Source organism: Eriocheir sinensis, chromosome 2 (genome assembly GCF_024679095.1).
Source record: "Eriocheir sinensis breed Jianghai 21 chromosome 2, ASM2467909v1, whole genome shotgun sequence".
Classification (NCBI taxonomy): domain Eukaryota; kingdom Metazoa; phylum Arthropoda; class Malacostraca; order Decapoda; family Varunidae; genus Eriocheir; species Eriocheir sinensis.
In genome coordinates this window covers 10766583-10831933 of record NC_066510.1, presented here as the reverse complement: position 1 = coordinate 10831933, position 65351 = coordinate 10766583, and the positions used below count along the sequence as shown (strand labels likewise).

At 42.5% G+C, this 65351-nt stretch overlaps 3 protein-coding genes across 8 annotated transcripts; 2 read left to right on the top strand and 1 right to left on the bottom strand.

Moving 5' to 3' along the window:
- The first annotated feature begins 9193 nt into the window (after positions 1-9193).
- On the top strand, positions 9194-33037 carry LOC126999219 (tripartite motif-containing protein 5-like). Of its 6 annotated transcripts, XR_007753152.1 has the most exons (4): positions 10228-10342; positions 18881-18901; positions 19161-21374; positions 21744-21870. XR_007753152.1 is itself a non-coding variant. In XM_050861569.1 (2 exons), exon 2 carries the CDS (start codon positions 27597-27599, stop codon positions 29241-29243), a length of 1647 nt encoding a protein of 548 aa, XP_050717526.1. In that variant the 5' UTR covers positions 9216-10580; positions 27540-27596; the 3' UTR covers positions 29244-33037. The 6 variants fall into 6 exon arrangements, 2 of the variants coding, with proteins under 2 accessions (XP_050717526.1, XP_050717516.1); XR_007753149.1 differs by lacking the exon at positions 18881-18901 and having other exon boundaries at positions 10193-10342; XR_007753148.1 differs by lacking the exon at positions 18881-18901 and having other exon boundaries at positions 10216-10580.
- A 4855-nt stretch (positions 33038-37892) lies between these two features.
- Positions 37893-58233, bottom strand: LOC126999210 (uncharacterized). Its single transcript, XM_050861541.1, has 3 exons — positions 42338-58233; positions 40005-40120; positions 37893-39184 (listed from the first exon to the last, which is right to left on the bottom strand). Exon 1 carries the CDS (start codon positions 55012-55014, stop codon positions 54085-54087), a length of 930 nt encoding a protein of 309 aa, XP_050717498.1. The 5' UTR covers positions 55015-58233; the 3' UTR covers positions 37893-39184; positions 40005-40120; positions 42338-54084.
- Positions 58234-58856: 623 nt separating this feature from the next.
- On the top strand, positions 58857-63349 carry LOC126999202 (uncharacterized). The gene is made up of 2 exons (XM_050861532.1): positions 58857-59243; positions 62363-63349. Exons 1-2 carry the CDS (start codon positions 58925-58927, stop codon positions 63295-63297), a joined length of 1254 nt encoding a protein of 417 aa, XP_050717489.1. The 5' UTR covers positions 58857-58924; the 3' UTR covers positions 63298-63349.
- Positions 63350-65351: the final 2002 nt, after the last annotated feature.

Here is a 65351-nt window from a genome sequence, read left to right as displayed (position 1 = left end):
ATGTGTGTGCTGATGGCATCCACAAACTTAAGACATGTGGGAGAAAACAGTTTGATAATCAGGACAATAGGAAATTTGCTCCATCCAGTTCAAGTAGAATTCAGTAAAAACACAAAAATATGGATATGGAGGCAGGAAAATACAAACAAGACAAACAATAGAACTAGCAAAATACAACTAGGTAAATACACACACATCTGTTTAATCAGTACACACGCACACACACACACCTTGTGCCCTGGGACATACGCACACAGCAGCCGCCATTCAGACAGCTTCCCTGGACACGGCCCTGCACCTCCTCCTCCTCCTTCTCCTCCCCCTCCTCCGCCGCTCCACAGCTGCAGGCCGGGCGGAGGTTGAGCTGTGGCCCCACGATGGACGAGGTGTTTGCGTCCACTAAGACAAAGTGTTCGCTGAGCCCCGCCCGCAGCACGCACCCACCTGCACATCCAGCTGCCGCCCCCTCAGGACATGCCCCCACCCCCACCTCCGTCACCAAGACCCCCGCAGCCTCACTCAGCTATGAGGGGGAGGAGAAGAGGAGGTGTTAGTTGGGGGTGTGACAGTGTGTCAATGGTGAATAAATAGGGAGGAGGAAAGAAAAAGAAGTTAGGGATTGTGTGTTTTATTCCATAGTGAAAAGAAGGAAAAAAAGGAAAATGGATAAATGGTTTGTAAAAATTGTGCTTTAGAGAAAAAAAAAGATACAGAAAAGGAGTTGATTAAATTTACACATCTTTGATTCTATATTGTTTGCAGTGAATAAAAGATGAGGAAAAGGAGGAGGAAGGAGATGATAACAATAGCAAACACACAAAATGCTGACTACAAAGATGTCTCACTAAATAAATAACACAAGAATAACAAATGTGTGATGATAATGCAATGAAAACTGAAGAGATAAGAGACCTGGTGGAGGTGATGATGATCATGATGATGAGGGGGAGGAGGAGATCTTGGAGACTGACCTGGTGGAGGTGATGATGATCATGATAATGAGGGGGAGGAGACCTTGGAGACAGCAACCTGGTGGAGGTGATGATGATCATGATGATGAGGGGGAGGAGGAGATCTTGAGACAGTGACCTGGCGGAGGTGATGATAATGAGGGGGAGTAGGAGGTGCAAAAAGACGAAGATGACGATGATGAACTGGAGTGAGTGGAAGTGGATGATGGAGCGGCGAGCCAGACCCTGGTGTGCTGGTGTGGCTTGGTCCCCAGCGGCTCCACACACACCGCCACCACCCCCAGGCCGCTCCCCGTCACCCACACACCCATGGGCTCCACCAGACGGCTCAGCACTGACTCGCCGCCTTGACGGAAGGAATTGCTTACTGCTTGACACACACACACAAATAAATAAATAAATGAATAAATAAATTGATGTGGATTATTCTAGTGTCTATATTTTTGTTTCTGTTCTTCTTCCCCATTCCCTGGAATGAGAAATGGAAGCAGGATGATGGCGATGATGATTTTGATGATCCTTTTAAAAAAGAAATTAAATAATATAAAATATATAAAAGCTGCAGTTATAACAAAAACATCTTAGAACATTTCTTACATTGAAAATATGACTAGGAAACACATTGCACATGGAACCTATCCCTGTAAAGTAAACATAACATTTCTTACATAGAAAATATGACTAGGAAACACATTGCACGTGGAACCTATCCCTGAAAAGTAAACAGTGTTAACATTGTATTCAAAAGGATTAGTAAGTTAAAATGTTCAAAAGTATATTAAAAAATTATGAAGTTGTATAGTCGGTTCACCCGAGTCTGAGGTGAGCAAAATCATTTGCTGGCAACCTGCAACCACACGGTGTGTCCGATTTCGTGGATAGGGGGCAGCATGAGTCAAGCATAACTGGCACCACTATAAAAAAAATTGCCTGCACCACGACAGGCTTGGGCTGACCATCTGGCCCCTGAAGAAAGCCTACTGCCACTATAGATGGGGATGAAAAATATAAAAAAAAAAAAAAAAAAAAAAAAAAAGCAGAGGCCTATGACTACCCACATGTTGTCCTGAACTTGCAAACAATGTTGCCAGCAGTGGGTCTGGGTGTTGGGCCTGGCAGGTTACTGTGTCAGGTGTAGCTTATATACATTTCTTGCTAAGATATTGACTTAATTCAAAGGTTATGACCTAAAGTATTAATAATGCTGTACCACTTAAAGAATGATCACTACACACAACGATAGGTCTCCTTCGTACCTCAGACAAGTCACTCGACAGGTTGGTTAGCCACTGACCTGTGTTTTTGTGTATGTTTTCTCCTTACAGTTCCTGTATCTTGTCCAATGCTGGTAGTATGAAGAATTGTTATGCCGTTCATGGGCACACATTAATATTTGTCATTATAACTCAAATTCAAATAAATTCTTGATCAGTTAAGCCAGAGATTAAAAATAGTGGTTTATTCACTAAGTTTTATAAGGCACTGTTATCACACCCATTATTATGGGAAAAATAATATGGGTCGTGTAAATTTAAGAACATTTCTTGAGGTAAATATATAAGTTATAGAGATTCTGATGGTGAACAAAGGGTCAAGGGACAGAGTCCAACCATTTAAAATTAAATCTCATCACTTATAACACTTAGAGCTTAGTTTAACTACTTGTAAAGTACTTTAATCATAGATTAACAGACATGATGAGAATAATTAGCACCAATATATCCCTATGGTCTTCCTAGTTGTGAAAGCTTCTATCTAGGAAAAGAAGGCAACGGTTATGAAGGATGAAGTCTCCCAGGCATTGAATGGTATACAAATAACTGATTCAAGATTCACAAATGGAGGCAACATTATTATGAACTTTGACAATGAGAACACAAGGAATGAAGCTGCTCAAAAACTGGAGTCTGTTGAGCAAATTATTACGAAAAGTGTTGGAAAGATTAAACCAAAGATAACGATGTTCAATGTACATAGAAAGGAAACCAAGGAAAAAAATAAAGGAGACCATCTTGGACCACATTGAGTTCCTATGCACAATTCAAGTTGTTAATAATAAAATTGAGCTAATTGGTGTAGTAGGTGGTACGATGAACTACATTTTGAGGTGCAACCCAACTGTGAGAGACCCAATTTATAAGAATCATGAGAACGGGGAGCATACAAAGTGAGAGACAGATACCATGCAATTGTATGCTGTCACTGTTAGAGATATGGCCATCTTGAGGCCAACTGTACTGCCAAGAACAATAGAGAAGCCCAAAAATGTTACAAGTGTGCTGGTGATCATAAATCAAAGGAGTGCACCATGTCTGAGAAGAAAGACATAAATTATGTGAGGTACAAGAAGCCTGAAATCAACCACTCATCAAATGACCAGAATTGTGTAGTACTTCAGACTGAAATTGAGAGAATTCATAACATAATCGATCATGGCTATTAATTGGTGTGAGACTCGAAGATAGATTATGTGATAATGTAACGCCCTGAATTTCCTCTTTCCTATGCTCCAACACGACCACAGCGTGTAACGAAACACATGAGAAATTAATCCAAAGGAAAGGTTTGCCGGTGCTGGGGATTGAACCTGCGACCAGCAAGATGGGAGAGCCACTCCTTAACCAGTTTGCCAAAGAGGTACCCCCCTTGCAGTGAGTTATGGGAGGCTCGCCCATCAGGCAAGTCAGCTGCACTACAGTAAATGTTCAGTGAGTTGGAAATAACCATTGGATATTGAATTGTGATACTTTAACCCTTTCATGGCTAAACGCTCGCAGTGAGCGTTAGGCGTATTTGCTGGTGGTGCTAAACACTCGCTGCGACCTCCAGCCGCACTCAAATCTCCCGTGTATGAGAGTGTTCCAACAATATTTCTCACAACACAGCATTGCCAATTGAGTGGGTTCTCCACTAAATTTGGTGGAAAATCATGTCAGCCCAGCGCGGAAAATCTATGGACGAGCAACTGGTGGATGTTAATTGTTGTCCAATATAGCGACATTTTTGCATAGCTTCACCTATCACATGACTGATATTTTGACCAAATAGTTGTAAATTTAGCAGCTGGCAATGCTGCCCTGCCAGCACCCCATCATCAAGAGATCTACAGTAGTTGCCTTATGGCTGACCGTTGCGCACGTATAAATGTACGTCTTCACAGGCAACACCCCCTGAACGTGCCTGTACTTTCGCAGGAGAGGCTTACATTACCGAATCATATAGATCTTGGCCTCCTCTTTCCAATGGTGTTTTTGTTTTTTAGCTGTGATGAATAGTTTTTGAGATAAAGAGGTTAAAAGAGCGAGCACTAGCGTCACTTGCTGGTGGTGCTAAAAGCTCACTGCGAGCGCCAGTCACCCTCAGCAAAAAAAAAAACCTGACGGTGCCTGTACGTTCGCAGGAGAGGCTTACATAACCAAATCTTATAGATCTTGGCCTCCTCTTTCTAATGGTGTTTTGTTTTGTAACTGTGATGAATAGTTTTTGAGATATAGCGGTTAAAAGAGATCCCCTTCCCCCGCTGGGGTGCCCGAGCACGCCTGAGGGGGTAGTCTCGTTGCGAGCGCTTAGCAATGAAAGGGTTAAAGAAAAGATCAGACATGAAAAATGAAACTATGGATATTAATTTTGTGATACTATAAAAAGGAAAGATATTGTGATTAGTATGAACCTAAACATGGCCAAGTGACCATGATAATACCAAGTTTATTAAAAGGACATCAGTAAAAAAGCTATTTATGAGAGTAATCAAATTAAGATTCACTCACTCACTACAATGTTATGAATAAGTGCATTGTGGATTATTATTGAGGCTAACATAATAATTGTTGACGGCCCTGCAGAGCGTTGTGCTGGCAGTCGAGCAGGGCCTGAAATCTCATCAACGGTGACGGTGTAACACATACTGAGAGATGCATATTTTTCCACTCTCCACCACTCCTCACTTTAACAAATGTACATAGGAAGCCCAGGACAAGGTTGTACCATATATTATAACAGATGTGAGCCTTTTGATATAACATAACATACCTAAATCTCAAGAAATAAAATACATACTCTACAAATTAGATAAACCTTGAGTGAATAGAAATGTTTATGGTTGGGTAGAAGGATTTTTAATGATAAGGCAATGAATATATGTAAATGAAATAAAATAAAAGTGGAGAAACATGATAAGTAGAGTTCCATAAGGCTCAGCTTGGTATTATAGGGCACCTTTGCTTCTAACATTAGCTATTTCTAAAGGTCAAAGAGGGGATCAATCAAAACAACCTATACAGCCCCTCTATTACACCTGGCTCTCCTTTATAGAACTACGTAGTTAGGAATCTTATCTCTCCCTGTTGCTTTCCTAGTCTTCAGTTTCTTCACATATTCCCTTATCTCTTCCCTACTGACTCATTTCCCTATATCCTCAAATATTTTCCTGCTAGATTCCAAGTGCACTTCCCCTAACTCAACAGGCTCAGTCATCCCAGAAGTTTTTGATTTCCCTTTTTATTTCTTTCGCCCCTTTCACCACTCTGTTTCCCACTACTATTTCATCTAAGTTGAAGCGTTCCCTATTTTTTCCCCCCTCAGGAAGGCATACCAGTCTCTTCCCCCCTCCTCTCCCTTCTCCCCAAGTTCCTCTACGATCTCCCTCTCTGTCTCTGCCCTCGTCTTCCTAATGAGTCGCTTTTACCTCCCTTTGCTTATTACTGTCCCGCTGCCATGTGTTTTCATATTTCACTCTTCCTACATTACCATTCACTTCCTTCCATAAGCTCCTAGTTCTCTCTCCCCCCCCATCCCCTCACACAGGGCCTTCACCCTGTGGTTCAGGCCCATTCCCCGCTACACCTGGCCTTGAGCAGCACATTGGACAGGATGAACTTTCTGCCACTCTCCCTCCTAAGCAGCTCCTCTGACCTCACCCTGCCCACATCGTTCACCCCGACGTGAGCCACCACCACCACATCCTCGCCAGACCCTGCCATTATCCTCTCCAGTCTGTCGGAAACATCCCTCACCCCAGCCCCAGCAGACACACCATCAGTCTCCTGTCTCTTTCTCACAGAAGGTGTGGTCCAGGTACTGCACCTGTGAGTCCCATACCACCAGCACCTCCAGCCTTTTCCTCTCTCACCTCTCCAGCTGCATCATCCATTACTCCTGACCCTCACTCCCCTGGGTTGCTACCTCCCCACTCCCCTGAGCTGCTGCCTCCTCACTTCCCTGGGCTGCTACTTCCTTACCCACCACCACCGCGACCTCACCGCCCCCGCCTCAGTTCCGACAACACCACCCTTCCCTCCTACATAGGCTACTTTAACCTCATCCCTCACTGCGCTGCGTTTGAGAGAGGAATCCAGGCCGCCCCGTGCGCCCGGACGACCCGGACCCCTCTATCAAACGCTTTTGTGCCCCTCTCAGTTAAGCCTCGTCGTTGCTATGGTAACGTCATCTCACTGGCAGGAAAATGGCGTCCGCTACTCTCTCTCTAGCTGTTCTGGCAGCAAAATGGCGTCCGCCAATTTTCTTGACGTTTTAGCATGCATCACTAGCTGTTCTGGCCGACAAGCTCCTTGCAATAGAGGATGAAAAGGAAGTTGTAGTGGTTTTAGAGGCACAGAGAGGTGAAACGCAATGGAAACACTTATATGTCTTACAATAATTTAGTTAGAGTAATAGTAGAGGGGCAAGGACAGCATATACCACAGCGAACACTTAGAAAAGAAAACAATGATCCTAAGTGGATGACTCGTGGACTAAAACACGAGATTGGGTTAAAGAAGGGAATTTATCAGAAAATAAAGAATGGGGAAACACATCTCAGGGGCCGGTACGTCGAACTATCTAGATTAGTTAAGAAAAACACCAGGATAGCAAAAAGGAACTATGAGATCAAAGTAGCAAATGAGGCGAAAAGTAATCCTAAGGGCTTCTTTCAGATGTATAGAACAAAAACACGGGAGAAAATTGGACCGCTGAAAACAAACACAGGGGAGCTAGTAGAAAATTCCAAAAATATGAGCACATTGTTGAACGGCTACTTCCTTTCAGTATTCACACAGGAGGATCGAACGACTATACCGGAAAGAGTTCAGGTGTACGAGGGCAGGGATGGCGATAAATTGAGGGATATAATCATTACCAGGCAAGTAGTTCAGGATGAGATAGATAAGCTTAAGAAGAACAAGTCGCCAGGTCCTGACGGGATATTTCCGAGGGTATTAAAGGAATTAGGTGATGTACTCAGTGACCCATTAACCGACATCTTTAAGATGTCGGTAAATACTGGCCATGTGCCGAGCCTATGGAAAGTAGCTAATGTGACGCCGATTTTTAAAAAGGGGGACAGGTCAGTTGCTTCAAACTATCGCCCAATTAGCTTAACATCGGTTATAGGCAAGATGCTGGAGTCCATAATAGCCAGGAACATTCGGGAGCATTTAGAGAAACATAGCTTAATTCACGACTCGCAGCATGGGTTCTCAAATGGTAGGTCATGCCTCACCAATCTCTTGTCCTTCTACAATAAAGTATTTGAGGCGGTTGACAGAGATGAAAATTATGATGTAATCTATCTTGATTTTAGTAAAGCGCTTGACAAAGTTCCTCACCAACGACTGTTGCTTAAATTACAGGCTCACGGAGTAGAGGGTAAAGTTTTGAACTGGGTCAAGGCGTGGCTTAGCAATAGGAAGCAAAGAGTGCAAATCAATGGTAAAAGATCTGACTGGGGATGTGTTACGAGTGGGGTCCCACAAGGTTCGGTATTAGGTCCACTTTTGCTTATTATTTATATCAATGACTTAGATACAGGAATTAGTAGTGATGTTAGTAAATTTGCAGATGATACCAAGATCGGTAGAGTAATTGAGTCGGATCAGGACGCTAGTATTCTCCAGGTTGAACTCAACAGATTGTATGACTGGGCGGATAAATGGCAGTATTCTGAGTGTAGGTAGGAACAACCCCTCACATAACTATTGCTTAAATGACACTCTCATCAGCAGGTCTGGGTGCGAGAGGGATTTAGGGGTCTTAGTGAGCTCTGATCTCCGTCCAAGGGCACAATGCATTCAAGCTAGAAATAGAGCTAATAGGGTACTGGGATTTATTTCAAGGAGCGTAAGCAACAGAAGTGCCGAAGTCTTCCTCAAACTACATTTAGCATTAGTTAGACCTCATCTTGACTATGCGGTTCAGTTCTGGTCTCCTTACTATAGAATGGATATCAAAATGTTAGAATCGGTGCAGAGGAGGATGACTAAGATGATTCAGGGGTTGAGAAACTTGCCATACGAGGAAAGACTCAAGCAGTTAAACTTGCATTCTCTAGAAAGGTGAAGGGTGCGTGGAGACATGACCGAGGTTTATAAATGGATGAAGGGCTTTAATAAGGGAGACATTCATAAGGTTTTGTTGGTAAGAGAACCGGGTAGGACATGAAGTAATGGGTTTAAACTGGATAAATTCAGATTCAACAGGGACATAGGCAAAAATTGGTTTACTAACAGGGTGGTGGATGAGTGCAATAGGCTTAGCAGTCATGTGGTGAGTGCCAATACAATTGTCACATTCAAAAATAGACTAGATAAATTCATGGACAGCGATATTAGGTGGGGTTAGATACACGGGAGCTTAGGGTCAAAGGAGCTGCCTTGTACAGGCCTACCGGCCTCTTGTAGACTCCAGCGTTCTTATGTTCTTATGTGTTTGCTTGGGCGGCCATATTTGCTGATGACGTCATTACAGCACGGAGGCGCTCTACCTCTTTCAACCGGGCTCCCGCGAGGAATCCGGATTCGGAAACCGGGCTCCGCGTCACGCGTTTGTGAGCACATGGATCGGCCCGGGCGGCTCGGATTCCTCTCTCAAACGCAGCCCTGGTATTCCCTCTACCTTTTCACTACTTAGCGGTATGTCGGAGTTCCTTCTCGAGGCACCGTTGCCAGATTATCGTACTCAAGAGCCGCGTATTTACCGGTTTCTGGCCATAACTGTTGCCAAGAAGCACCAATAATTAACCATTTAAACGATATCTATATATGAATGTAGTTATTTGGGTGATGAAAGCAGTTTATTGGGTCTAAAATCGGCAAACATAAAAAGCTGAGTACGACAATCTGGCAACGTTGCTCGGGGGGGGACCGATTTTTCCAGTATTTTGGAGTGGGCCGAGTAGCGCATGTAAACATGGGTCGGCGCATGCGCAGTAGGGGGGGGAGGGACCGGGGGGACCATTCAGTCAGCCACACCTCCACCCTGCTAATACCTGTTTGCTAAGCGATATAAGTATTCTGCCACTGTTACCCTAAAGGCGGCTTTACACCTGGCAATTCCTGGCCGGCAATACAGCCGCGACGATCTAGCGGTTAGACCAGCTGGGTGCTCTCGGGAGAAAGTACCTTCACATGTGGGAGGAGCCGTGGGAGCATCAAGACGTAAGCTGCTAGTAAATGCACCATGAATTCATCCCAGACACCCCAAAAGGCTACTACCATATCTTTAAACCACAATGAGTTTGGTCCATTAGCCTGATATTGTAGAAATACTTTATATAAACGAGTTTTATCATTAGTAGTATTGATTGATTGAGTGTTTATTGTTGCATTTAACAACAAAGGAGGAGGGAGGAACATGCCATTCCAACCCCCAGGCATTACATAGTGTGATTATATAATACACGAACATAATCGTTCCTTTCCTCCTTCGATATCTCGCAAAGAGATAAACATTTCCCGAATATTGCTGCCACTCTCTCAAAAGTTGTTGTGCGCAGACTCTGCCTCTTGTAGAGCTTATCTTGTGGGTCCCACAAGTGTCGATGCTGCCTCACTTCCTCTAGCAATGCCACCTCGGCCTCCCGGCTCCAAATCTTGTTATCTGCATCTGTCATTTCTTGTTTTACTGGCGCCGACATGTTATTTACCCAGCCGTTAGTCGGCAATACAAGACGGACACGCTCAGCTGCAGAGAACTTGCCGCGAGAAGGGCTCCCAGACCCAGACCAAAAATGCTGCCGGCAGCACGTCACGGCTGTATTGTTGCCAGGTGTAAAGCCGCCTTTAACAGTGCTGTTAAGGTCTTCACAAGCTTTGTGAATATCTGTTAGCGCTTAACAGAAAAATGTTAAGACTAACAGGAATATGTTAATCTTAACAGCTGTTTGGTAGTGGTAACAAGTTTTATGTATATAGGCCCGGGCTGGCTGGGGAGAAATCTCAGGCCATTGTGACATCAAGATCAAGCTCAATACAGGATCACAACAGGAAGTGGCGCCTTGCAGGCAAGACTTCCGACATCCAACTCAACTGAGCTGAGCGGCGGTCGCGGGACCCTGAATTACCTGCCGCACGCCACACCGGGGACACACAGGCAGGGTGAGTGCAGGGCAGGGCGCGGCAAACAAACCCAGACCATCTATCATAAAGTTGAGAGAAGGCAGAGTAAAATGGGAGATAATAAAAAATGCAAAGAGACTGAGAGAAGACTCTAACCAAGAAAATAGGAAAGTTGGTATAGCCCCGGACATGACAAGAAAGGAGAGAGAAGAAAATAGGAAACTGAGAGAGGAACTACAGCGTAAAAGAGAAGGAGGCCAATGGATGATAAAGAAAGGTAAAATCATAAATATATATAACCAACACCAACAACACTGACAAGTTAAACACAGTAAAACAAATAACAATAAAGAAAAGATAAAAAGAGACTTAGAAATAAAATTGATAAACATACAAGGACTGACACAACCAAAACAACTGGAACTGGAAGAACTTATTTCAAATAACACAATCATGTGTATCACAGAAACACAACAAAAACATCTCAAGGTCAATATCACAAATAACATTCAGCATATACATTCAAACAGAGATAGTGATGATAGTAAAAGTGGAGGGCTAACTATTATGATAAAGCAAAGTGACAACAAGACCATTGAAAAAAAAAATACTAAACATAAAGATATACTACATGCAAGACTAAAGATGACCCACTGTACAATACAAATCGTGGAAAAATTCTAGTGTTTGCCCATACTCCCCCCTCCATATAGCTGGGCGTTATCGTGATAAGTTATCACGATACTTTATCGCTGATAACAAAATCGGATTATCGACCATCCGCTACTTATTTAAATATATATCGGTATCTTCGTTACTTTTGTAACCAAACGCGATAATCGCTACTTTTTTTCCGCCTCTCAGAAAAAAACATTGTCTCCCTACTGCGCATGCGTGGCCCGGTGTATGAAAAAACTTCGGGGTATGAAATATCTTCGGTGATGAGATTTCATGCTTAGATCATGAAAATTAAAACACTAGGTTATTTTTTTTTATGCTACTCAAAAATCAATATATCATAGAGAAAAATCATTTAACTTTGCCCCAAAAATGATTATTCACTGCCTCAAATTTGATATTCCATATTCGTTTGTGACCATGCCATGATACTGAAGGCACCCGGTGTTGTGTTATTTGGTGTCCCATCGTCAAAAGCTGGCGCTTTTGTTTACAAACACTGGTCTCTCGTGAACTGCACATGCTCAGGCCATTAAGTGTAGACCTGTTCAGTCTCACAATGCTTTTTTAACACATTAAGAGTTGCTGGAAAGCTGAATCAAACATACAGTACCACCATCCTCGCTGTTTCTAGAGCAGCGTACACTCTGTACATATAAATACAACTCGTACAGAGTGTCGTTCTAAAACAGCGAGGATGATGGTAATGGTACTATATGTCTGATTCAGCCTTCCAGCAACTCTAATTACAGTTTAAAAGCTTTGTGAGACTGTACAAATCTCACGCTGCTGGTCTGAGCATGCACCATCACAGACCAGTGTTGTAAACAATTTTTGACGGTGGGGACGCCGAACAACACAACACCGATTCAGGCATTTTTAGTATTACCGTCCATATGTACGTGTCAACGTGTGGTTTTAAGGTTTTGTAAGTTTCCTAAAATACAGATAATGAAAATTTGAATTCATCAATGTTGTTTTATCTGAAATATCAATATAGTATCGTTTTCGCCTATCGGACTTATCGCTAGCTAGTATCGGAATTGTGGATTTATATCGGGTATCGGTTATCGGTTATCGCCTATATTTGTGCCTCTAGTTAACGAATATCGGTTATCACCGTTAAGGTTTTTCATTATCGGTTATCGGGAATAAGGTTTTCTGTTATCGTGCCCAGCTATGCCCCTCCCCCCCATACAAGCCTGGGGACCTGGTGAGAATGCGGGGTTTCGGGTGGGGGACACGAAATCCGTCACATTCGCGTATTTTTTAGTGGGGGGGGATAAAAACTCCCTAGATCTAGGGAAATTCCCTAAATTTAGAGAATTTTTCCTCCCACCACCACTAAAATAAGCGTTTGCGACGAATTTAGTGTTTCCCATACGAAAACCACGCACTCAGTGGATCCCCAAGCTTGTTTTGGGAGAGAAGTGTAGTGAACCCACCAAACGATGCTCACCTCACCATCTGGCGTAGCACCGGCGGCCATCTGTGCTCACATAAACCGTCTCCACCACACTCTCTAGTAGGTTGTCACCTCATCGCAAGGTTTTTGTCCTCCAAGTAGAGTCCGTGGCAACAAACACAGTGTATCTTCATTGTTTATCACTGACACAAGTAAAACCACCGGCTAGCCAGGATCCATCCAACACCACGCCTTTAACAGTACTGCAGCTCGTGCAGGAAGTGCAGGCTCTCGAACCTCTTGCCCGAGCTGTTCGAACACGTGAATCCTTACTGACCGGATTTTGAATCTGCTTCACGGGCTCATATTCCCAGTATACAAGGTGATTGTGGATATTGACTCCGCGCCTCCAGAATACGATAATACGTCTCCATATATCTTAGTAAAAAAAATAATAAAAAAATAAAATAAATAAATAAAAAAGTACTTAAAAGTAAAGAAGCCGAATTAATCCCCTTCCCCCAACAATCTTGGGGGACCTGCGTGAACTCGGGGTATTTGGGTGGGGGAGCATATTTAAACTACTACCGAACTTTACAACCTGCTAACTCGACCCCCCTGCTAACCAAGGGGGGGCTGTGCCCCCCCCCTGTACCCCCCCCCTCTTGAAGGTGCGTGTTCTAAAAAAAATAGCCATGCGTGGTGGACCTGGTCTCACATGCGTGGGCTAATAGCTAACTAAGCATACCATCGCTAACCAAACGTACCATCGGTAATAGTATTAGGTAAAGGTGCGTGTTCTAAAAAAAAAATAACCATGCGTGGTGGACCTGGTCTCACATGCGTGGGCTAATGGCTAACTAAGTGTACCATCGCAAGCCAAGCGTACCATCGGTAATAGTATTAGGTAAAGGTGCGTGTTCTAAAAGAAAAATAACCACGCGTGGTGGACCTGGTCTCACATGCATGGGCTAATGCCTACCTATGCGTACCATCGCTAACCTAGCGTACCATCGGAAATAGTATTAGGTAAAGGTGCGTGTTCCAAAAAAAAAAAATAATAAATAAATAAAATAAAATAACCACACGTGGTCTCACCTAGCGTATCATTGCTAACCGGATCGTTGGCAACGCTGCTCATATTGCAATGGCGTCGCCATGTAAACACATCGTCCGTATGTATAATATGCCCTTAAGTACAATATGGAGGCGTAATATAGTATTTTCGAGGTGCGGAGTGATTTTCAATAATTACCTTGCGTAGTTTCCGTACGTTGTAAAAAAACCCCGGAATGTATGAAATTTCCCTACATTTAAGTATTTGTAAGGAATTTCCCTACATCTAGGGTATTTTTCAACCCCCTCATAACTCAAAAACTATGCATTTGCGACACATTTCATGTTTACCACCGCATTCCCCAAAGTCTTAATGGCCCACTAGCCAATTTTGGTTGCGTGGGGTGAGTATGGGCAAACACTAGAATAATACCCAAATCGTTCTTGTATACCTAGCAACAAACAATACAAATAGAAACAACATTATAAAGAAAGTGACAAAATAACAAACCCAATTGAAGATGAACCCATGATCCTCCTCGGAGATTTCAATGGCCATGTAGGTTTTTTGGGGCCACAACAACTAGATAACAATGGAGAAAAAGTCTTACACTGGATAGTAGAAAATAACCTTATACTATTAAATGGTGACCAAAAATGTGAAGGAGAAATTACATGGGGGGGCATAGGTTTTCAAAGTGCAATAGACTTCATACTAGTGAACCAAAGCATGTATGGCAAATTCATTAACATGATAATAGATGAAAAGAAAGAAAAATATGACCTATCAGACCACAACTTACTAACAGCATATTTTGATATATGGACACAAAACAAGGAAAATGGATATAGTGACGAAAAGAAAATTATCACATACCAAAAACTAACGACAGAAACAATAAATAGTTATAAAATATATATAGAGAATGTATTAAAAAGAAAAAATGCAGTCTCTCTGGAAGAACTAGAAAATACCATGAAAGAAGCATGCAATAAATTCTTGGACAGACAAATACAAAGAAGAATAGAACAAAATGCAAAAGATATAGAACCAGTCTGGATAACACAAGAAATAAAAAGGGAAATAAGTAAAAGAAGGACCTTAACAAGCAAGTAAGAAAAACACAAAATATTGAAGAAAAAGAAAGATACAACAACTTATACCAAACACAAAAAACTAAAGTTAAGCATATGGTGTGGGATGCAATTTCAGTAAATGAAAAGAAAATTACAAATGAGATCAGGAATGAGCAAAACAAAACTACCATGATATGGGATAACATAAAGAAACTAAAAGGAGAAACTATTGTAAAAAAGGATATATTGCTATATGATCCTGACGGAAGAAAACTGGATATATCTGAACAATCAAAACAATTAGAAGACTTTTAGAAAACTATATACAGAGCCAGAGAAAACAAGATTGAAGAGGTATGGAATAACGAAAGACAACGACAGTATGAAAATGAGCTGGTAGTGTTACAAAATAAAATAAATGATTACATCAAAGTAAAAAATGAAGACGAGTGGACAGAGCGGAAAGTGGATATCAAGTTAAGGGAACATTCAGACATGGTCATACAGTGCAAAGAAACAGACATACCGCCTATGAAGGAGACAGATATCTATATATCAAAAGAAGAGGATAAACGACAGTTACATAAAATTAAATCAAAAAAAGCTCCAGGACCAGACGGACTAAAAACAGATCTTTACAAAATTCTAGAAAGCAATGACCTGTATGTGACACAACTTACAAACTGTTTCAATAATATAATAGAAGAAGGAGAGATAAGTGATAATTGGAAAACATCTAACACTATATTAATCCAGAAAAAGCCCAAACCCACTGCAGCTGACCTACGGCCCATAGCCTTAACAAACACTTCATACAAAATTTTTATGGGAATCCTCAGGCAAAAGCTGGAAAAACACATGAAAGACACGGACGATATCAGTGAACTGCAATCAAGTTTCACAGAAGACAGAAGAATCACAGACAATTTATACATACTAAAATATTGAATTAATCAGAGTTACAAAATGAAAAAAGAACTGATTGTGACCTCACTTGATTTTAAAAAAGCTTTTGATTCAGTAGACAGAAAAAGACTTATTACAGCGCTGATGAATTACAAAGTCCACCCCAAAATTATCAATCTTGTAGCAAACATATATACAGATGACCTCACTAACATATTTCTAAACGGAACTAAACAGACAACAATAAATATAACAAATGGTATAAGGCAAGGATGCAATGCCTCAACGTTCCTGTTCACAATCTTAACCTATGAAATAATTACAGAACTAGAAATGATGGACATAGGTTTTAAAAATGAACACTTTAACATACCTATTCTGTATTATGCAGATGACAGCTTACTACTATCACACTCAATACAAGAAGCAGCTGAGAGTATAAAAAATATACAGCAAATAACAGAAAGATATGGATTAATAATTAATAAAGAAAAAAGCAACATACTTATATATAACAAAAAAGAACAAGAAAATAGTATTGAAAATATTCTAGTAACTCGAAGTATAACATACCTTGGAGTCAAAATAACCAATAACAAAAACTGCTTCAATGATTTCAAAAAACAAAGACTAGCAAAAGCTAGTGAGCTAGCTAACGTTACATACAGTGTAATAGCAAGATGTTGTAACAGATTACTAATTGAGAAAACTTACTGGAAAGGAATGGCACTGTCAGCAGTACTCTTTTCAGCTGAACTTATGGAATTCACTGAAGAAGAGATCACTAAATTACAGAGAATAGAAAACTCCGTCTACAGGGCAATATTACAAGTTCCAACTTATGCCGCCAAAAGTGCCCTAAGAGGAGATATTGGTGCCTCATCTTGCTATGCCAGAGACATGAAAATTAAATTACTATTTGCTAAACATCTACTGAAAGAAGACAGAAATAACCTAGCCAGAAACATATTCCTTAAAGAAACAGAAAACACTAACACAAAGTGGACTAAAACTTTAAAGAAATATATGAATGAACTAAATATAAATATGACACAACTTGATAGTTCAACAAAGAATAATATAATAGAAAAAGTAAGGAGATGGGACTTAAAGAAATGGAAAAACAAAATACAGACAAAGACAACATTAAAAATATATGAATTGTACAAAAAGGACCTAAAAGAAGATACCTGGGCAGACAACACACTGGGTACAAAATTAATATTAAGAGGAAGAACTAACACCTTAACTCTAAACTGGAGGAACAGGTTTCAGAGGAAGAGTGAGGAGTGTCCGTGCTGTGGAGCAGAAGTAGAAACATTAGAACATTTTCTGCTGGACTGTGAAGAATATAAAGAAATAAGACAAAACCAAAACTTTATACAGAACTCAGAAAATCAAAGCAGAAAACACTTAATAGCAGACATACTAGTGTTTCAACCATTAACTCTGGAAGAAATTGAAAATAGAAAAAACTATATTACAACGATATGGAACAAAAGAAAAAAAGAAAACTGAACAAAACTAAAAGACAACAATGCCAATCAACAAAAATCAAGAATCAAGAATAAGAAAAAAGTGGGAGCCGTTACAAAGGCAATCCCACGCCCACTACTGGACTGGACTGGCAGTCAACATTTGGATCCCACTCGTGGCTGTGTCTTCTGCGTGACACGGGCGATCTGGTGATGGCTGAGACCGACCTGCCGTGCCTGTGTTTTAAAATGGCGTTTGAAGTGTGCCTCCCTGCTGACTAACGCAACTGTTGTACTAAAAAATGCCCCCAACATTAATGTCTTGTCCAGCTTGCAAGGGTGTCAGGCAGCTCACCTGCCAGGGTGCAAGGGTGTCAGGCAGCTCACCTGCCAGGGTGCAAGGGTGTTAGGCATCTCACCTGGGCCACTCCCCTGCCAGGGTGCAAGGGTGTCAGGCAGCTCACCTGCCAGGGTGCAAGGGTGTTAGGCATCTCACCTGGGCCACTTCCCTACCAGGGTGCAAGGGTGTCAGGCAGCTCACCTGCCAGGGTGCAAGGGTGTCAGGCAGCTCACCTGCCAGGGTGCAAGGGTGTTAGGCATCTCACCTGGGCCACTCCCCTGCCAGGGTGCAAGGGTGTCAGGCAGCTCACCTGCCAGGGTGCAAGGGTGTTAGGCAGCTCACCTGAGCCACTCCCCTGCCAGGGTGCAAGGGTGTTAGGCATCTCACCTGGGCCACTCACCTGCCAGGGTGCAAGGGTGTTAGGCATCTCACCTGGGCCACTCACCTGCCAGGGTGCAAGGGTGTCAGGCAGCTCACCTGCAAGGGTGTTAGGCAGCTCACCTGGGCCACTCCCCTACCAGGGTGCAAGGGTGTCAGGCAGCTCACCTGGGCCACTCACCTGCCAGGGTGCAAGGGTGTCAGGCAGCTCACCTGGGCCACTCCCCTGCCAGGGTGCAAGGGTGTCAGGCAGCTCACCTGGGCCACCCCTGCCAGGGTGCAAGGGTGTTAGGCAGCTCACCTGGGCCACTCCCCTGCCAGGGTGCAAGGGTGTCAGGCAGCTCACCTGCCAGGGTGCAAGGATGTTGGGCAGCTTACCTGGGCCACTCACCTGCCAGGGTGCAAGGGTGTTAGGCAGCTCACCTGGGCCACTCCCCTGCCAGGGTGCAAGGGTGTCAGGCAGCTCACCTGCCAGGGTGCAAGGGTTAGGCATCTCACCTGGGCCACTCCCCTGCCAGGGTGCAAGGGTGTCAGGCAGCTCACCTACCAGGGTGCAAGGGTGTTAGGCATCTCACCTGCCAGGGTGCAAGGGTGTTAGGCAGCTCACCTGGGCCACTCCCCTGCCAGGGTGCAAGGGTGTCAGGCAGCTCACCTGCCAGGGTGCAAGGGTGCTGTCCACCCCACCAGGGTGCAAGGGTGCTGTCCACCCCACAAAAAAAAAAAAACATTGGCAACTCTCCTGCATTAGCTCACAGCTCGAGTCTTCAGCGATCCTTGCCGGGTTAGTCCGAAGGTTGCTCTTGGAGGTGGTGCACGTGTGTGTTTGGTGCTCCTTCTGTTGTTGATGTTATTCTTTTTTTCGGTGCAGCACACCCCACGTTAGTGTTTTTGTACTATGTGCCATGTGTGTTATGGGGTGCATGACACCCCACTTTATGATATGCTGGGGTGCATACCACCCCAGGTATGTGTTTTTGGTACATGTTGGGGTGCATAACACCCCACTTTATGATATGCTGGGGTGCATACCACCCCAGGTATGTGTTCTTCGGCGAGTTACCGGGGTGCATCAGACCCCAGTTAGGTGTTATATGGCGGGATACTGGGGTCCATTGAACCCCAGTTATGTATTGCTGTACTGCATTGCTTATGACAATTCCCCTTGTAGGTATAAAATAATTTGTTTCAAATTCACTATAATGTTTAGGAACAGGGAAATGTTTGTGTTATTGTCTTTTCTAATGATTTTGGTTTCTTTGCAGGCATGAATAAAAGTGTTCCAGGTGCTATTTACAGAAATTACATATATAAGAAAAGAAACATACAATAAAAGCAGTGAATGCGTCAAATAAAAATGTCCTAGGTTCTATGGACATACATAATATTTATAAGAAAACAAAAAGATAATAAAAGCAGTGAAAGTGTCAGATAAAAGTGTCCTAGGTTCTATGGACAGACATAATATTTATTAGAAAACAAAAAAATAATAAAAGCAGTGAAAGTGTCAAAGAAAAAGTTCTAATTTTCTGTATTTCTTTGCAGGCGTAATGAAAGTGTTCCAGGTTCTATTATCATAAATAACATATATAAGAAACCAATCAGACAGTAAAAGTGTAGTGCAAATGTCAAAGAAAGGACTAACGGATGAGGAGCTATCATATATGATGAGTGTGACTGGTGACTTGTCAGACTTAGATGATGATGGTGAGGCTCATAATGAAGGACTTACTGGTACCAACATAGATGATGCTGAAATGTCAGCTAGTGATGAGGAGGAGGAGGATCAAATAGAGAAAGAGTTGATGTATGATAGTGATGATGATGAGGATTATGTCCCATCGTGTAGTGACGAAAATGAAGAAGTGCCAGAGGATGTTGAAAAAGAGATGGGGAAGAAGAAGAAAAGAAAGCAAACTGGCAAGAAAACACGTTGCACATCGACCCCAAAGAAAAAAAGAAGTATTGTTGGACCACACCCTGGGAACTATCCAGGTGATAGTATCCCTTCCACTTCAGCTGATGTACCTTCTCCTCCTTCCCCTATAACTGGACCTAATGATGCTGCTTCCCACGTGGACACGACCGCTGCTGATGCTTCTCTTGCAGCCAACTCTTCTGCTGCTGCCCCTTCTCCCTCTGCAGCCAGTAGTGGTGGGAGACAAGCTCAAGTTGATGTTCCAGCTATAGTACAGTTTGATAGTACTACTCTGGCTGGCAAGTATGGGTTCAGATGGTGTACCCGCCCACAGTCCAGTACCAATCGGGTAGCCAGAAACATTGTCACTGGTAACCTCGGACCAAATGCCGAAGCGCGAGCTTGTGATTCCCCGGAAAAGTGCTTTAACTTATTCATTGATGATTCATTTTTGGATATAGTCTGTCAGTGGACAAACAAGAGGATTGAGATTGAAGCCAGTAGGTACACCAAGAAAACAGCAACACATAGAAGTGTGGAACGGGAGGAACTTATGGCATTCATTGGGGTGCTAATATTTTCTGGATGCCAGAAGGATGGCCATATGTCAACCTGTGACATGTGGTCTGCTGACATCGGTGTGCCATTGTACCGTGCTGCTATGTTGCAGGCCCGTTTTGAGTTTATACTCAACTGTTTACGGTTTGATGACCCACAGACAAGAGAGACGAGAAGAGAGACTGACAAATTTGCACCTTGCAGGGAACTGTTTGATAACATTATGGAGAAGTGTCAAAGGCACTACACACCCTGTGAGCATCTCTGTATTGATGAGCAGCTGCTTGCATTTCGTGGAAGATGTCCATTCAGGATGTATATCCCAAGCAAGCCAGCCAAGTATGGCATGAAGATGATCCTCATAAATGACTGCAAGACTAAATACCTGCTAGGATGTATGCCATACCTCGGAAAGGATCAGACACGGCTCACACCTGGAATAGGACTGGGACATTATTTTACCAAGGAACTTACACAGCCATACCACCACACAAACAGAAATGTAACCACAGATAATTGGTTTACCTCTGTAGGACTAGTCACTGATCTTCTAGAGAACTGTGGCATGACCATGGTTGGAACATTGAAGGCAAACAAGCGAGAACTTCCAGATAAGATAAAGAGCAAAGAAGATCGTGAACCTGGATCAAGTGCCTTTCTCTTCACAAAAGAGATGACCCTGGTTTCATATCTGCCTCCGGTGCGAAACAAGGCCAAGAAGTTAGTCCTCTTGCTCTCATCTATGCACAGCCAGCCAACCATAGGAGAGAAAGGAAAGCCAGAAATTATAGAATTTTACAACAGCACCAAAGGTGGAATGGATGCTTTTGACAAGATGTGTGAACTGTACTCTTGCAACCGGAAAACTAAAAGATGGCCCCTTTGTATCTTCTACTGGATGGTGAATGTCGCTGTTATCAATGCAAATGTAGTGTACACAGCAAACCTAGAGAGGACAGGAGGTACCAAAGTTCCAAAACGCCGTCGTTTCATGCAACACCTTGCAAGAACATTCATACGGCCATGGGCTCAGAAGAGGTTGTCGGCTGACTCTCCCACGGCCCCTAAAAACACTGATATCTACTGTCTGTAACCTCCCATCAGTAGCCAACACACAATACCCAACTGGCCAAGTACTTGCCCAGTGCACATACCGTCAGGTACGCTGTGCTGAGTGCCCCCGCTCTACAGACCGGAAGACACGCATCAGGTGCCTGAAATGTCAACGACCCGTGTGCCAGTCCCACTACTACCCTACTTGTACCAAGTGTATTGAGCTCGTGGTAAGTAAACATGTATATATATCATATACATTTATATATGTAACCTTCCTATCTTTTCCTGTCAAGGGAAGCATTTTTTGCTGGCATTCCTATGCCTTTGGCTTCTCTTGCATGCAATATATATATATATATATATATAAATATATATATATATATATATATATAAATATATATATATATATATATATATATATATATATATATATATATATATATATATATATATATCATCACACATCTTTAATACATACTCTGAACATCAATTAATAAGTATTCAGAGGAGTAACGAGTGATAAAAAAACATAAACTCAAAATATTGTCATTTTACTGTGCTAAATTTTGACCCATATTTGTCTCTCCATATTACAGTGAGATGTGGTGCCAGAGAGCTGAGGGCTGATGAGGGGATGGCAAGAGGACCCATTTCGCCATGGCAGGAAGCCTGTTTCTTTAAAGAAATTTTTTTATTTAATTTGAATTTTTTCTTGAATTTTTGGGAAAACATTTGAAATTTCAGTATTTTTCCTTTATTTTTTTTTAGACCAGAAGAATTTAGTGAGTCAAGTAACTTTAACAACCAAAATGAAGAGGAAGGAGGCTAATTTCTGTGGAATTTTTCAAAAATAAAATTGTTTGAAAGGAAACGTGTTTTTTCTCGATCCGAAAATGGGGTTAGCTACACACCAGGTTTGTGTTTGTGTGACAAAAACTGAAGGTTTGAGTTCCCGGGTTAAGCATCTCACCTGGGCCACTCCCCTGCCAGGGTGCAAGGGTGTCAGGCAGCTCACCTGCCAGGGTGCAAGGGTGTTAGGCATCTCACCTGGGCCACTCACCTGCCAGGGTGCAAGGGTGTCAGGCAGCTCACCTGGGCCACTCACCTGTCAGGGTGCAAGGGAGTCAGGCAGCTCACCTGCCAGGGTGCAAGGGAGTCAGGCAGCTCACCTGCCAGGGTGCAAGGGAGTCAGGCAGCTCACCTGCCAGGGTGCAAGGGAGTCAGGCAGCTCACCTGTCAGGGTGCAAGGGAGTCAGGCAGCTCACCTGCCAGGGTGCAAGGGAGTCAGGCAGCTCACCTGGGCCACTCACCTGTCAGGGTGCAAGGGAGTCAGGCAGCTCACCTGGGCCACTCACCTGTCAGGGTGCAAGGGAGTCAGGCAGCTCACCTGGGCCACTCACCTGTCAGGGTGCAAGGGTGTCAGGCAGCTCACCTGGGCCACTCACCTGTCAGGGTGCAAGGGAGTCAGGCAGCTCACCTGGGCCACTCACCTGCCTTGGTGCAAGGGTGTCAGGCAGCTCACCTGGGCCACTCACCTGCCACAGTGCAAGGGTGTCAGGCAGCTCACCTGGGCCACTCACCTGCCACAGTGCAAGGGTGTTAGGCAGCTCACCTGGGCTGCTCCCCTGCCAGGGCGCAAGGCAGCTCACCTGGGCCACTCACCTGCCAGGGTGCAAGGGTGTTAGGCAGCTCACCTGGGCCACTCCCCTGCCAGGGTGCAAGGGTGTCAGGCAGCTCACCTGGGCCACTCACCTGCCAGGGTGCAAGGGTGCCAGGCAGCTCACCTGCCAGGGTGCAAGGGTGTCAGGCAGCTCACCTGGGCCACTCACCTGCCAGGGTGCAAGGGTGTCAGGCAGCTCACCTGGGCCACTCACCTGCCACAGTGCAAGGGTGTCCGGCAGCTCACCTGGGCCACTCACCTGTCAGGGTGCAAGGGTGTTAGGCAGCTCGGTAAAAATGTACCAGGAGTAGGCATGTTATTATCAAGACACAAATTATGTTTTCATGTGCAAAATATGATTACTTTTTTTTAGTGGAGATAGTTCTTTTCTGCGGAAATCAGTAAAAAACCTACTTTTAGGAGGGTACATACATCAGGAGTACTACGGTTCCCCGTTGCACACACTGCCCCGCTCTACCGCTCACACCTGTTTTCTATGCAAGCGAGCGAGCGAGAGGTTTCTCTCTCTCTCAATAGTCACAAATTATTTTGAAACTACATTAGTAAAAAGTGGCGGACAAATACAGCCACCTGTTTTAGGTCTCTTCCCAGCCTGATCACCTGTTTAATTTTAATAGTTTCTTCCACCTTCATTTCCTCAAAAGCCTCATAACACTCTCTCATCTACAGTAAACCCTCAGTTATCCGGGTGCACCGTATCTGACCTCGCCTGTATCCGGGAGTTTTAAAAAATATTTGATTTTTTTCAAAAAATAGAAATAAAATGTTGCGCGCCGCCTAAAGTCGTTCAAATTGCCCACGCAATGCCTCTAAGCTCTGCCCGGGCGGCATACCTCACCCGTAAGGTGCACCCCAGCTTGCACGTAGTAATGATATTGACGTCCTGGTGCGAAGGTTCACAGGAAAGCTGTGTGCTTCGCAGTACAACTGGCACGTAAAAGTTCTTGCCGAGTGCTGCAGACCATATCGAAGTGACGAGAGTCAAGGCAGTGTAGGTTTAAATGGCAGGAGTGTCAAAGGACTGTTTAAACGAAACATAGTGTGAACCCTAGTTTAAGCCTTGATGACTGCCTAAATCCAGACTGGACTTGGTGAGTAGGGCTCCGTCCCCGTGGAAAAGGCGTGCGGGTTCGCTAGCACTCCTGCAGGAGTGAGGGTGGAATAAGAAATGCGGATAAGTACCGCGCTCAGTCCGACATGCGAAAGAAGGATTTTACCATGCTTACGGTACGGCGAGTAAAGGGGCCCGCAGGGGTTCAGGAGTCCCATGGGCCAACCTGATCTGGAGGTGCGGGCTGGCCGTAAATCGTGGTTATTTCTTGTGGCTGGCCTCCCCGTGGTCCCGCTGGATGCACTGTGCAGAGGGTACCCGCCCCCCCCTGGCTTGCAAGGGCAACATAGTGCAACTAAACAGCCACAGATCACCGTGCAAGCGGATGCGCTAGGTTGTCATTGACTCCTTGGTTATCCTCCCCACTCACACTCAGAGTGGGGCGGCCTGCAGGGTGTACTTCCCTGGGGTTTGTGTGCCTTCGGGCTCTTTGCCTGGCTTAAAAAGGTAGGCCTGGGGTGCCTGCCCAGGTGTTCGTATAGAAGCCTGCTTTGAGCACTTGATGCCCGTTGCTGGCCTGGACCGCTTCGGGTATCACTCTGGTATGTATGCCTTCTGGTTGACCCGGGTGGTAAAGCCCGCGGTGCTCATAGCCACGAGGTTGCTAACGCAGCTATGCAGCGATAAAGAAGCGGGAACGCACCTATGTACCGCACAGAGCATTGGCCTTCCAGTTTTGTAAAACTGGACCCGTAAAAAGTTTCTTGTGGCAGTGCTGGGTCTGCTCTAAAGCCTACGTGGTAAGCACGATGGTGCAGATTTGGGCGGTTAAGCTGCCACAAATACCTGGGCTTTTCTGGGTTGGGTCCAGAGCAGTGTTGCCAAATGTGTAGGATGCAAAAGTGCTAGACTGAGGTGTGAAATGCACTAGAAATGCGCTAGGAAATTTTTCGGCTCCTCTCCCTCTAATGGTGATAGTAATAGTAGCTAGATAATGGTTATCATAATAGTAGTAACCACTATTGCTTTCAGATCATATTGATAATGCCACTTTCTGGTGTTGCTATAATAATAATAATGATAATAATAATTTTTTTTTTTTCTTTCCATATTTCTTTCCCCAGGTGCGAGGCCCGAGAATAGTTCAGGTTAAAGGCCTTTTTCATATATATGTATATATTTCTCATAATTTGTTGTTGTACTACATGTTTCGAAACGAACAATAGTAATTACCGTCATGTAGGTATAGGCAGGTGTTGTTTAATTTATATTGAAAGGATTGAATTGTTGTCATATAGTATTATATTTTTTCATTGTTATCATAAATTAAGAGATAGATTTGATTACAAACTTGACCATTATAGTAGATAATAAAAAATATAAAAAACATTTTACTGTATAGTTTATACATATTCATCCGAGGTGTATGAGGGACCTTGTCAACCTATACATGAAATCAATGGCATCAATTTATTTTATAAACTTTGCCTCATGTCTGTATGATTTTTTTTATATAATTATTGCATATATTTCCATAACAAGCTCAGTATAATGTTATTGGAGCTAAGGAGACCGAACTCTTAATTACCAATGACAGTTCACAAGTCAGGTTCAGCAGGATGCTGCTTCCTGTGTTAATTACATAACCGAGGCTGATTCAGCCTGACTGAGCCTCTCAGATGCTTAGATGCGGCTGTCTAAGCGTCTGAGAGGCTCAGTCAGGCTGAATCAGCCTCTGTTATGTATGTGTAATCTGACGTGTCACAGACCCGTTTTAGTCAACTGTGTCATAGTCTCATCAACATGTCCGCCTGATTAGTTTCTCTGTGTATAATCAAATGTCGGACAAGCACTTGTTTGAGATGACGGAAAATACTTAGAGAAGGCACAAGTATGAAAAATCGCATGTATAAAGTCATCAAATCCAGCCGACACTTGAGTTGTAATATGACTGCCTTCACCTATATCAACGTGCTATCTAAGACTATATTAATTATTGTATTTTACTCCACATTTCTATTTCTTTCTTTATTATTTATTGATTTATTTTCTAATCATTGGGAGCCCCCTGAATGCCCGGAGCCTAAGGAGGCTGCAGCCTCATTATTCTGAATGTAAATCAGCAACTGCCTTTCCGGAATGTTTTAATGAATTCTTGGCAGTGAATGTGTGTGTGTGTGTGTGTGTGGAGGGGGGACTGACTATTTCTATGGGGCGGGAAGATAAGGAGGGTGTGACGGTATGCACCGCTCCCTTTCCCTCGTTCTCTAATCCCTAGGCCTCAGAGACTGGGTGAGACCTGACCTCCACTCATCACACACACACACACACACACACACACACACCTTTCCAATAACCATGAATTTCCAGAAATGCACTATAATATGCACCAAACTGAAAAAAATGCACTAAAAAATGCGCTATGCACTAAATACGAAATTTACGCGCTGTTTGTGATGCCAATGCGCTAGAACTAGCGCATTTCGCGCTAGTTTGGCAACACTGGTCCAGAGGCCCGCTGCTGTGATTAGCCAGGCAGGGGAACATTAGCTGCTGCCTGTGAACGCAGGGCTAGGCACCCCACCAATGGGTTAGCAGCTGGGGCTGTCGCACCTAATTACTGAATCCGAAGTATCAGATCCCTCCAAGGTGCAGCAGGACTGCGATAAGCCAGGGAGAGATTGCCATGAGTGCTAACCGTGACGACGCTGCTCGAACCCTTTTCTCAGCGCCCGGAGCACGTCAATCGGGCGCATTTCACTCCCTGGTGCAGACTGACTGCTACAAAGCCATGGGGCGTACCATATTATAAGTATGGACAGAAGCACCTGTGCAGTACAGGTAACTCTCGATTTACGAGAGTATTGTGTCCTTGAAGAGGTCGCGTAAATCAAAAACAATGAAAATCAAACAAGAGGTAGGTTTCTATCGAAAAATAAATATTCACTTCATTCAGTGGAGAGAGAGAGAGAGAGAGAGAGAGAGAGAGAGAGAGAGAATATCCATATCACCGAGATATCCACTCAGGCACTCAGTCTCAGCCTCACTCGTGTGAGGAAGAAATGAGGGACACCATGAGCAACTGGCTAGTACTGGTACCAGTACCGAGCAGTCTGGTATCGGTACCGTACGTAACGTATAGCTGGTACCGTTAGTACCGGTACTGGTACTGGTACCTGCCCACCCCTATTGTTGAGTAGCATGGCAGCGTGGGTACTGTATTGTTGTTCAAGTGGTGCGTGGGAAGAACTAAGCTCAGCTGTGTGGCCGCGGCGCTGTGTGAGTCCAGTTGCGTGAGACATCTGGTGGCCACTCCTTAAAATATCGCGTATAAGTGAAAAAAAAATTGTAAATCAAACATTTATTTGGATTTTGGACCCCGCGTTATTTAAAAAACGCGTTAACCAAACTCGCGTAAATCGAGTTACCTGTACTCTGTCATTGCCTTTATGGCAGGCAATGATCAAAAGTTTGGTTTTCAGGTCCGTAGACTTAACCTACACCATATCCGGGTTTTTCCCATATCCGGGTGCCCCTGTGGCTCTATCAACTCGGATACCAGAGGGTTTACTGTACTTCTTTATTTGCTTGATCTGTTTCACCCTCACTTTCTTCCAAATTGTATATTATTAAATTATTTCTCCTTTTTTCTTTTTATAGTCTGTCACACCATCACAACCCCTCACCACCACCACCACCATCACCACAAGCAGCGTCATGGAGGCTGCAGGGAATAGTGGCAGAATGGCAGGACAGAGAAAGGTGAAGAACGGGAACACTGTCGGCAGCCCTGCGGAGTGTCCAGTGTGCCTGACAGGCTATGATGACACAGTGCAGCGGCCATGCAACCTGCCCTGTGGCCACACTGTCTGCACGCTTTGCATAGATCAGCTGAAGAGGCAGGGCTGTGTTGCCTGCCCAGAGTGCCGCGTCAGCCACGCCGTGCCCGAGGGAGGGCAGTTCCCTGTCAGCTATACTGTTGAGGCCCTAATAAGAATGATGAGAGACGCTGAGGTGGCAGCAGCAGCAGCAGCCTCGCCGCCACCTAGTGCCTGGGAGGGGGAAGGAGCAGCAGCAGCTGACAAGAAGAAAGTGGCGGGTCTCTCTCAGAAAATGCGTTCCTTCCTGCAGGAACAGGAGGCCATAGTTGTGGCCGCCGTCACTGCCTGCCGGAAGGCTCAGTCGCAGCTGGACCAGTACCAGACGACCCTGGCAGACTGGGGCGAGCAGCAGCAGCAGCTGGAGGACAAGCTCCGGGGACTGGTGGACCAGAGCATGAGTGTCAGGGAGCTCCTGCAGCAGGAAGACTCCCGTGCGGCGGCCAAGAAGGAGGAGTTGAAGAAGGGGGAGCATGGGCTGCAGGCTGTGCTGGAGACGTTGCACACCATTACAACAGAGCAAGAAGTAGGCGCAGTGGTGAGTGAAGTGTTTCGTTGCACTGGCGAGGCAGAGCAAGCGGTGGAGGAGTGCCGAGAATGTTTTCCTGATGCCAGCACCGTCACCACCATCAGGAAGGTGAGAGAGGCATCTAGTTCAGTTCTTGAGGCTGCCCAAGTTGTCCACTCGGCTCTGGAAACGATTTATACCATTATTACAGAGGATCCAAGCCTCCAGTCAGACCCAGACTTCACCGTCATAGACAGACTGCACCTCATCTCGGCGGCAAACTTAAAGGCTGAGGACCTCCGCAACCTGACACAGCCAGCCAAGCACTTGCTGGAGGCTGGCCGGGTGTTTGCTGTCCACCAAGCGGAAGGTCGGCGCCGACACGCAAGAATAAGCCTTGAAGCCGGCCAGCTATACCTCCACGCCCTGAAGGACCATCCCCCGCCACTGGGCGCAGCAACCCTGCAGGTGAGCGAGGCTGTGCCGCCCTCCCCCCCCTGCACGGTGTTCCTGGACTTGGCCTGGCCAGGCAGTGCACCGCGGCGGGTCCGAATCCGTCTGAGCCCCGACACCCCGCGGGGCAGACAGTTCTTACTGTTGTGCACAGGGCAGGGTGGCCCCTCCTACATTAACACCATGTTCAACCAGCTAATCAAGATTGAGCAGCTTGGAGAGTATGTGGTGAGCGGGCGCTTCGTGAGTAACAATGGTCACTGGACATCCGTCCTGCTGCCTGGCCTTGATGAGGGTGAGTACCGGGAGTCCTGCCAGGCTGGTGATGTGTTTGGGGTGGTGTGGAGAGACGTTACAGGGGATGAGTGTGGTTACTTTGGCATCTGCACCAGAGGGAATCGGACTTCTTTGGAGATGCCTCGTGTCTTCGGTGAGGTGGTGGACGGACTGCACGTGGTGGTTGAGGCAGCGCAACACAGGGACATTGACGAGGTGACTGTAACAGACTGTGGTTTGGTGTTGTGATGGTAATGGCCACCAGAGCAAGATTATGGAGGTGACTGTGGTGGACTGTAGCATAATGTTGTGAGAGTAAGCCCAGCACCACCACCACCACAGCAAGATTATGGAGGAGACTGTGGTATTTTTCTTAATATGCTTTATTTCTTGTAATATCCAAGGAAACATTTTGTGCATTACATAAACACTTGATGTAATGTTTTAATTTTTTGCTGCATTCTTGTAACATCCAGGATTATACAGTCAAACCTCAGTTTACAAGTGTCTTAGTTTACGACTGTTTTGATTTATGAGCAAGAAAATCCCAGAAAAAATGCCTTGATTTACGAGCGGTGACTTGGTATACGAGCATCCTATTTGTTCCTCTTTTTTGTTGCTACCCCTCGGGTGGGGACACGGGATATATGGAGGCCGTCAGGGTCGAGCGTGTATGTCCCTTGGATTAGGGACCGCAAACCCTTGCCGGGTGACGGCTCATGAAGGGGAGGGGAGGATACTGACTGACCGACTCTACCGGCTTATGTCAGCCTCCCCGATCAAGTCGGTCTTTTGACGAGGACTGGCGTGTCTCTTTGTACAAGTTGAAGATGTTAGCGTGGGTTCCCTTTGTTTGCTACAAGACAAGAGTGCTCGGAGCAGAAAACAATGGGAGTAGAACCTTAGTTAGGGCTTCCACCTTGATCTAAAACAAAGAAGGAACGCAACATCCCATCCTCCAATACAGAACGAATCCATATTTTTAGGAACTGTTGGCAACCCTAAAATATCTCTGGCCTGCCATGACTGACAGCCGCTGCCCGCTGCTAATGAATGGAAGAGGATGGGGAGAGAGACGTTACGACGCATATTTTACACGTATTTCAGGACAACCCTTGACCAACATAATTTCATGGATTGGTTTTGTGGTTCACCGAAAAATGCGCTTATAACAGTTTTAAAATACTGAATTTTATCTGCTTAACCATTCAAACAGCACTCTATCTTGTCCATATGATTGGATGAACCAACAATATATCTCGCTTTGTCACTCATCAAGGACAAGACGCATTAATTTAGTCACAGTTATGGGATCTACAGTTCATTAGGAGTATTTCAGTAGATACTTAGCGCCTTTGTATGCAACGGAGTTTCTTAAAACGTCCTTTTGCTCGACAAAATATTGACAAATGGCATCGTTTCAATTCCTTGTTTCTAACGATGACGATGATGTTTTCATACCGGGAAGTTCTTACTTATCATAGTGATGCAAAATGGCCTGTGGTGCAGCAGTAACACAACACTGACAACAGTAACTTCGTGAACTCTATGTCCACCCACACCTGGCAGGGTTACCCACAGGAAGCTCAGGAAATGGTCATTGCCATAGGCCTACGGAGGTGCGGCCAGCAAGACAGTGGCCGTACCCATGTGCACCCCCCGCTTCGGCTTGCGCAGGACCCCCGATTCTTGCCAAAAATTGGAGAGAATTCCTTATAATCTGGCATACCAGAACAAGAAATGCAAGAATTTCGCAAGATTTGGGGTTAATTCTTGCTCTGTCTAGGGTAATTCTTGACCACCAGATGATGGCTCTAGTCTCAGTCCGAATTGTAAACTTGTAGAAATGGCATCTGTGCGCTCGTGTCATGTTTCCATCACTACAGTGTGTTTTCAGCACTACAGTGTGAGTTCTTTGTGCTTTAACAATGTCCCCCAGAAAGATGGTTAAAAGGGATGGTGCTGCAAAGAAGAAAACAGGAAAGGTGAATTCTATGTTCGCAACAGGAATGGGGGGCGAGCCTGGGCATATTGTATGTAATGTATGCCTTCCTGGGCGTGATTGACTCCCGTTCACCCTCCATCTCGGATGATATGTTGGGTTAGCTTCACGTTGGTGGTCGAATGTAGTTCCGGTGCCTCGAGAAAAGGGAAACTGCGGCTGCTAAACACCGGGGCGAAGCCTACCCCTCGAGTGTAGCTAGTGATTACGGAAGTCTCCATAAGAACCATAACTCATTGATTTATGTTTCACATTATTTATCATCGCTATTTGTTAGCAAAATTACTTTAATTCTATTAAAAATAACATGTACATTGATTTTTATATAAATATTTTTGAGGTATGGGACACATTAATGGGATTTACATTAATTTCAATGGGGAAACTCATTTTAGTTTACGAGCGTTTTGGTGTGCGAGCAATATTCCGGAACGAATTAAACTCGTAAACCGAGGTTTGACTATTTTGCATTATGTTACGTGCATTGCTCCCCAGGCAGGGAAAATTTGATCGAAAATCGGGGATTGGGGTTATTTGAGTTCTGTGTACCATCATTTTGGGCAATCATCTGGCATCACTTTCACGAAGTTTTAAAGCAATCACTCCATTCTAAGTAATTTTCCTGAATATTTTACCAAAGTGGGCGTGGCGCACGTGATATTTAAATCCCACGCACTGTGCTGGCATTTTCCGCGTTTTCATAGGTTTAGAAATTTATTTTTTGCATTTTTTTGTTATTGAGGCTAGTGATGAATATGATGAATATTGGCCATTACCACCTACTAAGGCTGAGTCGGTCGGTCCTTCCTACTCCCCGGCAGTGGCACATCTGCCTTCACAGAGAGCAGGTCTGTCAGATGTCACTCGGGTTCCCCCCCCAAGAACTCGTTGCTCTCTGACCCTCACAAGTTCCCTGAAGGATGGGGATGCCTAGCAAAGGACTTAGAAAGAAAAGAGAACACCTTGAGAAAGCGAGAGTCACGCGGCACCCCGGAGCCTTCACCTGTCAACACCTCAGAAGAAGAAATGAGGAACGATATTATGTCATCCTTTGAACACTGTTCATCTACTGACGACAACCCAAAACACCACCTTTGTCCCAAATCAACAGATTCGTGGTGTTTTTATCAAAAGGCTCTCGCATTAGGGCAGGAACCATCCAGCCACAGCACTATGAAAATTTCTTTTACCCTAGACGATAATCAGCTCCAACTTGTTCGTCAAGTATATGAGCGGCTGACAACGAACACAATGATGCAGAGATGCCTCAAGGGATTTACTCAAAACCCAAATGAATCTTTCCATGGTAGAGTATGGTTCTATTGCCCCAAACACATCTCTGCTTCCAAGAACAAGTTGGATTTTGCTGCTGCGCGACGAGTGAATAAAATGCTGGGTATGTGGATGCCAACACTTATCCACGTATGGGGGTTCCACTCACTTCCACAGTGAGGAAGTATTTAGAAATGAAGGATGCTGCAATGGACATCCCTCTAAAGAAAAAGATGAGAGATAAGCCCCTCCAGAGGGACCTCGACTACGTGCCAGGGGGCCACCGACCTGTCAGCCTTCAGCGAAAATTGCCGTTTTCTCGTTTGGTAAGTTATCAACATTCAAGTAAAGATTTCTCTCTTATTTTTTGACAGATTTTCATGATTCATGCAGCAAATTGTTTGTAAATAAAAACACTACGTACGTGACAGAGTACATTTTGCATTTTCATCAAGATTATTATGTCAGCAATTATTTAATATACAGTAAATGAGATTTGGGGGGGATAGTAGGAAAAAGTACATATAACAATAATATGGATAATGATAAGAAAAAAGTGAGTAATCAGCCTTTTACTTTAACCATTTGAGAATTAAAGTAAACTTTTTGGGACTGAATCTGATCATTGGTGTTTGCGTCATCTTCAATAAAAAATAAATAAATAAATAAATAAATAAAAAAAAAAAAATCCTTGTCGCAGATGTCAACTTCACCCCCAGACAACACCATTCAGCAAGAAAAACACCTTCTAAATAAATCTGAATTCACACTAATACGTTTTCTTTAATTTCCACGTATTTTCCCTACCTGAACCCTTAAAGCGATGTAATGTGTATTTTTTTTTTAGGCATCCTTGTAGCAGCCAGTGCGAAGCTTTGTGCATTACTTAAAAATAATCGACAAAAAAAAAGACCTTTCCTATTTTTTTCCAATATGATTTTTTATGTAGCTTGTACTGCTCCTTAGTCATACAATCTTAAGCCACCTGTGACATCAAGATCAAGATCATACAAATGGCGCCCGACGGAAAAACGGGATAACAGCAAGGCATGGGCGATCCTCCACCGATTTAATTTTGGAATAGTAGTTAATTGATCGCCCTGTATTCTATGGTAACATATTATAAGAGAGCTATGGACTATGAAGGATCATAAACAATAATAAAGGTAAGTTTGCAGTTGTTATTGGACAAGACAAAAAACAGACCCTTAAAAACACCCCAAAGAAGAAAAAAAATCATGAAAAATTTGTACATTCGGCATATACCGCGCAGGGCTAAACTTTCAGGCATTTTTTATGTGAAAAAGGTGCGCGCTATATGCCGCAAAATACGGTATTACACCATTTGCAGGAACTCACAGTCAACACCTGGTCACCTGCTGCAGTCAACACCTTCACCACTGCCCTGCTGTTTGCTTGTTCCCGTGATTCTTGAACTTTGTCTTCATACTGTGTGAGTTCAAACCAACGTTCTTGTGTTGTGATAAGCCATGACATGTATGCAACCCACAAGGCTCATTGCCAGCACTGTGTTGTTTCCTGTGCTATGCTGTGCTGTGTAGGAAGTCTCTCTCTCTCTCTCTCTCTCTCTCTCTCTCTCTCTCTCTCTCTCCTAACTAATATATGGGATTATTTGTAACGGAGGAAGTTAATGGGAGGGAGAGAATTTGGGTAAGGAGAGAGAGAGAGAGAGAGAGAGAGAGAGAGAGAGAGAGAGAGCGCTTGTCTTTAGAAATTCATCAGTCCTCTGGTATGTATCTTCATTGTTTTAATAGCCATGTTGTTAGATAAGAAATATTTGGTATAAAGCTATTTTTCAATTGTCATCATTACTATTATCATCATCATCAATGTTTCTTTTTCTTGTGTGCATCGTTATCATTTATATTGTTTTGTCATTTTAGTAATTTTTCAATACAAAATATTTTCTTTAGTTTTCCAGTGCAACATATCTTTAATTTTATTTGATATTTGAGTGTACAAACCTATTACTTTTTATAAGTTTTGGAATGAATGCTTAAAAATGTGTTTGTGTGTGTGGTTTGCGTGTGTGTGTGGTTTGTGTGCGTGTGTGTGTGTGTGTGTTATTCAAATAGGGTCAGACTTGGCATATGAGGCAGTTAAGTGTGCAAAGGAGGAGGAGGAGGAGGAGGAGGAGTACAAAGGAAAAGCAAACAGCAACAGACCTCCTGGTCCTAAATAGGATGTTTGTTGTTGCTACCATCTACTCTAATCTATGAGTCAGACACAGTACAGCAAAGGCGAAGGCTCCTCCCCTCCCACCAGTCCCTCCAACCGAGGCTGGCATGAAATGGAAGAATACCATGTAGTATAGAAAAACTACAATGGAATTTTACATGGACAGAAGGAAGATCATACACAACAACTAAGCTAACACTACTTTCTGTTAGACCGGAGCAAAATAGCGGATGTTCGGGTTAGCTTCTAAATATTTGTCTAGCGACTCGTCGGTTTTTGATTTTGCAAATAGTTGAGGCAGACCATTCCAAACATTGATGTCACAGTTGAAGAAATGTTTTCATTCATTTGAGTTGAAATGCTTCCTCGTTATTTTGTATCCATTGTTTCTTGTTACACTTGATTGAGAGACTGTAAAATAATCATGAACATTAACGTTATCGAATCCCTTGAAAATTTTAAACACTTCTATAAGATCACCTCTTAGCCTGCGTTGTGATAAGCTGAATAAGTTAAGTTCTTTAAGTCTGTCTTCGCACGGTTTGTTTCAAAGTCTAGGGATCATTTTTGTGGTTCGACGCTGCACCCTCTCGAGTTTATCAATATCTTTTCTGTAACAGGGAGACCAAAACTGAATGCAATACTCAAGATGTGGGCAAACTAACGAATTGTACAGTGTCAATATTACTTTTATTCTGATTTGTGTTCAAATATACGACCAATAAATCCAATCAGTTTGTTGGCAGTTTTTACTACTTCTCTGCAATGTTGACTCAGTTTAAGATCGTTTGAAATTATTACTCCAAGATCTTTTCTTTGTTGTCTTCAGAGAGTTGCACTCCGTTAATTTGATAATGAATACGATCGTTGTTGATTCCGATATGCATAACCTTGCACTTTTCAATATTGAAATTCATTTGCCATGTTCGTGCCCAACTACTTAAATGTTCGAGATCAGCTTGGAAGTGTTCTTTATCCATTGTCATGGTGACTCTGCTGGCTAATTTTGTGTCGTTTGCAAATTTCGATATTTTACACAATAGCCCCTCGTCAATGTCATTTACGTACACTAAAAACAGAACAGGTCCCAACAACGACCCCTGTGGAAAACCGCTTTTGACATCTCTCCAGTCAGATGATATACCATTCATAACAACTCTCTGTTTACTGTAGGTAAGCCAGTCTTTGAGCCACTTATGAATAGTACCAATTATACCGTAAGAAGGAGGAGGAGGAGAAAGAGGAGATGGAGGAAGTAGTTAAAGAAGAACTATTACACATGGAGATCATAAGCAGTAGGAGAAGGAAGAAGAAAAGGAGAAGAAAGAAAAAGAAAATAAGAACAGGAAGAGGAACAGAAAGACATAAGAGGGCTAAAAAGAACTAGAGAAGAAGGAGGAGAAAAAGGAATAAGAGGAAGAAAACGAGGAGATAGAAGAATATGAGGAGGAGAAAGAGGAAGAGGGAAAAAAGCAAAATAAGGAATAAGAGGAAAGAGAAGGGGATGGAGAAGTCAGTCAGCGCCGAAGGAGGAAGAGATGAAGAAAGAATAAAGAGTAAGATGCGATAAAAAGAGAGAAATGAGAGGAAACGAGGAAGAATAAGAAGAGGAAGAGAGTAAGATGCATTACGAATAAAGATAGAGGAGAAAGAGGAAGAAGAAGAAGAGAAAAAAAAATAATAATAGTAATAATAATAATAGTAGTAATAATAATAATAATAATAATAATAATAATAATAATAATAATAATAAAAGTAACAATAATAATAATAATAATAATAATAATATTGATAATAATGATAATAATAATAATAATAATAATAATAGTAATAATAATGATAATAATATTAATAATAAGTTATAATAACTATAATAATAATAATAATAATAATAATTATAATAATAATAATAATAATAATAATAACAATAATAATAATAATAATAATAATAATAATAATGATAATAATAATAATAATAATAATAGTAATAATAATAATAATAATAATAATAATAATAATAATAATAATAATAATAATAATAATAATAATAATAATAACAATAATAATAACAATAATAATAATAACAATAATAATAACAATAATAATAATAACAATAATAATAATAATAACAATAATATAAAAATAATAAGAAAAACAGGAACAAGAACGAGAAGAACAATATGAAGATGAAAAAGAAGAAGAAGAAGGACTACTGCGTCAGAACAGGGTGTGCATCATGCTTGTTAAGGTGCGCATCTTGATAAATTAAGGCCAGGGCCCTTATCCTTGTCAACTATTAATACTAAACTTGGTATTAACTTTCGACTTTGGTATTAACTTCACTCTCAAAGTGTATCCTCACCAACTATTAGCCTAACAACTACTATTAACTTCGGTATTAACTTGGGAGTGCTGGCGAGGACTTCTAAACATTTAATAGCAAAGTTAATAGTGAATCCCAGACCCAGACCCGTATCAACATGGCCGCCGGACTTCCTCGCCCAGCCCGCCTCCGCAATTTAGAGTTCGATAGGACTCTTTGGAACTGTATAACGATGGTGAACTTGTCAAGAGATACATATTAGACCGTGCAGGAATGGAATATGTGACTGATTTGGTGAGAAGAGAGCTACAAGATCCAGTTCAGAGGGAGCATTCCCTCACCCCAGGGTTGAAAGTGATTTTGATGTAAAGATACTTGGCTACAGGAAACATGCTGCAGTGTTCAAGTGATGAGTTTGGGGTAAGCCAGAGTAGTGTAAGCAGGGTGATTGCGGAAACTCTGGCCGCCCTCAGTGACCCGTAGGTAGTCGGGAGGTTTATCCAGTCTCCCCTTGATAGGGTGGAGATCTGTGAAAAGCAAGCAGAATTCTACCAACTTGCCGGTGTTGTGTAAGTGATAGACTGCACCCATGTTAAACTAATGGCACCAAAGGAAAACGAAGCAGTTTATGTGAACAGAAAAAAAAAACTTACATAGCTTGAACATACAATTAGTGTTTGATGCCTTTGTTATTGATTAAAATGTGAAATATTTGAGCTTAGGAAAACGAAACGTGGGAAAAAAACTTTTACTTGTAGCAGAAAGGTACACACATGCAAATGAAAAAGATGACATTAAAATTGCATTAAAATGTAATTTAAAATATGATTTATAATTATTGTTGCTTTAAAATCCAGTTAGAAAACAAATTACTCCTGCTGGTTATTCGTATTGAGATAATGGTGGTAAGAAAGCTTGTTAGTGACGTCTGCTAGTGTGAGGGAGGAGGAACGAAAGGTCGAGGTGACCACATCGCGTACATCATGACTTATGAGTGAAGTAAAATGAAGTTACTTGGTTTCTGTTTACAAAGTTCCAGTGGAAAAACAACTTTATTGTGAGTTCAGTGTATACTTTTCTGGAGTAACAGATTGGAGTGACCAATCTGTTGCTATTTGTGTCTTGCTTGAAGATATTCATCATTGGATTCAAAGCTATGGTATTAATGTGCAATAGTCGTCATAACAAAATACGTAGTAATTAATTATATATGTCAACCTATTTATTTTCATGAGATCATGGTATGACCACTGAAAAACATAGCTTTTTTATCTTGGCTCCATTACAAATTCAGTATATAATTATTCATATATTCAATAAAGTAGTGGAAACCAGTTTTCAACATCTTTTATTATTATGCCAATATTCTAAGCACTCAGCTTGCAAACATGCTTAGGTTTATGTTGTCAGCTTGGGTCGGACTTAGGTGAACACTTTACCAAGTGACCTAAGATTACTCAGTGCTACCTTATAGGTATACTACATCTTTGATTGTGAGTGCATCAGAGAGCACTGGAAAGCAGCATGAGTCTAATTAGGTACTAATGAGGAACTCAGAAAAATCCAAGATAGAGAGTGCTGGCTGTGGAGATTGAACCAGTGACCTTCGACATACAAAGCCATGTCTGTCAGTCGAGACAATAAAGGTAAAGGTAAAGTTGGGGCATACGCTGTAGCAGCGCGTGGCCTCGGTGCTCATCTCCGTAACATTGGCCCTTGAGCCTGTGGTGGGAGGGAGCCCATTACCCCGGGACACAGGGCCAGTGTGACATCCGGGTTACCACAGTTTCCCCAGGTTTCCCTAGGTAGTCATTTATCGACCAGCCCGAGAGGGAGGATGATTAGCTGGGTGAGCTGCGCACCGACTGCCCGGGCCGGGATTCGAACCCGGGCCCGCGTAGAAGCCAGGCATGCTGACCACTAGACCACGGAGGCGTATTGGAGCCCAATCTCAAGTGAACCCACTCACAATGGCACACAATTTTTTTTCTGGTAAATTTTGTGCTTTGAATGAATTTGCTAACCATTTCTGTCGAAAAACAGCAGAGATTATTTTTCACCCCTTCCACCCTAACCTCCTCAGTATTAAAAAAAAGTGACAAAATCACAGCCTTGAGGCAATAATATTCAGCCCCAGCATCAAAAAATTATACTGCTGCCTTATGAAAGGCATCTCTTAACTCCGATGAAGTAGGTGGTGACTGTGGTGGAGCAGCTTCATTGTCATCCCTTGCAGTGGCAGGTGTCATTGTGCCAGCAGATGATGAAGCAGTGGCTGGTGTCATAGGGCCAACAGATGTTGAAGCAGTGGCTGTTGCCGGAGCAGCTGATGGTATCTTTTCCACAAGTAATGAAGAATGTGCTGGGATGGTCTCTAGCAATACAGCAGCGGGGCTGAAAAAAGCGTCATATGTTAGTCATGATTAATGCATGTAACTTAACCCCTTAACTGCGGATTTCCTACAAGGAAACATCACCAAACTACAGAAATGGAACAAAAAGTGGCTGCTACAATTCAGTGAAGAAAATGTAGTCCTACACCTTGGGAGGGGATATCCAGCATACCAATACCACATGGGAAACACTCCACTATCCACCGCAGAGGCAGAGAAAGACCTGGGACTATTATGTTACCAGGCTACCAGTGAAAGCCAAATCCATGCCAATCGTAGCGGATGGGTTAAATGGGTACGTAGTTGAAGAAAAAGGGTCTTAAAGGTGAAATATTACTTATTAAAAGAAACATTCCACTATTTGTTATTGGTTGTAAAATAATTGACTGATAAAGTGTGCATCTACAAAGAATATGAATTTAAGAGTGATTAATAAATTGTTTTAATGAGAATATAAAAGTTTTTGCCAAAAGCATACAGGCCAGTCAATATTTCACTGCTGCTTGACTGCTGCTGCTGTCCTATCCCTTGCACATCATCAGCTCTGTCAATGCTGAATGGCTCTACTACCCCTTCAAATACATGAGACTAGCAGCCTATGATGTCATACACCAGTGCCAAGGTATTTAGACAGATTGATAGTCATTGACAGATGAACATTAAAAAATTTCTATATCAAATATGCAGTTCACTGCTATGAACTTATTAACTTTACGCTGAAATAAAGGCATTGTGGCCAGTATAGCTGCATTCTGTAAGCACATAAAAAACTAACTAATATAAGTTTTACATTTAAAGACATAACAACTCAAAAAAATTACCGGTCTGCCACTGCTCATTCTTGCACTTGGCAATGCGAGGCTTTGATTTTTGTTGTACGTTGTACCAACACCTCTCACAGTCATCCTGCGTACGGGGTCCACTCCCAGGGAAGGCACTGTCAGGGTATAAATGATAAGCAAGTTTCTTAATCGTTTCACTATGGCATGCTATTTATTTCCCATACCTTCTCCAATAACATTTAATACATACTGTGATGGAAAGCTAAATCAGTACCAGTATTTTATTTACATGCATCATAAGACATTAACTTTTTAGTTGTTATGAACATGGCCATAAATACTACTTTTCAAAAATGCTTTTCTCTAAGTAGGATGATATTACACAATACAGCTATACAAAAAAATTCAAAGCATTAATCTTAATTCCATTCTTTTGAGTACTTCTAACCTAACATTATATCACCAGAAACTGTTTGACCAATGCTATCAAAATAATATTTTAATCTTACTTTACCATTCTCATCAAATCCACCTATTCCGATATAGTCTTAACTTAAAATACTTGTAAAAGTGTTGAGAGTCTGGCATGCCCAACCAACCCCCCCCCCCCCAAAAAAAAAAAAAAAAAAAATCTAAATAAGGAATAAATAAAATAACAGGTAAATATGACTTGACATATACTAACCCCCTTCCCACCCTAACAAACTTGGGGACCTACCATGTTAGGTTAGGACAGGTTTAGAAGGAGTTGGTTTAGTTATGTTAGATTGTTGAGGGAGTGGGGGTTGCAGCAGAAATGGTCATGATGATGCTATTCATGTGGAGCAGTAGGAAAAAGTATGTTCTGTTTGGAAACTCTGTGGTTGTGTTTGTATAAAAAATACTCATTTGACGAGGTTAGGTTAGTTTGCAAGTTACTTGAATCATGAATATGTGAATATGTAACAAAAAATAAATAAAAGCATTAACCTTAATTTCATTATCTTGAGTACATTCCAATCTAACATTATATCACCATAATCTGTTTGACCAATGCTATAAATATACTATTTTAATCTTACTTTACCATTCTCACGAAACCTACCTATTTCCATATAGTCTTGACATAAAGTACTTGTAAAAGTGTCCATAGTCTGGCATGCCTAGCATCTCCCCCCCCAATAAAAAATAAAAAAATAATAATAAACAAATAAAAATAAGGTAAAACTTTCTAAGAAGTCCGCCTCCCCCTCCGCCACTCCAGCCCCCCCTACCCCCCAAGACAAGCCTGGAGAACTGTGGGGAACTGGGGTTTGGGGGGGGAAGCCAAAATCACTGAAAAATGGGCTTCCAAAATTTCCCTAGAAAAATCCCTAAATGAAGAAAAATTCACTAGTCTCGAAAGTAGGGAAAGTACTAACTTTATAACCTAACAGCCCCCCTCGACCCCTGCTAATAAAGGGGGGCTGCACCCCCCTCTGGACCCCTCCACATGTATAATGTGCCGGAAATTTTTTTTTTTTTTTTTTTTGGTGGGGAGCATACTTATACTACTCCAACCGAACTTTACGACCTGCTAACGAGGGGGCTTCGCCCCCCTCGACCCCCCTCCTAACCAAGGAGGGCTGCAACCCCCCTGGACCCCCCCCCATGTAGGGAATTTTCTAGGGGAATTTTGGAAGCAGGGGGGGTTCCAGGGGGGGCACAGCCCCCCTTGGTTAGGAGGGGGGTCGAGGGGACAAGCCCTCGTGAGCAGGTCAAAAGTCTGGCTGAGAAGTTAAATATGCTCACCCACAAAAAAAAAAAAAAAAAAAAAAAAAAAAAAAAAAAAAATTCTGGCACATCATACATGTGGGGGGCGAGGGGGGCTGTTAGGTTATAAAGTTGGGACTTTACTTACTTTCGAGACTAAGGAATTTTCCTTCATTTAGGGATGTTTCTAGGGAAATTTTGGAAGCCCATTTTTCAGTGATTTTGGCTTCCCCCCCAAACCTCAGTTCCCCAGGCTTGTCTTGGGGGGTAAGGAGGGCTGGAGTGGTGAAGTGGGAGGCAGACTTCTTATAAAGTATTACCAAAAATAAATAACAAATAAAAAAAAAGGGCAAATATGCCTTAACTATCTATACCAATCCTCCCCAACAAACCTGGCACGTTAAGTTAGGATGTGTTCGGTAGGACGGGGCAGGTTTGGCATGGTTAGGTTTAGTTATGTCAGGTTGTTGAGGGAGAGGGGGTTGTGGCAGAAATGGTCATAATGAAATTATTCAGATACAGAATGAAAAGGTATGTTCTGTTTGGAAGGTCAGTGGTTGTGTTATTATGCAAAAAATATCCAATTGAATAGGTTAGGTTAGTTTGTAAGCTAATTGAACCATGAATATGTGATTACTAACCTTGTTACAGCTTCTGCCACTTCAGTCCACGCTCTCTTCTTAGCCTCATGGGTGATACTCTTCCCATAACACCCTCTGATTATACGTATTTTTTTATGAATTTGATGTAAGAAGACCGTTTCATCTGGCGACCAATTAAACTTGCGCCTTTTCTGCGCTGGTTCTCCGGCCCATAGATGTGCTCATTGGGGCAGATGACGTGGTTATGGTGCGGTAATTTCAGCAGAGCAAGTTGTGACGCAGGAGGGAAGATAAGGGTATTAATGAGTGATGAAGTAAAAGCAGCCTTTGAGGCTGCTTCTATCTGCCACAAAACTCAATATTTTCTTGTGTTTGCCATTTATTATGTTTTTGTTGTACATTTATACATCTTTTCTTTATTTTTCTTTTGAAATATTTACTTAATTCATGTTGGATGTTTACGTTTTGCACGGAGGCGTCCTTAGAAACGAGCCCGCCATAAAGAAGAAGATAATAGTAGCCAGGATTTCCTAATACTTACACTCAAAGTTGACGAGGATAGCTATTACTCTTAATAAATTGAAACTATTAACTTTGATAGTAACTTTAAGGGTAAAAGTTAATAGCTCGTGAGGATACGGGCCCAGGTGAACCACAGGTAAGTTTATCGCCCATGCTGAGCAGGTGAAAGGACCAGGTGCATTATTTTATCTTTACCTCAGTAGTAGTAGTTGCAGTAGGAAGTAGTAGTAGTAATAGTAGTAGTAGTAGTAGTAGTAGTAGTAGTAGTAGTAGTAGTAGTAGTAGTAGTAGTAGTAGTAGTAGTAATAGTAGTAGTAGTAGTAATAGTAGTAGCAGAAGTAGTAGTAGTAATAGTAGTAAAATAATAGTAGTAATAGTAGTAGTAGTAAAAGTAGCAGTAGTAATAGTAGTAGTAATAGTAGTAGTAGTAATAGCAGTAGTAGTAATAGTAGTAGTGGTAGCAGTAGTAAGAAGTGGTAGTAGTAGTAGTAGTAGTAGTAGTTGTGGTTTTAGTAGAAGTAGTAGTAGTAGTAGTAGCTGTAGTCGTGTTAGTACGGTAGTGCTTAATGTTGTCTATCATTACATTTGTGAAGGAAATGAATTATGATTAAAAAGATTAAGGATGAGGAGGAGGAGGAGGAGGAGGAGGCATGGTCAGAATGCATCATTAGCTTCATTTATACTATGCATTTATACAAGAAAAGATGGCACCACTATAGGCACTTGCCTGTACCAAGATGGGCTCGGGCCGACCACCAGGGCCTACAAGAAAGCCTACCAGTGCTACAGGTGTCGACGTAAAAAAATAAAAATAACAGTAATCAACACACACTGATCTGCCTATTATTATTATTATTATTATTATTATTATTATTATTATTATTATTATTATTATTATTATTATTATTATCCTTCAATGCCTCAAAAACCCAATTCCTCTACCTATCAACTCGACACAATCTTCCAAACATCTATCCCGTATTCTTCGACAACACTCAGCTGTCACCTTCTTCAACACTAAATATCCTCGGTCTATCCTTAGCTCAAAATCTCAACTGGAAACTTCACATCTCCTCTTACTACATCAGCTTCCTCAAGGTAGGGCGTTCTGTATAGTCTCCGCCAGTTCTTCTTTTCTGCACAGATGCTTTCCATATATAGAGGCCTTGACCACCCTCCTATGGAGTATGCATCTCACATGTGTGTGTGTGTGTGTGGGGGGGGGGGGGGGGGGCCACCACTCACACAGCTCTCCTGGACAGAGTGGAGTCTAAGGCTCTTCGTCTCATCAGCTCTCCTCCTCTTACTGACAACCTTCTACCTCTTGAATTCCACCGCCATGTTGCATCTCTTTCTATCTTCTATCAATATTTTCATGCTGAATGCTCTTCTGAACTTGCTTACTGCATGTCTCCCCCCCTCCTGCTGCCTCACTGCACACAACTTTTTACTCATGCTCATTCCTATACTGTCTGAACCCCTCATCTCTCCATTCTTTCATCGCCTTCACTGGTGAACTCTGGAACAGCCTTCCTTCGTCTGTATTTCCTCCTGCCTATGACTTGACCTCTTTCAAGAAGAGTGCATTAAGACACCTCTCCATCTGAAATTGACCTCTTTTTTGGCCACTCTATACTTTTGACAATATGAGAGCAACAGTTAGTAGGCTATTCTTTTTTTACATCTTTTTGTTGCCCTTGAGTTGCTCTCTGTTCTGTATAAAAAATATTAACATTGTCATCAGCACCATCATTGGAGGAAACAGAATTTCTCCATTAACAAACTAAGGCAATGATAAGGAGGAGGAGGAGGAGGAGGAGGAAGAGGAGGAGACGGTGGTGGAGGTAGGGAATGAGAGGAAGAATTAAGGAGAGACATGAAGGGAAGATAGACAAGGATTGGAGGGGATGCGGATTGAGGGAGAGGAAGAGGAGGAAGAGAAGGAGGAGGTGGAAGGGAAGGAGGAGGAGGAGGAAGAGGAGGAGGAGTACAAAGGAAAAGCAAACAGCAACAGACATCTTGGTCCTAACTAGTCTGTTTATTGTTGCTACCATCTACTCTAATCTACGAGTCAGGGACACAGGACAGTAAAGGTGAAGGTTCCTTCCCTCCCACCTGGGGTACCCCGCCTTCGCTGCCCCCTGGGTTCTTCGCTCGCCTACACCCTTACCTACAAGGCGTAATCTTCTCACCCCTGACCTTCCCTCCAGGCTACAGCGATGCCTTTAATGGCAGCCGGCAGTGCAGAAGGTGCTGGGATGAGCTTCGCATAGTGTCGGCCAATCTGCAGGGATTCCACACGAACGTTGGCGAGCTCACGTACAGCTTCGTTCGTGTGCACAACACCGAGGGAGGAGGAGGAGAGTGTAAAAAGGTGTAAGAAGGAAACCAGCTGTCAATTATACCAGTACTCCTCAACCTCCTCCTTCTCCCCCTAGTCTTTCTCCCTCTACTCCTCCATATCTTGTACAGCTTAACTTTATTTTTTTTTCTTTTACTTGTTTGTTCATTTTCTTTAACTTTCCTGTAATTATTTTCTCTTCTTTCTTTATCCTCTCAGTTTTCTACCTCCTTTCTTTCTTTTGCCAACTTTCCACTCTTTCTCTTCTTCTCTGTCCATCTTTCATCACCTTTTCTTTCTTCCCATCTTTCCTCCTCTTTTCCCTCCAACTGCTGACACTTTTCCTTCCCTATATTCTCTTTTATTTCTCTCTCTCTCTCTCTCTCTCTCTCTCTCTCTCTCTCTCTCTCTCTCTCTCTCTCTCATAAGTTGTTTATTTGTTTTTCTTACTTTTGAATTTCGTTTTTTTGCTCATTCCTATCACTTATTCTTTTTTCCACTCTCTCTCTCTCTCTCTCTCTCTCTCTCTCTCTCTCTCTCTCTCTCTCTCTCTTAAGTCAAATAAAAGTCCCGGACCTGACAAAGAATATCCTATACAATGAAGACTCAATACTCAAACGTCTTGGAAGTCGAACTTTTTGATACTCGAACGCAAAAGTTCGACTTGGTACTCGAAAAAATATCTGGTACTCGAACGTCCGCACACGTGGTTGTAAATAAATGCTCCTGGCCTCTCCCTCCCTGCCGCCGCCAATTGTCCCGCCGCGGTCGTGAGAACAACAACATTCTCCTGTGTAGTGTCTGTGGTTTTTCATTTATAAACTTACAATGGCACCAAAGAGGCTTATTAGTGATGAAAATCAGCTTAAAAGGAAGAATGTAGTGACGACCATTGAACGGAAAAAGGAGATTATTGATAAATACGAGAAAGGAGCAAGAATCACCGATCTTGCAGCCGAGTATTGTATGGCGAAATCTACAGTAGCCACCATACTGAAGAACAAGGAGGCCATTAAGGGAGCTGATGTGGTGATGGGTGTGAAAAAGCAACTTAAGCGACCTGCGGCAGTGGAAGAAATGGAAAAATTGTTGATGGTGTGGATAAACGAAAGGCAGATGGCTGGCGATTCTATGTCAGAGGGCATAATTTGTGCAAAGGCTAGGCAGCTCCATGGTGATCTTATTTGTGATACTACCTCTGACTCCAGTGAAGATTTTAAAGCTAGCAAGGGGTGGTTTGGGAATTTCAAGAAGAGAACTGGAATTCATTCTATTGTGAGGCACGGCAAGTGCTGACAAAGTTGCCGCCGAGAAGTTTGTGCCTGAAGTTAAGAAATTTGTGGATAAGGAGCGCTTAAGCCCACAACAGGTCTTTAATTGTGATGAGACAGGCCTGTTTTGAAAAAAACTACCAAACAGGACCTATATAACAAAGGAAGAGAAGTGTTTGCCAGGACACAAGCCCATGAAAGACAGACGCTAACCCTGCTTCTGTGCGCCAATGCTAGCGGCAACTGCAAAATTAAACCGCTGCTGGTGTACCATTCGGAAAACCCCAGGCCATTCAAAAAGAACGGTGTGCAAAAGAGCAAACTCAGTGTGATGTGGAGGGCAAACAAGAAAGCCTGGACAACCAGGCAGTTCTTCACGGAGTGGTTTGTGGAGGTGTTTGCACCTGCAGTGAAGACATACCTAATAAAGAAGAATCTACCACTCAAGGTCCTCCTGTTGATGGACAATGCTCCTGCACACCCTCCAGGTGTGGAAGAAGAATTGGGTAAGGGGTATAAATTCATCGAAGTGATGTTCCTCCCCCACAACACCACGCCACTGATCCAACCCATGGACCAGAATGTCATCACCAGCTTTAACCCCTTCGCGGCGGATGTTCAAAAACCCCGCCTGGCTGATATACAGCGTGCTCGGCCGCGCGCGGTAGCGCACGGGAAACCTGAGCCGGCATGTATCTGCTTGTCGCCTCCGTATATTATGCTGCTGAAAGCCCTCATTACATGTATCCCGTATTTGCAAAGCAGCATACACGACGAGTCAACATATACCTGCTATGCATAATATAAATTGCGTCAACGCGAAATAAAAAAAAAAGTGAAATAAAGAAAGGGGAGAAAGGGGCAAGGGGGAAAGAAATAGAGAAAGCAGATGATTGTGTAGAGGAAGAATGTCGAGAAATTATCAGCGAGAGAGAGAGAGAGAGAGAGAGCAAAGTGGGCGAGACGTGGTGTCGGCACCACCGTTGCCAGATTATTATACTCGTAGCCTCGTATTTACCGGTTTCTGAGCCATAACTATTGCCAAAACACACCACTAATTAACCATTCTAATGATAACTGTATATGAAGGCAATTATTGGGGTCGAGGAGGCAGATTTTTGGGTCGGAAATTGGCAGACAGGAGGCCGAGTACGACAATCTGGCAACGTTGGTCGGCACCTTGGTGTATGAAAGAGAGAGAGAGAGAGAGAGAGAGAGAGAGAGAGAGAGAGAGAGAGAGAGAGAGAGAATGAGACTTCCTAATTTTAGACACAAGGCAGGAAGAAGGCAGTGCATACTGTAGCTCATTTTTTGTGATTGGTGGGAACAAGGATGGTGGGAGGAGCAATAGGATTTCAAGGACAGCATACGGCATCTTTACTTAGTAACCAACACAAAGTATGGGACAACTCAATAGAAGAAGAAACAGAATAGAAATATGACGCCTACGTAGGCGTCATCGTATATGCTACTGGGGCTTCATGACGCCTACGTAGGCGTCATCGTATTGAAGGGGTTAAGAAGCTGTACACAAAAGCACTTTTTGAGAGGTGCTTTGAGGTGACTTCTGAAACAGAGCTCACTCTGAGGGAGTTATGGAAGAATCACTTCAATATCCTCCACTGCCTAAGGCTTATAGATAAAGCCTGGGGTCAAGTTTCTGTGAGGTCCTTGTAGTCTGCCTGGAAAAATCTGTGGCTGACCTGTGTGACAGCCAAGGATTTTGAGGGATTCGAGCCTTCAGTCCAGGAGTCTGCTGTGGTGGAGGACATTGTGTCTCTGGGGAGGGCCACAGGCATTGAGGTGGACAGTGATGATGTGGAGCTGGTGCAAGCACACTCTGAAGACCTCATCACTGATGAGCTGCGTCAACTTCACCAGGAACAGCTGCAGGAGGTAACTGAGGAGCTGTCTTCAGGGGAGGAGGAGGGGAACAGCAAGGAAAAAGTCTCCACTGCAGAGATCAAGAAATATTTGCAGCAGTGGACAGAGTTGGGAAACTTTTTGGAGAGGTGCCACCCTGATATTGCTGCCGTACACAGAAACATAAACCAGTTTGATGAAAATTTGATGCAGCATTTCAGAAACATTTTGAAAAAAAGGCAAAGGCAGATCACATTAGACGGATTCTTGTTGAAAAAGGAATCTAGTGAGTGTTAGTGAGCCACAGCCCTCCACTAGTGGGTTCACAGGAATCACACCAGGAGACGAGTTACCAGACGGTGACTCGTCCTCCGACGAATAACCTCCCTCCTCCTCCCCACCCTTCTCCCCTCCTCTTCTACGTTATCCATCACCAGTCTTTACTTACAGTAAGTATAAATCAAAATTATAAAAAAATATACATTGAAATTTTTGTAAACTTAAGGTTTTGCTAAGGTTAGAACGAATTACCTGATTTATAGGTATCGGTAGTCGAACTTTTTGATACTCAAACAGCCATTTGGAATGAATTAAGTTCGAGTATTGAGTCTCCACTGTACTGCTAAAAGAAACAAAGAGTGAAATACTCTCCTCCCTCACAATCGTATTCAATAGGTCCTTGGGACAAGGTATCGTCCCTTCTGATTGGAAAAAGGGTAACGTAACACCAATTTTTAAGAAAGGATACAAAAAAAAAATACCAGGTAATTACAGGCCCATTAGTCTAACTTCAATTATTGTAGGTAAGCTACTCGAGAGCATAATTAGAGACAATTGTGAATTACCTTGAAAGCAACTCATTAATTGGGGATTCACAGCATGGCTTCCATAACAAAAAATCCTGCCTATCAAACCTATTGACCTTTTATAACGACCTCTTCTCAGTATATGATGTAACCAAATCATTGGACATTCAAGTACACCAATGGATCACAAATTGGTTGAGCAACAGACAAAAGTGGTGATTGATGGATTTAACTCAGAGTGGGCACCGGTCACTAGTGGCGTCCCTCAGGGCTCGGTTCTTGGCCCAGTGCTCTTCATTATTTACATCAATGAGAGGAATGTTGGAATCCATAATCGCATTAGTAAATTTGCAGCCAACACAAAGATTGGTAACTCGGGTTTTCAATAACAAAGACAGGCACAGCTTCCAAGAGGATTTTCACAAAATTTCAGCTTGGTCTGATAGATGGGAGATGCTTTTTAACGTAAACAAGTGCCAGGTCCTTCAAGTTGGAACAAGAAATAATAAGTTCGATTACGAAATGCACGGCGTCAGACTCAAAAGTGTTCAGTGCTTCAAGGACCTGGGTGTCAAAATTGCGTCAAACCTCAAATTCTCACAGCAATGCATTGATGCAGCAAATAAAGCGAACAGAATGCTGGGCTTCATTAAAAGAAACTTTTTATTTAAGAATAAAGATGTAATACTTCTGCTCCACAATAGTTTAGTCAGACCCCACTTGGAATATGCAGTACAGCTTTGGTCTCCCCACCATGCAAAGGACATTGCTAAATTAGGTGTTCAGCGTCAAGCAACAAAGATGATCCCTTCCTTGCGCAACAAATCCTACGAAGACAGGCTTTCCACCCTTAACATGTTCTCTCTTGAGAAACGTCACCTCTGAAGAAAATTGATCGAATGTTTTAAAATACTTAATGGATTCACGAATGTGGACAATTCACAATTGTTTATGATCGATGACACTTTGCAAACGAGGAACAATGGCACAAAACTCAAATGTAGGCAAGTAAATTCAGACTGCACCAAATTATTCTTCACCAACATTGTAGTGCAAGAATAGAATAAGCTAACACCTTCAGTGGTTCAACGTAACATGATTGACTCCTTTAAAAACAAACTCGACTGACACTTCCTTCAACTTAATATTAACTAAAGTTGAAATGCAAAGTTTTGGAGCCATCTGATGTAGAATCACTTAAGTTTAAGGACAGACCACCTAGTCTGGACCTTGAGGTCTGTGTGGTCTGGTTATCCATGTTAACCTATGTAAATCTCTCTCTCTCTCTCTCTCTCTCTACTTGGTCTGATTTATAAATGATAGAAAAAAGCTAATGTGACACTGGCTTTTAAGAAAGGAGACAAAAAAATATACCAGGTAATTACAGGCCCAATAGTCTAATTTCAATTATTGTAGGTAAGCTACTCAAAAGCATATAATTAGAGACAAAATTGTAAGTTACCTTGAAAGCAACTCATTAATTGGGGATTCACAACATGGCTTCCATAAGAAAAGATCCTGCCCATCAAACCTATTGACCTTTTCCAACGACCTCTTCTCAGTTTATGACGTAACCAAATCACTGGACATAGTCTATCTTGATTTCCAGAAAGCGTTTGATGAAGTCCCACATCATAAATTACTTTATAAATTAAAGCAAATAGGTATGATGGTCAAGTACACCAATGGATCGCGAATTGGCTGAGCAACAGACAACAAAGAGTGTTGATCGACGGATTTAACTCAGAGTGGGCACCGGTCACTAGTGGTGTCCCCCAGGGCTCGGTTCTTGGCCCAGTGCTCTTCATTATTTACATCAACGATGTGGATGTTGGAATCAATAATCGCATTAGTAAATTTGCAGATGACACAAAGGTTGGAAACTTGGTTCTCACTGACGAAGACAGGCAAAGCCTCCAAGAGGATTTGCATAAAATTTCAGCTTGGTCTGATAGATGGAGGATGCCCTTTGACGTAGACAAGTGCCAGGTCCTTCATGTTGGAACAAGAAATAAGAAGTTCGATTATGAAATGCGCAGTGTCAAACTCAAAAGCATTCAATGCGTCAAGGACCTGGGTGTCAAAATCGCGTGTAACCTCAAACTCTGACAGTAATGCATCATGGAAACGCAGGCAACAGAAAACCTATTGGCTCATTATGAGGTCGCCCGCTTTGGTGATTTAATCTGAGGAGCAGATGAAAGCACCTCGATATTGAGGAGCAGATGAAAGCACCTCGATATTGAGGAGCAGATGAAAGCACCTCGATACTGAGGAGCAGATGAAAGCACCTCGATATTCAGTTTACTTCCGATGCAGCGAAATGACGGAGGATTCTATATTTGAAGGAGTTGATTGTATTCGCATTTACTACTTCTGAGGGAAGATTGTTCCAGTGGCGGATGACTCGGTTTGAGAAGAAACTCATTCCAATGTCTGTGTTACATCAACTCGACTGAATGGGGACAACCGTTATTTCTAGTTCTTGAGTTGGTTTGCAGTTCAAAGAATTTGGAGTAATTGACATTATTGAACTTTTTCAGGTACTTGAAGACTTGAATGATATCCCCTCGTAGACGTCTTTTCTCCAAAGTAAAGAGATTGAGTCGCTTGAGTCGTTCCTCGGATGGTTGGGCCCTTAAGGTTGGAATCACCTTCGTAGCACGTCGTTGAATCCTTTCCAGTAAAACAATGTCCTTTCTGTAATTAGGAGACCAGAACTGTGCTGCATACTCGAGGTGCAGTCTTACCATGGAATTATACAAGGACAGCATCACGTCTGGCGTTTTATACTCAAAGTGCCTAGCTATGAACCCGAGCATAGTGTTGGCTTTGTCTTATGCTTTTTTACAGTTTTTTGCATGTTTCAGGTCACTGCTGATAGTGACTCCAAGATCCTTTTCCTCCTGCATCGCCTGCAGAGGTTTCCCATTCATAATGTGTGTGTGGTTATTATTTCTGGACCCAGTGTGCATGACTTTCCATTTGTCAACATTGAAGGACATTTGCCATTTTTCCGACCATTCGATAATGTGATTGAGGTCTTTCTGAATGATTTTGCAGTCAGTCTTTGTGATGGCCTTTCCACCCACCTTGGTGTCATCAGCAAATTTCGATATTGTGGATTTCAGTCCTGATTCTAGTTCATTGATATACATAACAGTTGCTCAGAAACTGATCTTCCCGATCTAAAACCATACTGACACGGGGAAAGTAAGTTATTATCTTCCAAATAAGCAGTAAGTTGAGACAAGATTATTCTTTCAAAAGATTTACAGCACACTGATGTCAAACTAATTGGTCTGTAGTTGAGGGGATCAGAATGGAATCCACCTCTGAACAGTGGCATAACATTAGCATCTTTCCAGTCTGAAGGGACTTGCATTGATGAAAGAGATTTTCTGAACAGTAGCAACAGAGGGTAACTAATAGAATGGGCACATCTTTTTTAAAGACTGAAAGAATACCATCAGGGCCAGAACAAGCAGGTTTTAATTCAGCCAAAATATTCTCTATTTGAAAATATCAAAACTATAGACATTGAATATAAATTTATTATCACACCACTGTAGAGGATAAGGATTAAGCAAGAACTCTCAAGAAAATACGGTGGAAAAAGCCCTAATGAAATGGTCTGCCATATCTGCAGCCTCAACACACCATCCGTCCTCACTATATAATGGCCCAACTGCCAGAGGCTGAACCTTCTTGTGACGGAGGTAAGCGTGAAAACACTTCACATCATGGTAATCAGCAGAGACAAGGGATTTCTCATAATTAACCCTTTCATTGCTAAACGCTCACAGCGAGCGTTAGGTGTATTTGCTTGTGGTTCTAAACGCTCGCTGTGAGCTCCACCCACACTCAAATCTCCTGCGTATGAGTGTTCCAACACTAATTCTCACAACACAGGATTGCCAATTGAGTGGGTTCTTCACTAAATTTGAATTCCAGGGAAAAATGGCTAAAAACATGCCACAACCTTAAGGCAATAGGAGATGATCTGCCAAACACAGAACGAGCATCTTTATAGTTAAGCCAAGCCTGCCATTTACGACGTTTGATATCATTAGGTATGCTTGTGGTCCAAGGAGGCTTTAATGAACAGGGACCTGGTTTCTTGGGAATAAAGCGGTGGAAAGTATTGAACAATAAACTCTTCAATCTCAAGTAAGACTGATCAATATCTAGTCCCATAAATTCAATGTCCCAGTCAATGTCCTTGAAATGTTTGTTTATTAAACTGTACTTTCCTTTGAAAAAATCATATTCATCCTTTGAATTCACTGGGCTAGATTCAAGGGAACAAAATAGATAGTCAAATATTACAGGAAAATGGTCACAGCCAGAAAAGGGGTCAATCAAATTAACATTTGATATTCTTTCATTTTCTGTGGTAAAGATCAAATCCAATATATTGTTGGATCGAAGATAAGTAGCCTGCTTGACCCACTGTATAAGACCCAGAGAGCTAAAAATATCAAGAAATTGCTCACCAATTAAAGACCTACCAACAGGAACATCAGAGGACCAATCAATGGAGAGCAGGTTAAAATCCCCAGCCAGAATAAGTTCTGTACCCTCATAAACAGACTCAAGGTAGGAGATGAGAGCTATATTGTCCACCAAAGAATTACTTGGAGGTCTGCAAACAACCAAAACAGTAACACCAGAATCCGGCAAACATACCCCAACTGTGTTGGGATGATCATTAAAGGTTTTACCAACCTTAATATCATTCCAAATATAAATTCCAACACGATGTTTTCTTAGGTTACAAGGAGAATCATTTCTAAAGAAATTGTAACCAGCTATACTGACAACAGAGTCACTGATGTGATATCAGAATTAAGCCATGTCTCACACACACCACATAAGGCTACATTACAGCTAGACAGTAAATCTACTAACAAGCTAATTTTATTCACCAAACAATTTAAATTCAAAAGAACAAAAGTAATAAAAAATTTATATACAGGGATGTTAACAACAGTATGTTTGGAACTGGAGAGGTCTAATGATCGTTTTTTGTGGTGCCAACAGTACTAGGACGGACAAGGGGGTCAGGCTCAGAGGACACAGAAGCCGCAGCAAGACTACTACCTGATCGGGTTTCTTGAACTGCCAAAGAACTAGTGTCAGTATGACTGGCAGCCCTCTTTCTCTGCAGTTCCTCTCTCTGAAATCCCTAGAAATAAAAACCTGTGCATATTGGCTATTAAATAATTTGTTGCTCCTTGATAATGATTCTTGTTTCAAGTTGGAATTGGGGATTTTAGCTCTGACTAAGGAAGGAGAAACTGGAACAATATCAACCAAGGTAATCGGGTCCGATCTCTCTGGCAATAGGAAAGAGGCAATGGGGTTAAATTTTTCTTGAAAGTTTTCACCAAAGGGTAGACTTCTGATAATGATACTGTCCTGCCTCTTCTCTCTCTCACTTAACACTCTTACTTTCTCTCTGATGATGGTACGCACATCAGATCTGTCAGTCCTCCCTTCTCCCCCAGAAACAACGCTGTCCCTTTGAGTCTCAGAGATCCGCAAATCAATTGATTTTACTGAATTACTGAGACCAGCAATGGTATTGAACATCTGTGACAGGAATTCCCGAAGTAACTGAAGGTCAGGGTTGGCAGGTGAGCTTGAGTTAACAGGGGAAGCTAATCTGCATCTAGTGCACACATACTTCACACCCTTACCCTGGTGCTTCAAGACTTCCTTGACAAAGACTGAGGGGAAGCCGGTGCAAGTCTGTGACCCATGACACCACTCATTGCACTCATCACAGGCAATCCCCCCACTCCTCATCATCCTTAACGGGAAAACGGCAGGTAACACAGAGGGAAGGAGCAACGGTTGCACCAGGGGTCCTCTCCACCCTAGTAACTGGGCTACTGTCCCTACCGGCATTCGTCCTCCAAGACCTAGTCAACACACCCCGACCACGGCCACCACCACCAACCAGCATGGCTAAGGCAAAACCCCAAACAACACAAAATATAACACAGAAATAGGAACCAAAACTGTTCCAAGGGCAGAAAAACAAATTCATGAAGGAAACAAAGCCGACACTTACCAACGGGCTAACAAAACAACCACCAGGAACAACCAGGCCAAACTCAGGACAGACGAAAACAACCCCCAAAACAAGAAAAAGCTAATAAAAGAACAACCCACCCAGACAACTACAACTAGACCAAAAAGACAAAGACTAAGGGCGGCTTTACACGTGGCAATTCCTGGCCGACAAAACAGCAGCGACGATCCAGCGGCTAGACCAGCTGGGTGCTCTTGGGAGCAAGCAAGGATTATATACTGTAAGGATAGCTCACTGAAATGTCATCGATGACGTCATGACTGCGGTACGTCATCTGGTTCACTCTCACCCTGCTCTCACGGTATAAAATGTACTAGAAAACCCTTATTTTATGCATATTCATGGTCAGATTTTGCGTTTTTTTGATCGCTAAGGATATGCAATCAAATTAGGCAGCTGTTGAGTTGGCAAACAGTACACAACAACATACTGTAAAACGGGATAATTTGGGATATTTTTTTGGGTAATTTTGGGATTATGAACCAAAAATATATGTGAAAATAAATATTTTATTGGTTTGGATTGCAGAATATAAGGCTAGCTAAGCTGCCAAAGCTTTTCAAAATAAAAGGAATCTTTTTCCTATTTTTCTCAAATTTTTTAATGCCTGTCCCGAATTACCCCTTACTTTGGGGTATACTGGGACAGCTAGCAGTATAATGGAAAACATAACAAAAATGACCTTCACAGACAAAATTAATATATATCACAACTTTAGAAAAAAGTGCATACCAAAACCAAATTAATGCATCAACAATATGCCAAAACAGTCTTTGAATGAGAGAATACCTTTATTAATCATTGGTTTCTCTAATTCAAGCACAATGTCATTGTAGCTGGTTTCATATTTGTCTCTGTTCTCTGGATACTTGAAGGCTACAAAGCCTTGCACTGACCTGTGTAACTGAGTTTTTCTCAAGTAATGACCTCTTCTTTGCACTGGGGACTGGAGGTCTGTTTCTATAATTGTTTTAAGTCTCTCCAACATCAGGTCAGAAACATGTTCTCTTGTCTGTAGGACTGATGGTTCTTCATTGGATATTTTTCTTATGATCTTGTCTGTATCCATTGGAAAAATCCGAGTTCCTTTAAATGCACTTTTTACAAGATCTGTCACATCAACAAGTGAGGGAAATGTTGCTTGGGTAGGGTGGTAAATTTCCTCCCTAGGCTCAGCTTCCAGTCTGTGAGAACTTTGTACCACTTCCTCTTCATTTATCTATATAACACAACGTCAAGGGGCTAAATATACTAAAAAAAATCCAAGAAAAGCGCTTTTACATCATCCCGTCCCAAATTACCCCGTGTCTGTTGTGTAGCATTTTTCACAAAATTCGTTTAGTTCAGATCCATAAAACTTGTCTGCAAACTTACCTAATAGGACAAGGATTCTGACCTCTAAGTTTCTGGTCTGCATCTGTACAACAAATCGTGTAGAAGAACTAAAGTGTTTCCTTCATGCAGAGGGTGGGTTTAAGGGTCGACATTTAAAGGGCAGAATGTGGAAGGACATTTAAATTTATAAGTTTTACTTTTTATAAAATTTTGGGGAATTTTTAACCCTACCCTCTACAGGTCCTACAGAAAAGGTTTTAAGGATTTGGAATTCTCTAATTAATCACTGACATAATTAATTCAGGCATCCCAAATTACCCCATTTTATGGTAATTATTTGAGAAATTGTTAGAAAAAAGGTACCGGGAAACACTGCTGTCCACCACACATCGATGGTTACGTTCTCTGAAATTTCACCAACACCCACCCTCTACAACTTTACAGGGGTAACCAATCCTGTCATCAATATCGTTATAGATAATATAGAAGTTGGTATACACTTTGAGTATTCCTACATATACATTGATCCCTTTATACATTATTCATATTAACCATTTGATATAATTCTCCTGATCCAACAGTAATACTTCAATTGATATATATTTATGTTAGCTCTTTTGATGACAGGATTAGTTACCCTGCAAAGTTGCAGAAAACGAACGTTAACGAAACGAGAAAACGCAAGCACTGATACATGGCAGACAGCAACATTTCCCAGCAACCCCATATAACATAGCCTATTTCTCAAATATCCCCACCACTGCACACCACTGGCCAACTCAACAGCTGCCCAATTCAACCACATATCCCCAGCAACCCAAAAAAGTGCAAAATCTGACTATGAATGAATGACAATATCAATAAGTAATGGCCCCCCAATACACTTTATATGGAGTGAGCCAGATTTCATACGCAGTGCATTGTGGGTAAAATAAATGTTTAGTAAGCTATCCTTATTATATAGGTTGAGCCACTGTAACACCCATATACAGCACAAATCACCATTTTCATTAAGCACGCTGCGGTGAGAACACAGTGAAGTAACCCAGTTTCTCGCCCGGCACCATTTGTTTACATGTGTGACGTCATCCGCGGTGCATTGTGGGTAAAACAAATGCTTAGTGAGCTATCCTCATAGTATATAATCCTTGGGAGCAAGTACCTTCACACGTGGGAGGAGCCGCCGGGAGCATCAAGACGTAAATGAGGTACAAAATCGTGCAATTCACTACATCTATCACCAGAAAAACATGAACCACGTCAGAAAATCGTTGGTTGGGTGAAACGGTAAATTGTCCACGAGTTTTATCATAAGTAGTATTGATTGTTTATTGTTGCATTTAACAACTAAGGAGAAGGGAGGAACGTGGCATCCCAACCCCCAGGCATTACATAGTGTGATTATATAATACACGAAAATAATCGTTCCTTACCTCCTTCGATATCTCGCAAAGAGATCAACATTTCCCGTAATGTTGGTGCCACTCTCTCAAAAGTTGTTTTGCGCAGACTCTGCTTCTTGTAGAGCTTATCTTGTGGGTCCCACAAGTGCCGATGCTGCCTCACTTCCTCTAGCAATGCCACCTCGGCCTCCCGGCTCCAAATCTTGTTATCTGCATCTGTCATTTCTTGTTTTATTGGCGCCGGCATGTTGTTTACCCAGCCGCCAGTTGGCAATACAAGACGGACGCGCTCAACTTCAGAGAGCTTGCCGCTGCCGCGCCAGTCCAGATAGTAGTCTAGGCGTGGGATTGCCTTTGTAACGGCTCCCACTTATGTCTTATTCTTGATTCTTGATTGTTGATTGGCGTTGTTGTCTTTTAGTTTTGTTCAGTTTTCTTTTTTCTTCTGTTCCATATTGTTGAAATATATTTTTTTCTATCATCAATTTCTTCCAGAGTTAATGGTTGAAACACTAGTATATCGGCTATTAAGTGGTCTCTACTTTGGTTTTCTGTGTTCTGTATAAAGTTTTGGTTTTGTCTTATTTCTGTATATTCTTCACAGTCCAGCAGAAAATGTTCTAATGTTTCTACTTCTGCTCCACAGCACGGACACTCCTCACTCTTTCTCTGAAACCTGTTCCTCCAGTTTAGAGTTAGGGTGTTAGTTCTTCCTCTTAATATTAATTTTGTACCCAGTGTGCTATCTGCCTGTATTGCCAGGTGTAAAGCCGCCTTTCACACGAGCGTTTATTTGGGGAATTTTTGACGCCGGTACTTTTTCACGCCGGTGATTTTTGCATAAGGTGTGGTCACACGATGCTAGCCGAAAAAGAGGTTTAGTTTGGCGGGCTGTAATATTTCGGCGCTGAGCCGAACCGTACACTAGTATATGAAAAGTCCATAAACAAAGCGGCGATCAGCTGGCCTACCGGTAGTGTTCGTGATGGAAGAAGAGGACTTACTAGTTGGCTTGGCTCTTTTACTGCTCTTGAAAAAGAAGCAGGAAAATGAGAAGAGGAGGAAGTTATGGAGTCGTCGGTGGCTCTTGAGGAGGAGAGAGGAGAGTGTGTCCTTCAGACTAATGAAAAAGCTGAGAGAAGAGGACCCGGCCACCTTGAGACAGTGGATACGCCTCGATTGGGAGCAGTTTGAAGAGCTGTTAGCCCAGGTTACTCCTCTCATAGAAAAGCAGGACACAAATATGCGGCAGGCTGTGACTCCTGCTGAGCGTCTCACTCTGACACTCCGCTATTTAGCTTCAGGTGAGTAATTCTAGTTTCGCAATTCTAGTTTCGCTGTAGACTATAACTTTACTAGGCTAATTTATATAACTTCACTAGGCTAATTTATTCAACCTAATTTAATCAGCCAAGTCTAGCCTAGTTGGATATTTGAAGGTAAAATTCTAGTGTTTGCCTATACTCCCCCCTCCTCCCCATACAAGCCTGGGGACCTGGTGGGAACATGGGGTTTCGGGTGGGGGACACGAAATCCGTCGCAATCGCGTATTTTTTTTGGTGTGTGGGGGGGATAAAAACTCACTAGATCAAGGGAAATTCCCTAAGTTTAGGGATTTTTCCTCCCACCACCACTAAAATGACCGTTTGCGACGAATTTAGTGTTTCCCATACAGAAACCACGCGCACTCACTGGATCCCCAAGCTTGTTTTGGGAGAGAAGCGTAGTGAACCCACCAAATGATGCTCACCTCACCATCTGCCGTGGCGCCGGAGGCCATCTGCGCTCACATAAACCGCCTACACCACATTCATGCCCTCTCTCTCTAGTAGGTTGTCACCTCATCATAAGGTTTCTGTCCTCCAAGTAGAGTCCGTGGCACCAAACACAGTTTATCTTCATTGTTTATCACAGACACAAGCAAAACCACCGGCTAGCCGTGATCCGTCCAACGCCGCGCCTTAAACAGTACTGCAGGTTCTAGAGCAAGTGAAGGCTCCCGAACCTCCTGCCCGAGCTGTTCGAACACGTGAATCCTTACTGACCGCAATTTGAATCTGCTTCACAGGTTCGTATTCCCAGTATACAAGGTGATTGTGGATATTGACTCCGCGCCTCCAGAATACGATAATACGCCTCCATATATCATAGTTAAAAAAACAAAATACATGTTTTTTTTTTGCTTTTTTTTACCAAAAAATATTAATACAAAATTACATCTCACATATATATATAAAAAAAAAAAAAAGTGACATACATTGGATGAAGAAGTATTCCTCTGCTTTTCAGTTTTTGTTTCATTGAAATCAAGCTAAAACTGGCTCCAAAATAGATTTTAGAAGGGGGATAACTTACCATATATATGTTTTGAGATACGGACTGTTAAAGTTTATTGATTGATCTCGATCCCGTTATAACACACTAGGAAGTTTTTCAGGTTTACTATGTGTTTTTTTTATTATCTACAATCTGATGATACAATCAGATGTATTTCTAAACATATCAGGCTCCTAGTCCCCCCCTGCCTTTCCTAAAGGCAAGGTATTATCTCGTCAAGCGAGGGGTGTCAGAGTTGCCCATACTCCTCGTTGTAGCTAGGTTTGATGGTTAAGGTTAGAAGCCACCAGATACATAGTGTGCTGATGTTTCCTCTTTCTTCTTTGTTTTTGGCTTTTGCTGGGCTTGGTGGTGCTTCTTTCTTCATCTTGTACTGTGAGGGATCTTCTTAGTGCCTTCGAGTTGATATTCAAAGCTGGCAGCAAACATGCTTTCCTGTACCCGAAGTTATTGTCTTGTATTGCTGACTGTGCAACAAATGACAGTCTACTGAAGCCAGCAAACTGGGCTGTGGTGTGGGAGTGGCAGTGGTGGGTGTGGCAGGCTGCGGTGTGGCGGTGGCGAGGGTGTTGGTGGTGGCGGGTGACGCGAGGATGTGGACTGGAGCATCTGAGGTGTCAGGTCCAACACGCTGTCTTTTTGTTCTTTCTGCTTCCAAACTTATATTCCAGGCGTCCTTCCTCTGCTTATTCTTCTTAGACACCCGTCCCATGGTTGAGAGCAGGTAAAAAGCAGGATGCAGTAGCTAAATTACATGCTGTGTAGCATAGAGTGACAGGTGGGTCGCAAGAGATGCAGCGACAACCTCTCTCTTTGCTAGCTACACAAGCACTGAGTCTGGCTGTCACTGCCTGCTACGACAACACACACTCGCTTTCAGTCTTGCCATATCATGTTTACCAAAAAAAGTTAAGATTTTTGCCTTTTTTTTGTAGTTTTTGGGTAAAAGAAATTAACTCTACTGATGTAAACAAACACACGTGGTTGAGTACGGGACTTTTAAATGGCATTTAAACGGAAACTATTGCGTGTTTCGCCATAAATCTTTGTGAAATAATAGCTAACGTGTATACCTACCACATTTTTTTTTTCTTCACAAAAAGTCATTTTTTCGGTCTCCAACCTGGACACTCACCTTAACCCCTTCACTCCGGCGACGCCAATGGGCGTCCAACAACGTCACTGTTAGTCCTCTTCTAAACCTCTTAATCCTCTTCCATTTCCTCTTAATCCTCTTCTTAACCTCTTAAGAGGAAATGGAAGAGGATTAAGAGGAGGATTGAGAGGTTTAGAAGAGGATTAATCCTCTTCCATTTCCTCTTGACCCTTTTCATACTGTGATGCTGACATCTGCATCACGGATGGAAAGGGTTAAAACAACCAAGTACCGCCAGTCACCAAAAATTGCCTGACTGCCGTCACCGGCAAGCCATATCTCCTAATACAAACAAAGCTAACCTGACTTGAACATAACCCAGCTTAACTTAACCTAAACCTAGCTCCTATTGCTAGAGACTGCCAAAAGTAATTTCTTTTGAAAATCTCAAAACTAGCTTTTCACGTTAATATTCATTTGCCGAAGGTGTTGTTGAATTTCAAAATGCTCACGAGGATATCTAGATATCTGTAATAGTAAATTAGAGGTTGTTTATCACTGTGCACTTGTAAAATAAAACTCTCAACAGATTATCATTGTCTTGAAAAAGTAACCTACAATTAACCAAGCCTGCAAATTTTTGGTAAATCTGACATAAGTGTATATGCTCCAGTTTATTGTGAAGGACACCGATGGCGCATATGTTTCCCTCTTGCATGTAAAAGACACCATTGCATTCTTTTCCTGTTGCAAGTAGTTTGCTCGAGATATTTATTACGTTTAGTTGGTTAAATTAATCTAGATTTGGCTGGCTTTAGGTAAGTTACGGTACTTTCGATTTTATTTGATGATATCAATGTCAGATGTTCAGAATTTTGCTAGTTTCATAGGACAAGAAAAGTCTTGGGGTTATTAAACTGGCTGACTATTTTTTTTTTTTTTTTTTTTAATTACTACGGTATTTTATTAATATTTTCATGCTTGTTTCAGGAGAGTCTTACCGGTCACTGTCCTGTCAGTTCAGGATAAGTCACACCCTCATATCCAGTATTGTCCCATCAGTCTGCAAGGCAATCTACGAAGTCTTGGGACCAAGGTACATCTCCCTACCAAAAACGGAAGAGGAGTGGCAGAAAGTGGCAAGTGATTTTTACACACAGTGGAACTTTCCTATGTGCATAGGTGCTCTTGATGGGAAAAGAATTTTGATACAAAAGCCTATAAATTCAGGGTCAGGTTTTTATGATTACAAGGGTCATTTCAGTGTGATCATGATGGCACTTGTTGATGCAGATTGTAAATTTTTATATGTGGATGTTGGTTCTTGTGGGAGAGCAAGTGATGGTAGTGTGTGGGACAGGTGCACACTGAGGCAGGCAGTGGAAAGTGACATCCTGAATATTCCAAAGTCTCAGACAATTCCCTTCACTGGAATGGAGTGCCCATATGTCTTTGTCGGAGACGATGCTTTCCCTTTGAAGAAATATCTGATGAAGCCGTACCCAGGCAGAGGTGGAACGGAAGAAAGTGTGATTTACAATTACCGCTTGTCTCGTGCTCGGAGGACATCAGAAAATGCATTTGGAATTATGACAGCAAGATTCCAGGTCTTTAAACAACCTTTAAGAATTGCTCCTAAACATGTAGAGGACATAACCCTAGCTGCTGTAGCTTTGCATAACATGTTGAGGGAAAAATCAAAGGACACATATTCTCCGCCGGAATTATTAGACCGAGAGGATGTGGGAAATGGAAGGCTGCAGCAGGGACAAATGCACCAGCATGCAAATGCTGCAATGGAAGGCCTTCGTGCAGTTGGAAGAGGACACACCAACGATGCCAAGGAAGTGTGGGATACACTGAAGGACTATTTTAATAATGAAGGACAGGTCCCATGGCAGGCACAAATGGCACTTCTGCACTAATATGAGATGCAGCATTCATAAGGTACTAAAATAAAATTAAATTCAACTGAACTGAAGTTATTTCAACCTGAACCTGACAATGTATATCTAAGCAAGTTTGTAAGCCGAGCGCTGATAAGCTGCTGCTGTGATGTTCAAGTTTCCATGATTTTATTTTACAGAAACGTGAACATTACAGCAGCAGCTAATCAGCACTCATTTTACAAACTCGCTGCAATTTAGGAGTTAACAAAGAGATCACAGATGTCAATAAAAAATATAAAAATTCTTTTAACAGAAAAACTATCTCTAACCTTCAATATTTCCTGAATCATTATTTACTCTTTCGGTGACCTTGGATATTTCACACATGAGTTTGATCTGTTTGTCAAAGGGCATTTTCTCTGCAACAGACTCAACAAGTCTACCCATATTACCTGCAATTTTATTAGAACTTTGTTTGTTTCTAAAGTAATCACTGAGCAATTCTATTGAAGTATCAACAGGAGTAGATGTTTTAGGGGTGCGTTTTCTCTTACTTGAAGAGCTTGAAAGAGGAGTGGTAGATCCTGCAAAACCAGGTTGATTCTCGTGTATGGTAAGTGGCAGTGCTGGCATTGGACTTGGAGTACTTGACAGCTGGTTTTCATCTCCAGTAAGTGGTGGTGTTGGTGATGTTAAATCTGGAGATGAAGATGAATATAGCTTGTCATCATCTCCAGAAATGGTCAATTGCACTTCAGGAATAATTCCACCTTCAGTGTATTCTTCTTCAAGAGTAATTCCACCTTCGGTGCTTCCTTCTCTAAGAATAAATTTCTTCACATCAGAATCCTGAAAAACAAGATCAATCCTGAGTCACCAATAACACTAAGCATGATCACTCTACACATCTGATGGTTTAGAACTGTGGTTCCCAAACTTTCTACATGATGCCCCTTTTGACTTCTAAGAAATCCTGACTACTCTTCTAAACTTGCTAACTGCATCCCTCCCTCGGCCCCGCTGCACATGATTTTCTACTCATGCTCATCCTTATAATGTCCAAACCCTTTACGCAAGAGTTAACCATTCTTTCATCCCCTTCACTGGTTAACATTGGAACAGCCTTCTTTTGTCTGTATTTCCACCTGCCTATGATTGACCTTTTGCAAGAAGAGTGTATCAAGACATCTCTCCATCCGAAATTGACCTCTCTTTTGGTCACTCTAAAATAATTGCTATATGAGAGCAACAGTTAGCGGGCTTTTTTAAAAAAAAAATTTTGTTAGCCTTGAGTTGCTCTGTGCTGTAAAAAAAATAAATGAAAAAAAAAAGGGAGGGATACCAGAAGACTGGAAAGGAAGCTACACTATACCCATTTTTAAAGGGACAGGAGATGCTTTGAAAAGTGGTAACTATATGGGGATAAGGTTACTGGAGCATGACATGAAGGTACATTAAAAAATCCTGGAAAAGAGGATGAGAAGGATAATAAGAATTGATAAATGTCAGTTTGGCTTTTGCCCTGGGAGATCAACAACTGTAGCAATGTATACTATGAGAGAGCTTCAGGAAAGGTTTATGGAGAAGAGGAAATTGTATCATGTTGCAGGCAGTGGTGCCACCATAGATGCTCAGGCCAATATTCAGATTCAAAAGGTACGTTAAGGTACTGGTGGGGCAGATGCTATAGCTGCACGTGACTGCAGCACTCATCTGTGCCACTGGCCTTTGGGCCTGTGGCAGATGATAATCCCATACTCCACAACACAGGACCACCACTGTGGCATCCGAGTGTCAATAGTTTGACCTCCACGTTCCCAAGAACCCATTTATTGAGTAAATCAAATGAAGGATGAACAGCTGGGCTATCTGTGTGCCAGCTCCCCCAGCCTGGGATCAGACCAGGTGCATTACAAATAGTATGTATAGCATAATGGTGTTGAAAATCATTGAATTTTAACCTGTGATGCCAATTCCCCTAGTTGAAACTGAATTGTACCATAACATTTCAGTTTTGCAAAATTAAAACCAAGCCAATTGTGTTTCGCACACACCTCTTCATCACTTCTATATTTATATATTTACCTCTC

Bases quoted from the DNA above. Each gene is read 5' to 3' on its own strand.
- LOC126999219 (XM_050861569.1), top strand. From the start codon at position 27,597: ATGGAGGCTGCAGGGAATAGTGGCAGAATGGCAGGACAGAGAAAGGTG.
- LOC126999210 (XM_050861541.1), bottom strand. From the start codon at position 55,014: ATGCCGGTAGGGACAGTAGCCCAGTTACTAGGGTGGAGAGGACCCCTG.
- LOC126999202 (XM_050861532.1), top strand. From the start codon at position 58,925: ATGGAAGAAGAGGACTTACTAGTTGGCTTGGCTCTTTTACTGCTCTTG. The intron at 59,244-62,362 runs GTGAGTAATTCT...TGCTTGTTTCAG, and splicing joins ACTCCGCTATTTAGCTTCAG to GAGAGTCTTACCGGTCACTG.